This window comes from Oncorhynchus nerka, linkage group LG25 (genome assembly GCF_034236695.1).
Source record: "Oncorhynchus nerka isolate Pitt River linkage group LG25, Oner_Uvic_2.0, whole genome shotgun sequence".
Taxonomy (NCBI): Eukaryota; Metazoa; Chordata; class Actinopteri; order Salmoniformes; family Salmonidae; genus Oncorhynchus; species Oncorhynchus nerka.
In genome coordinates this window covers 51,064,934-51,137,022 of record NC_088420.1, presented here as the reverse complement: position 1 = coordinate 51,137,022, position 72,089 = coordinate 51,064,934, and the positions used below count along the sequence as shown (strand labels likewise).

Genomic DNA, 72,089 nt, shown 5'->3' with positions numbered 1-72,089 from the left:
TAACAAAAGACTCCAGTATGCAAGTATCCATTTCAATAGAGCGTCACTGCAACAACACCAATGCTCTGGATAACATGAAAACAGAATAACCGGCTCTGCTTGGGCTGCCATTTCTGAGGCTTGTATAACTCTAATGAACTTATCCTCTGCAGCAGAGAGGTAACTCTGGGTCTTCCTTCCATGTGGCGGTCCTCATGAGAGCCAGTTTCATCATAGCGCTTGATGGTTTTTGCGATTGCACTTGAAGAAACTTTCAAAGTTCTTGAAATGTTCCGTATTGACTGACATGTCTTAAAGTAATGATGGACTGTCGTTTCTCTTTGCTTATTTGAGCTTTTCTTGCCATGATATGGAATTGGTATTTTACCAAATAGGGCCATCTTCTGTATACCACCCATACCTTGTCACAACACAATTGATTGGCTCAAACGCTGGAGTGGTGTAATTTACTTTCAACAAGGCACACCTGTTAATTGAAATGTATTCCAGGTGACTATCTCATGAAGCCGGTTGAGAGAATGCCAGGAGTGTGCAAAGCTGTCATCAAGGGAAAGGGTGGCTACTTTGAAGGATCTCAAATATAAAATATATTTGGATTTCTTTAACCCTTTTTGTCTCACTACATGATTCCATGTGTGTTATTTCATAGTTATTCTACAATGTAGAAAACGGTAAGAATAAAGAGAAATTCTGGAATGAGTAGGTGTGTCCAAACTTTTTACTGGTACTGTACTTTACACAAGGTTTTGTGTGTCCTGACCAGCAAGTTGTAACATCGGATCTATCTCACGCTCAGACATGAGCCACAGTTCCAGCTAGTGTATAACTGTGAGACTGATGCAGATGAGAGCGTTGTCCTTTAAACACCAACCAGCATCCCTTTATGAAACAGTCCAGTGTCTGTCTATCTAGTACAGCCATAAGCACATAAATGAACGCTTGTGAGGAAAAACAATGGCATTTCATCAGAGCCCATTGTTTTACCAACCGAGCTGGGACGCTATGCATTTATTTCTTCGATTTGGTGATACATTTCTCTCTGTTTGTACCAGTGACTGAGCATAATTCTGTGTTTGTTCTGAGGCCTTTGTGTACATTGTGCTAGAGCAACAGCTGCGAGAGATGAGTCTGTCTCATTGTGATTGTTAGCCTGCTAGCTAAGCTACTAATGCAGGCTGCCATTTGAAATCTTCTATAAGGAATGGGTCATTGTTACGCATAAGTGGTGAGCAGTGAGCAATATTCTAATGTAAACGGTTGCAATCAATAACAGCTGTAATAGCTCTATTTGTCCCACTTAACCTGTCAAGAAAATGTCAGATGTGATATAGATGATAACGTTCTTGAAAGCCTTAACTTCATGTTTAGCTACTTGTCTGTGGAGAGATCCTAATAAATGGTAATAAACTCTTTGTTATGTCCGAGTGGGATTATTTTACATGACAGTGATCAGCTTCTGCCAACTGATTGAGTTAAACCTCTCTAGTCAATAAAATGTCATCTCCGAAGTGATGAGATGACAATCACTTATAACTCAAAGTACATGTCGAAATGTCCGACCCATTTTGAAATTGATTGGTGTTAAATTACATAAATTCCAGATTTATGAAGGCTATAGGCCTATTGCTAATTTATAAGGCGTTGTTCACCTGAATAATTAATAACCGGGAAGCCGTTATGTCACCGCGCGATGCCGCTGCACATTCATACAAGCCATTAGTCTTTTCAATTTGGTTTAAATAGAACTTTACAGACATCTTTTGTGCTTGATGTCCATTCAGATGCAGTGAAATGCAAAAGCAAAGCCTAACTTCTACAGTGAAAATCACCTTATAACTCCCTCCCTCTGCCGCAAGGCCTGATGGCCAGATTTAGTTAAATAACACAATGTTAATCAACGGAGAGGAATTTGAAGAAAAAAACCTTGTAAGGAAAACTTGGACATCTTGGCGAGACAATAAGAGACGAGGTTTTGACAGCTCTACCTTTCAGTGGAATAAGGGGACAGAAACAGAAACCTTGCTTTTTTGAAAAGCAGTGAAGCCAGAAGAATCTGCCAGTCATAACTGAAGGAGGGAAAATATGGGGGAAAATACAATTAAAATGATAGAATAATTCAGGCACCCAGTCTTCAAAATGAATGTGTTGTCCCCATAAGTTTAAAGAGGAAGTATCTAGAGGAAGATTTCATGGGTAAATTCGATTTTGGGATGTCTATTGGTACAGTGTTGACCACCAAGGAATTTACCTAAGTACTGAGTTGTCTTTGCAAAGAAAACTCCAAAAAAAGGGAAAGAACCTAGGCCTACATTACATCCTTTAAAAAAAGCAAGACATTGTTGTCTGATGTTTCTAATATTAATTCATACACTGGCTCATATGTAAGTAGGCTGTAGAAATACATAACTGTCTGGACTGCCTCTTTAAGGTAGCTAAGGTTGGAAAGAAACTGTTTTTTAATGTTTACACGCCTCACTGTTCTGCAACCGTTTGGCCCCTGAGTCTGTTTCTAAGGCCCTGCAGGCCTGGGACTGGGATGTTTATGTGCCATCAGGCCCCTTCATATCTAATGACGGTAGGCAGGTGAGTCATAGGATGTAGCAGGGAGCACCTGGCGCACTCTCTGTCAGCCCTTACCTGTGAAAGAGGCCGGCCAGACAGATATGTATTTCAGCCTCGAAATGAGTCAACCATGAATCAAAGGATTTGGTGGACAGTAGTTTTCATGTTCATAGAGCTTCAAAGGAGGAGGCAAATTCCAAACCTCTAAGGTAGTTGGTTGACTGACTCAGGTCACCCAAGTTTTTGTTCATGAGAACACTGAAAAAGTGCCAGTTAATTATGTTGTGTGGAAACAGTGGGCTAGAAGTTTTCTAATCTACAATAAGATAAAACGAAAACATACTTAATTGTCATTTTAAGATGAATGAGTAAACCAATAGCCTTATTCGCGTAAACTGTTTCAGCCAAATGATTGCACACACTCACAGATTTGTGACATTGCACCAGCAGATACACACTTCCACAGATAGGTAGCCTATAAACACTCACAATCCATCTCTTTCTTCCCCCCTGTCTGTTTTGATACAATAGCTTGGTTACCAATAGCAGTGCTGGCCAGCATTGAGGACTTCAAGTCATGCTGAATACTAGAAACAGACTACAATATCAAACACTTAACAATGAGCACAATAACTAAGAGCCTATTTTTAATCCACTTCCTAAGGACTTTTCCAGTGATTTAATTGAATGCAAGTTCTGAATTTTAATATTGTCAAAAACAATTCAATAAAACTGTGAAGTTTGTTGAATTTCACCTTTAGTTTATGTGTACTTTTTCAAGTATAGGACAATTGGTTGGGATATCAACACTACCCAGGAGCTTGACTATTATTGATAGATGGGTTGTTCCACCAATTCGGTACCTTTAGTGAAGTGTAAATTGGTCAAATAAACGTTATGTCATAAAGAGCACATGTTCAACTTCAGAAAAAAACAAGTATTCCCATTTCAAGAGGTACATTTAAAAAAAGAAATGCTATAGTAAGTGCTGATTAACTGCCAAATAAAGTATCAGGGTTGACGATTTCTGACCTGGTCAACTACAGGGCATTCAGAAAGTATTCAGACCCCTTCACTTTTCCACATTTTCTTATGTTAAAGCCTTATTCCAAAATGGATTCAATTGTTGTTTTTTCCCCTCATCAAGCTATTTTCAGCTCTCTCCAGAGATGTTCGATCGGGTTCAAGTCGAAGCCACTCCTGTGTTGTCTTGGCTGTGGGCTTAGGGTCGTTGTCCTGTTGGAAGGGGAACCTTCGACCCAGCCTGAAGTCCTGAGCACTCTGGAGTAGGTTTTCATCAACAATCTCTCTGTACTTTGCTGACTAGTCTCCCAGTCCCTGCCGCTGAAAAACATATATTTAATGCATTTTAGAATAAGGCTGTAACGTTACAAAATGTGAAAAAAGTCAAGGAGTCTGAATACTTTTCCAATGCACTGTATAAGTGCTGTTATTGTGTTGTGAAAATGTGCAGGAGCAACAACAGCTCAGCCCTGAAGTGGTAGGCCACACAAGCTCACAGAATGGGAATGCCAAGTTCTGAAGCACGTAGCTCGTACAAATCCTTTGTCCTCGGTTGCAACACTCCCTACCGAGTTCTTAACTGCCTCTGGAAGCAACGTCAGCACAATAACTGTTTGTGAGGGTCTTCATGAAATGGGTTTCCATGGCTGAACAGTCGCACACAAGCCTAAGATCACCATGCGCAATGCCAAGCGTCGGCTGGAGTGGTGTAAAGCTCGCCACCATTGGACTCTGGAGCAGTGGAAACGTGTTGTCTGGAGTAAAGAATCTGGGTTTGGCGGATGCCAGGAGAACACTACCTGCTTGAATACATAATGACAACTGTAAAGCATGGCGGAGGAGGAATAATGATCTAGGCCTCTTACTTCCAACGAAGGGAAATCTTAACGCTACAGCATACAATGACATTCAAAATTTTGTGGCAACAGTTTGGGGAAGGCCCTTTCCTGTTTCCGCATGACAATGCCCCTGTGCATAAAGCGAGGTCCATACAGAAATGGCTAGTTGACATCATTGTGGAAGAACTTGACTGGCCTGCACGGAGCCCTGACCTCAACCCCATCAAGCACCTTTGGGATGAATTGGAACGCTGACTGCGAGTCAGGCCTAATCACCCAACATCAGTGCCTGACCTCACTAATGCTCTTGTGGCTGAATGGAAGCAAGTCCCCACAGCAATGTTCCAACATGTAGTGGAAAGCCTTCCCAGAAGAGTGGAGGCTGTTATAGTAGCAAAGGGGGGACCAACTCCATATAAATGACCATGATTTTGGAATGAGATGTTCAATGAGCAGGTGTCAACATATTTTTGGTCATGTAGTGTTATCTTATTTCAACATGGAGTTATAAGCCATTTAACACACTGCTCACTTGTGATAATCAGCCCTATCACAGTATGGGGTTGGTTGTCACGGTGTTGTTTTTCAGCAACAATTGAACCAATTTACAAAGTTTTTTGAAAAAGTAAAGCCTTTATTTGGAGAAAAAAAAGGTAAAGCCTTATTTATTGAATAGTAAAAATATAAATAAATTCAACATAGTTGAATATGTGATTTGACATTGTAGTTCGTACTCCACTTAAATCGTCATATGAATGCTTAATAAACAAAAAGTAACCATCTGATATTTGGAAGAAAATTAAATATTTTAATAAAGTGAAAAAAGTAAAGCTGTAAACATTTGTGTTAACTCCATTTTTTGTTGAAAATGAATGCTTGTTCAAACAGGAACAAGTGTGTGTGTGTGTGTGTGTGCGTGTGTGCGCGTGCGTGCGTGTGTGAATGCTGCTGACTTTCAGTCACAGTTTTGACAAGAATATCTGGACCAGACCAAATCTGAACCAATCATAGACATCTAAGTTTGGACAGCACAGAAGTAGAGCACAGTATTTACCATAGAGTATATTCAGTAGGGTACAGTAAAGGAAAGTACAGTTCAGTACCACTGTACTCTACTGAATTAAACTATACTGTACTCTTATTTACTCTACTGTGCTATATTGAATTCAACTATACTGTACAGTACTCTAACACACTGTAAAAAAAAACATTTTTAAAAATAAATACAAATAAATTCCTCTCACCTCAATGTTTTGTCATCCTGAAATGAATTGACCACATGAATGCCCTCTCCTATAGAGGACACACATTTTTATCTTGAAATTATTACACCGTGACAACCAAACCAGTGAGACAACCAACCCCGGTCTCCCCTACTGTGTGTGGTCAAGTGCAGACTGCTCCTTGAAAGAGAAACTGGTGGTGGTGCACGCTCAGTCAGCTGGCAGTTAGCCTACAACTACAGAGTTCATAGGACACAAACTGGGTGGGTGGATTCAGCTTCCGTAACTGAAGACACATTTTTATTTTTTTAAGTTTTCTCTTCTGTCTGAATTTATGTTTGCGCCTTGGACATCATGTCGCGCAGGAAGCAAGCTAAGCCTCAGCATGTACAGTCGGATCATAATTCGCCTTTATTGGAAACCACCGGTAAGTTTGGGACAAGACTGTAGGTTTAATTGTTATTACTGTGTTAAATGTATGTAATTTAATAGTAGTGTGCAATTCTGTACTGAGTTCGGGGCATTAGAAGTTGAAATTATAATTGTTTCATTGAGTGATGACTCACAATAGAGTCTTCACATGCAACTTTTCTTTCATGAGTTTTACCATGCTAAATATGATTGTTAGTCCAATTGTCTGTATGTTTCATTGTTGTAGGTCTATTTATTAATGTAGACCTAATGATGCCCAAATAAAGTTTGAATAATGATCACGATTCAGTTTTCATGTCGGACATTGTGTTTATGCCCCTTTGAATTGAACAGAAATAATGTATTCTGAAAAGTCATTAGAGTTAATAGGTGTTACTGATTGGACTATCCTGAGTAAATACATCAAAATGAAATGACATTTTCAATATTTTATATAAGCAATAAATGATTTGGCTACATTAAATTATATTGAATTTATTAACTGAATTTCAAATTGATGAAAAAAGGTGGGCAATTAGGCTACATGACCAACATTATTATTCATTTTATCACTGTCCTTGTGATACTCCTAAGTGAAATAATATTTATAGAGGAAAACGTGCCATTAGTGGCAGAGGTTTACCATAGAGTGGGGAGGGATCTGAACAAAATATCAGAGCTACTCCTCCATCCCCTTAGACAGGCAGTGTCTCTTGTACCTGACACCTTTGTGAGTGTAATCTCTCCTAAACTTGTAGATTTGGAAAAGCCTTGAGCTCTGAGACTAAAGGGTTCCCTTACATTATTTTATTACTTTTGATCGTAGGCAATTGCTGTATAACATACAGTCTAATAAGTGATTACCCAATGTCACTACAAGGGGTACAAGTGCAATAGCTGTTTTTCTCTTCCTTTCTTTTTCGCTATGGGTCAGTCAATGAGGTGGTGCTCGACAGAATATAGTAAATAAAGTCATAGAGTAGAGAGGGGTAAATTAAGCCATTTTTTTACATTCAGCATCACTCAGTCAAGGGAAATATAATATTCTTTCTAACAAAGTTATTTACATATACAGTATTTCAGGATGTTGTGTATTCATGTAAACATTGTAAACATAGCTTGTCCAAAAATAGTGGTCTCTTGGCACGGGGAAGGGGTGAGTTGAGCCGCGGGACAGGGTAAGTTAAGCCGCCTACAAATATCTGCACTGAATGAAATATTTAAAAACCATGTCTATCTTTACTTCGCAAACACTATTCAACACAATCACAATTGCTTTTTTGTCCTTTAATAATTTGAATAATCTTTTCACACAAGCTTAACACCTAACAAACACTTTATACTTATTTTTTTTACACTTTTAACATAGACCAGGCCTTGTTGTTACCTCATATCCCAGCGATAATGCCTTGCATTACACCTGGGAAGAAAACACTTATATTTGATGAACTTGCCATTGGCTCAACCATTGACTCAGCATACCCCATGGCCATTGGCTCAACTTACCCCGTGGCCATTGGCTCAACTTACCCCGTGGCCATTGGCTCAACTTACCCCGTGGCCATTGGCTCAACTTACCCCATGGCCATTGGCTCAACTTACCCCGTGGCCATTGGCTCAACTTACCCCATGGCCATTGGCTCAACTTACCCCGTGGCCATTGGCTCAACTTACCCCGTGGCCATTGGCTCAACTTACCCCATGGCCATTGGCTCAACTTACCTCAAAAGGCAAACATTTTGACTACATTAGCCCACACAGCTACAAGGATGCACTTTCACGCTAAGTTTAGGACCTCATATTGAAGCTTATAGAGAACAATCTTAAAATACATGTATCTACTTCGGGTTTGGATACAAGCATCATGAAACCTCTAACACAATAAATTAATTTGACTTGGTGAAAATACATTTTTTGGACTTAACTTGCTTGTCACTTTTTCCATGTGGTTTAGCCCTTCACAGACTCCATGAAATTATCATCTATTCCTCAGTACTTGGTCAAATTATTAATTTGGTGTATGGTTTCCTAGAAACAAGGGTGGCTCAACTTACCCCCTTGGCTCAACTTACCCCACTCTCCCCTAAATATAAATTCTATATAGTCACAGCTGCGGGATGTATGGGGTGCTGAGGATTCTGCAGCACCCCTAAAAAATCCCGATAAAAAAACAATTTTTCAGCATCTCTGCTTTGGCAAAAAAGATGGTTGTATAATTAAGAACAGTATCTGGCAGGATTCAATAGTTGGAATTGTAAGAATTGTTTCCCTGTCCTTTCGCTGTGATTGTCCTTCTAATGGAATCCAGAAAGAACAAAACTCTCAAAAGATGCAAAGTTATGGGCGAAGACACAAAACTTCCACATCAAATTGAATATTTTTCTTGATCAAATAACATGGAAAACAACCTATTTTTCTGCAGTATTAATTCACTATCCTCACAAACCACTTAATGCAAATGTATAGTACCAGTCAAAGGTTTTTCTTAATTTTTTTCTTTACAAAAAATATTTTAGATTTTAGATTCTTAAAAGTAGCCACCCTTTACCTTGATGACAGCTTTGCACACTTTTGGCATTCTCTCAAGCAGCTTCACCTGTAATGCTTTTCCAACAGTCTTGAAGGAGTTCCCACATATGCTGAGCACTTGTTGGCTGCTTTTACTTCACTCTGCGGTCCAACTCATCCCAAACCATCTCAACAAATATGTTTTTATTTCTTTAACTCTTTTTTTGGTTACTACACGATTCCATGTGTTATTTCATAGTTTTGGTGTCTTCACTAATATTCCATAATTTAGAAAATAGTAAAACATTTGAAAAACTCTTGAATGAGTAGGTGTGTCCAAACGTTTGACTGGTACTGTACATTACTGTATTCTACATAGGCTGGTCATCTACGCTTGTACCTGTAGACTTTCCATCACCGTGAAGAAAAACAATGCACAATACAGTACTTGAGTACAATGAGACATCAAGCGGTTTGTGATGATGTGATGATGAGGCTCAGTTGGTATAGCATGGCACTTGCAATTCTAAATTCTAGAGTTGTGGGTTCATTTCCAACGGGGGACCAGCACGAAAATGTATGCACTCACTACTGTAAGTTGCAATGGAGAAAGAATGAAAAGACCATTTCAGTTTTCACATAGAAAGAAGTTGCATTTGCAAAGTATTTCAAGAAACTGAAAAACATATATGAAGCAAGTATTTTTATATTCCACAAGTATTATCAGATTAACTTTTTTGTACAGGTAATTATAAGACTCAATTTACAAATGCTGGTAAACACTGAAATCCATTAAATGTTTTTTTTCTCTCACAAAAGTAGTACACTGGGCCTTTACTAGTCCTGTATTAGCGGACCGATATAGACATCTTCAGCGTGGGGGGACATACCCCCCACCCCCCTCCCCCTGGCATTTCTTTTTTTGCAGCATCCCTCCCCCCAAATACTTCCCACCGCTATGTATAACCCTTGTTTCCTTCTTGTCTGTTTCAGGGGGCACACACCAGGGTATAGGGACTCCCCCCACCTTGGACTATTGTGCTCATGTCTGCAGTAGATGCTGTGCTGAGTTTGTTGAACTATCAGATCTGGAACGACATGTCAGGGATTGCTTTTCCAATCAGTTAGTCCTGATTGTCAATGACAATGAAGACCTAGTGTCGTCTGCTGAAATGTTCCCTCTAGCCTCGTCGCCCAGTACACCAGGCGAAACAGTCAACAACTCTGAAATGGAAGAGTGCAGTGATCTGTTGGAGGAGAAACCAGAGGGGAATGAAGACTCTATGGATGTTTCCAGAAGTAAGAGAAGCAATGGCCGGCTAGATAGCACCAGTAGCAGCCGGAGCAGCAGTACTGACAGCCTGACTGATATTGTCTCATGTATCTCAGTTCTCCCAATTTCACTACCTCAACCTGGCAACAAACTGTCAGAACAGCAGGGGACATTATCATGGTTCAACAGCAACGTCATCATTGAAAACCTAGAGAGCACTAAAGTGGCCGTGGCCCAGTTTTGCCAGCAGAGCCGATCGGACACCGGCTACAGTGGCAGTAGTAAGATAGCCATCTCATCTCTGATGGAGAGACTCCTGGCTCTGCAGCTGCAACAGATCCACCAGTTGCAGCTGATGGATCAGATTTGTCACCAGGTCTTACTGTTTGCCTCCCAGAGGTCAGAGGAATCAGAGTCTCCAACACAGACACCCATCAGCTGCCCTCAGGGTAGTCTAGCATCAACGCAGGCCACCCAGCTGACAACCCTCAGTTCTCATCTATCCCAGCAGGTAGCTGCAGCCACTGGGTTAGCCCACAGTCTCGCCACTCAGTCTGCCAGCATTAGTCACTTTAAACGATTAACAACAACAGTACAGTTACCACATAGCCCCCTTGGTAGCAGCATTGTGCACTCTGGCACCGAACCCTTACAAAGCATGGGTAAACTCATAGCTTCAGCAGTTAGCAAGCCCCACTCTAGAAAGAAGTACACTCATGCTAAAGGTCTGTACCCTCAACTAAATGTTTCAGCCCATACCAAAATGAACTCACCAGCACTTGGCCCAGGTATCTTGCTAAACCCATCGAATAAACCATGTCTACCTCAGCCACCATCCAGCAATCAAACACTCTCGAGTGCTGGACCAAGCATTGGTGCAATTGTGGAGGATCTGAATGCTTTGACGGCATTAGCCCAACAAAGGAAAGACAAACCAACCAATGCGACTTCTTTAGAACACAAAATGTCTTCTGAACGGGCTTACTTTAAACACAAATGCAGGTTTTGCGCTAAGATATTTGGGAGTGACAGTGCCATGCAGATCCATTTGCGATCCCACACTGGGGAGAGGCCATACAAGTGCAACATCTGCGGGAATCGTTTCTCCACCCGTGGGAACTTGAAGGTACACTTCCAGCGGCACAAAGAGAGGTACCCTCACATCCAGATGAACCCTTACCCTGTTCCAGAACACCTTGACAATATCCCAACCAGCACAGGAATCCCTTATGGTATGTCTATGCCACCACAAAAACCAGTTACATGCTGGCTGGAGAGTAAATCATCTCTAGCCACCTTGACTACTTCTGTTGGCCGGTTGCTCCCAACTGTTTCACCCAACTTACCTTTTCTTATCAAGAAAGAGGAGCAGCCTGTCTCAATAACCACGCTTTCCAGTCCAGGCGTACGTGAATCATCTAGTGCGGTAAAGTCTACCAAGTGTGTTGACCTTGTAGAGCCTGGCAAAGTCCCCACCGTCTCCACCTTGAATCTGAAAAGAGAAGAGGTTAAACCCCCTTTGACCTTTGTCTCAAGGATGAGTTCGAGAAAAGAAGGATCAGCTGACTATATATCCGCCAACATCACTTCCATTAGCACAAATCCCATCAAGTTGGAGCAGTTCAAGATCAAACATCCCTTCGGAGGAGGAGTCCATGATCCCCTGCAGACATCAGAGACCTCAAAACTCCAGCAGCTAGTGGAGAACATTGACAAGAAGATTACGGACCTCAACGAGTGCATCATTTGCCACCGCATACTTAGTTGCCAGAGCGCCCTCAGGATGCACTACCGCACCCACACAGGAGAGCGGCCCTTCAGATGTAAAGTGTGCGGACGGGCATTCTCTACCAAAGGGAATCTGAAGACGCACCATGCAGTTCATCGTGCCACGCCGCCACTGAGGGTCCAGCACTCCTGTCCCATATGCCAGAGGACGTTCACCAACACTGTTGTCCTACAGCAGCATATTCATATGCACATGGGTGGCCAGATTCCCAACACTCCACTCTCTGAACAGAACTACCAAAAGTCAATGGAGTCTGGCAGAGGTTCAGTGGATGAAAGGAAATTAGAAGAGTTAGAGAACCTTTCTGATGATGATATGGACTTCAATGACTGTGGGATTGCAGGTATGTCCAGGTTTATTAACTCCTTATCTGGCAGCTTGTCTCCTTCTGATAGTACAGGAGCAGGCTCCTTTGATGCCCAGAAGAAACTCAACTATCTTAGGCCAGTGGAGGAGATGCAGGTCAGCTGGTTTAAGACAAAGGGACTGGCTAAAGAGGATCAATATGCCTATGACTCATCATCAACTCTTTGCGGTGACCGAAGTGATGGGAGACTTGCTGTTTCTGAGAATACAGCTGCAAAGCACTTTTTTCCCCCAAGCGAGAGTGTTCCAGTATGTTCTAGCCCCACAAGCTGTGAGGAAAGGTACCAGAATGATTTATCCCAGGCACATATCAATCCAAGCCCTCTGCAATTCACTGACACTGGCATGGCATCTCTTCACCACTTAAAAAATTTAAACCCATTAACGAATCCCACTAATATGGTCCACACATTCTGTGAACGAGGCATTTTTAAGAACACTGCATGCAATATTTGCAGCAAGACATTTGCCTGCCAAAGTGCCTTGGATATCCATTATCGAAGCCATACCAAGGAGAGACCCTTCATTTGCACAGGGTGCAACAGAGGGTTCTCCACTAAGGGGAACCTCAAGCAGCACATGCTAACCCATCAGATGAGGGACCTGCCATCCCAGTTGTTTGAGCCCAGCCTTGCTTCCAGCCCCAATTCTTTTGTAAATCCTCTGGCCTCCCAAATGATTAAGCCAGAAGTGAACAGTTTCCTGGGTAGCGTCCCCTATGGGGAACCAAGGGATCTTCAAGGCAATTTGAGTTTGAGGATGTCCTCAGCCTCCTCCTCCCCAGCGCTCGCTGCCCTGCCACCTCGACGAACTCCCAAGCAGCATTACTGCCACACTTGTGGGAAAACCTTCTCTTCCTCCAGCGCCTTGCAAATCCACGAGAGGACTCACACTGGGGAGAAGCCGTTCGCTTGCACTGTCTGTGGTCGGGCATTCACCACCAAAGGAAATCTGAAGGTACATTCCACTTTTGCATTTACGAGATAGGGTTTAGACTGATTGACTAGCGAAAAAATGTCAAAACGGTGTTTTTTAGGCGTTGTTCCATTCATTAGTGCTGCAGAATTAACCAAAATGTAGCTTATATTTCAGTTTTTAAACAGCTAATTGACCGACATCGGTTCAATTATTTGAATGCCATTTTCAATTCATATTTGCTCTGTGAGCTCCTTGGGCAGTTTCTGTAGAGATAAATCAGATCAAGCCTGAACTGTGCAATGTAGTAGGGAGTTGTAGTTTCCAACAGGCCAATATTCCACATACGTGGTAATTAACTACAATGACCATATTCCATGGTCTATGCAGAGCAAGACATTGAGACTGAGAGAAGAGAAAATGAGCGATTGAGAGGGATAGAAAGCAGTTAATTCACAAGACTGAAAATACATGATCTCAAATCAAATCAAATTTATTTATATAGCCCTTCGTACATCAGCTGATATCTCAAAGTGCTGTACAGAAACCCAGCCTAAAACCCCAAACAGCAAGCAATGCAGGTGTAGAAGCACGGTGGCTAGGAAAAACTCCCTAGAAAGGCCAAAACCTAGGAAGAAACCTAGAGAGGAACCAGGCTAAAAGGGGTGGCCAGTCCTCTTCTGGCTGTGCCGGGTGGAGAACAGAACATGGCCAAGATGTTCAAATGTTCATAAATGACCAGCATGGTCGAAATAATAATAAGGCAGAACAGTTGAAACTGGAGCAGCAGCACGGTCAGGTGGACTGGGGACAGCAAGGAGTCATCATGTCAGGTAGTCCTGGGGCATGGTCCTAGGGCTCAGGTCCTCCGAGAGAGAGAAAGAAAGAGAGAAGGAGAGAATTAGAGAACGCACACTTCGATTCACACAGGACAGCGAATAGGACAGGAGAAATACTCCAGATATAACAAACTGACCCTAGCCCCCCGACACATAAACTACTGCAGCATAAATACTGGAGGCTGAGACAGGAGGGGTCAGGAGACACTGTGGCCCCATCCGAGGACACCCCCGGACAGATCTCCGCCATGGTCTTGATATGTTCTTCAAAAGAGAGATCAGGGTCCAGAGTAACGCCGAGGTCCTTCACAGTTTTATTTGAGACGACTGTACAACCATTAAGATTAATTGTCAGATTCAACAGAAGATCTCTTTGTTTCTTGGGACCTAGAACAAGCATCTCTGTTTTGTCCGAGATTAAAAGTAGAAAGTTTGCAGCCATCCACTTCCTTATGTCTGAAACACATGCTTCTAGCAAGGGCAATTTTGGGGCTTCACCATGTTTCATTGAAATGTACAGCTGTGTGTAATCCGCATAGCAGTGAAAGTTAACATTATGTTTTCGAATAACATCCCCAAGAGGTAAAATATATAGTGAAAACAATAGTGGTCCTAAAACGGAACCTTGAGGAACACCGAAATTTACAGTTGATTTGTCAGAGGACAAACCATTCACAGAGACAAACTGATATCTTTCCGACCGATAAGATCTAAACCAGGCCAGAACTTGTCCGTGTAGACCAATTTGGATTTCCAATCTCTCCAAAAGAATGTGGTGATCGATGGTATCAAAAGCAGCACTAAGGTCTAGGAGCACGAGGACAGATGCAGAGCCTCGGTCCGATGCCATTAAAATGTCATTTACCACCTTCACAAGTGCCGTCTCAGTGCTATGATGGGGTCTAAAACCAGACTGAAGCATTTCGTATACATTGTTTGTCTTCAGGAAAGCAGTGAGTTGCTGCGCAACAGCCTGTTCTAAAATTTTTGAGAGGAATGGAAGATTCGATATAGGCCGATAGTTTTTTATATTTATCACTGCTAAAGTGAAAGTCATCCTCTCTTGGGGAATGCTGCTTTTTAGTTAGCTTTGCAACAGTATCAAAAAGGAATTTTGAATTGTTCTTATTTTCCTCAATTAAGTTAGAAAAATATTAGGATGATCGAGCAGCAGTAAGGGGTCTTCGGTACTGCACGGTACTGTCTTTCCAAGCTAGTCGGAAAGACTTCCAGTTTGGTGTGGCGCCATTTCCGTTCCAATTTTCTGGAAGCTTGCTTCAGAGCTCGGGTATTTTCTGTGTACCAGGGAGCTAGTTTCTTATGAGAAATGTTTTTAGTTTTTAGGGGTGCAACTGCATCTAGGGTATTGCGCAAGGTTCAATTTAGTTCCTCAGTTAGGTGGTTAACTGATTTTTGTCCTCTGGCGTCCTTGGGTAGACAGAGGGAATCTGGAAGGCCATCAAGGAATCTTTGTGTTGTCTGTGAATTTATAGCACGACTTTTGATGTTCCTTGGTTGGGGTCTGAGCAGATTATTTGTTGCATTTGCAAGCGTAATAAAATGGTGGTCCGATAGTCCAGGATTATGAGGAAAAACATTAAGATCCAGAACATTTATTCCATGGGACAAAACTAGGTCCAGCGTATGACTGTGACAGTGAGTGGGTCCAGAGACATGTTGGACAAAACCCACTGAGTCGTTGATGGCTCCGAAAGCCTTTTGGAGTGGGTCTGTGGACTTTTCCATGTGAATATTAACCTGTTGCGACAAGCAATCCCGTATCCGGGATCGTAATTATAGCCTCAAGCTCATTACCATAACGCAACGTTAACTATTCATGAAAATCGCAAATGAAATTAAATAAATATATTGGCTCTTAAACTTAGCCTTTTGTTAACAACACTGTCATCTCAGATTTTCAAAATATGCTTTTCAACCATAGAAAAACAAGCATTTGTGTAAGAGTATTGATGGCTAGCATAGCATTAAGCCTAGCATTAAGCAGGCAACATTTTCACAAAAACAAGAAAAGCATTCAAATAAAATAATTTACCTTTGAAGAACTTCGGATGTTTTCAATGAGGAGACTCTCAATTAGATAGCAAATGTTCAGTTTTTCCAAAAATATTATTTGTGTAGGAGAAATCGCTCCGTTTTGTTCATCACGTTTGGCTGAGAAAAAAACCTGAAAATTCAGTCATCAAAACGCCAAACTTTTTTCCAAATTAACTCCATAATATCGACAGAAACATGGCAAACGTTGTTTAGAATCAATCCTCAAGGTGCTTTTCACATATCTATTCGATGATAAGTCATTCGTGGCAGTTTGGTTTCTCCTCTGAATCACATGGGAAAATACATGCAGCTGGAGATTACGCACCAATTTCGACGGAGGACACCAGGCGGACACCTGGTAAATGTAGTCTCTTATGGTCAATCTTCCAATGATATGCCTTAAAATACGTCACAATGCTGCAGACACCTTGGGGAAACGACAGAAAGTGTAGGCTCGTTCCTGGTGCATTCACAGCCATATAAGGAGACATTGGAACACAGCGCCTCAAAAATCTGGCTCACTTCCTGTTTGAAGTTTCATCTTGGTTTCGCCTGTAGCATTAGTTCTGTGGCACTCACAGACAATATCTTTGCAGTTTTGGAGTGTTTTCTTTCTAAAGCTGTCAATTATATGCATAGTCGAGCATCTTTTCGTGACAAAATATCTTGTTTAAAATGGGAACGTTTTTTTATCCATAAATTAAAAGAGCGCCCCCTATATCCAAGAAGTTAAAGTCACCAAAGATTAGAATATTATCTGCTATGACTACAAGGTCCGATAGGAATTCAGGGAACTCAGTGAGGAATGCTGTATATGGCCCAGGAGGCCTGTAAACAGTAGCTATAAAAAGTGATTGAGTAGGCTGCATAGATTTCATGACTAGAAGCTCAAAAGACGAAAACGTCATATTCTTTTTTGTAAATTGAAATTTGCTATCGTAAATGTTAGCAACACCTCTGCCTTTGCGGGATGCACGGGGGATATGGTCACTAGTGTAGCCAGGAGGTGAGGCCTCATTTAACACAGTAAATTCATCAGGCTTAAGCCATGTTTCAGTCAGGCCAATCACATCAAGATTATGATCAGTGATTAGTTAATTGACTATAATTGCCTTTGAAGTAAGGGATCTAACATTAAGTATCCCTATTTTGAGATGTGAGGTATCATGATCTCTTTCAATAATGACAGGAATGGAGGTGGTCTTTATCCTAGTGAGATTGCTAAGGCGAACACCGCCATGTTTAGTTTTGCCCAACCTAGGTCGAGGCACAGACACGGTCTCAATGGTGATAGCTGAGCTGACTACACTGACTGTGCTAGTGGCAGACTCCACTATGCTGGCAGGCTGGCTAACAGCCTGCTGCCTGGCCTGCACCCTATTTCATTGTGGAGCTAGAGAAGTTAGAGCCCTGTCTATGTTGATAGATAAGATGAGAGCACCTCTCCAGCTACATTTACATTACATTTAAGTCATTTAGCAGACGCTCTTATCCAGAGCGACTTACAAGGATGGAGTCCGTCACTCCTCAGCAGGTCAGGCTTGGTCCTGTTTGTGGGTGAGTCCCAGAAAGAGGGCCAATTATCTACAAATTGTATCTTTTGGGAGGGGCAGAAAACAGTTTTCAACCAGCGATTGAGTTGTGAGACTCTGCTGTAGAGCTCATCACTCCCCCTAACTGGGAGGGGGCCAGAGACAATTACTCGACACATCTTTCTAGCTGATTTACACGCAGAAGCTATGTTGCGCTTGGTGATCTCTGACTGTTTCATCCTAACATCGTTGGTGCCGACGTGGATACTCTCTACACTCGCCAGTTTTAGCTTTAGCCAGCACCATCTTCATGATCTAATGGCTTGTTCACACTTCAGGCCTTCATGCACAAATCAGTTGTGTTTTCAAATCCATTTTGGAATACTGTCTGTCCAAACAGCAAGAGACAAGTAACCCCATCGGATTTGTGTGTGTTCAGACAGCAGTCATTTGCTGACACGACTATGCTAGTTGTCATAGTAATGGCAGGTGTGTGCACAGAGGTGTAGGCTGATTGGTGGTGGTGCTCAGGCTTCCTATCACTAGGAAGTTATGTAGCAAGCTAAGGTGACAACAATGCTTGCCATGGACGTTTCCCAGTTGCTTTGGATGTTCAAAATCATAGTGTAGGAACACTTTTAAAGCCTCGAAGGATAAGATTATACAACTTTTCAAAAGTCCTTTTTGGCTAGCCAGGGCAGTCAACTGAGTTAGCTACCTAGGTAGCTGTTTAACATTCACTCATTTGTTTGTAAATCCTGAACAAGCTAAATAGGTACCACATGTTCTTGTCAAACTGTCAACAGAGTAGTTAGCAAGCAATGAGATATGCCAAATAACAGTCTAAAAAAACACTCGAGGGCAAACAAATTAGATTTGACTGTTACAGACACATGTCACATGGGCAGGAATCAGATTTGTATCTGACTTCAAACCACCCACGAAGGTCTCAACATCCCAGAATAAAAATCTCGTGCCAGCTCCTCAATTCAGTTTTTGGGGAGATGTATGAGAAAATATACTAAAACGGGAAGCGGAAGCAGGGCGGTTGCTCCACCCCCCTCCCTCTGCAAGTTTTGGTCAATGCTATGGGCCAAATGTCCCCTCCCCTTCCCAATTTCAAAAGGTGCTCACACCTGCTAAATCGTGGGAGATTAAGTGTATCGAATCATTACACTGTGATATTTGTCTTCATAAAAGGAGTGTAACTCACCATTGCTCTCTTCCTCATGTAGGTCCATATGGGAACTCACATGTGGAGTAGTGCCCCCACCAGGCGAGGACGCAGACTGTCTGTGGACGGACCATTGATGTTTATGGGAACCCATCCTGTGAAGCTATCAGAGCCAATTCAGAGGCCAGACATTAGGTCCAGTAATGGAGACTCCTTTAGTCTCTGGAACCACTGTACAGACTCCTTCTCTAAGAATTTGGCCTTGAGGACCAATGATATCTCAGTCATCCAGAACGGAGGCGGGCCTTACCTCTCTGGACCAATAGGGCATGGGGCCAGCTCACCCAAAGGGAGTGTAAATGTTGGTCTAGACAAATTTCCCAGTACAGAACACAATGCTTCTTTGACGCTGCCTGGGGAAAATGATACAGAAAGTTCGACTTACTTCCGTTTCACTCATTTGATGGAGGAGAGGAAGGAAATGATTGCCAATTAAAGAGACTGTATATTATTTTAGGGAGAGGGAAGGCTGCTGTTGTTGATGGACTAGAGCTTTCTTCTTTGAAGGAAATTAACTGCGATGTTGGAATAGACTGAGTTTCTTTGAGTTTGTGTATAAATGATAATAACCTTATTTGGAGTCAAGTGTCTAGTAAAGTCTCCCTGCTTTTCAGTGTGCTTATTAGAGTTTGACTGTTTTTTATGACCTATTTACATGGGTAAAATAGCCTATTGGTTGTGTAATTATGCTTAATGTTACGGTTTTATAATTCTAATAGAATTTTGAGGTGTTGATTATGTTATTGAAGAGGAATTCACTTGTAACATACTTTGTCATATCTTTGTGAAACACACGGATATATAATTGATGTGTCAATATCAATGTACTAATATACTTTATACATCGGGTGGGTCTAATCCTGAATGCTGATTGGTTAAAACCGTATTCCAGACGGTGTCTATTCCACAAGTTACCACTGGCTAAATCTATGATGTTAAAATGTCTATGTACTCTGTTCCATCTGACAGAGCAATCCACTGTCTCATCAGCCCAGCCGGGCAATTTATAAACTCGATCTCCACTATAAAAAGTATCTAGACATTATCTCACATTTCTTTTAGACTAACATTTAGTTTTCAACAGCGGAGATTTGTGTCAGTATAAACTCTCTCGACATTTACAACATTGTTTCAATATTCAAATTCGATCTGTCCCATCTGTCCCATAGTAATGAACGTTTTGGGACGTAACAAATAGGCAGCAGCGTTTCTCATCCAGTCGAAATCATAATTTTTATGGATATATACAAAGAAATGTCAATTGAAAAAAGGTCAAACGAAACAAAGTGCAGCTAGTTTGCAGTATTTCCAGCTTCAGTTTGAAGTGATTGTGTTAGCTGTGTTGTTGGCTAGCTCCTCAGAAGAACAGTGTCCTGAGGAGAGTGCACATTTTCTAAGGCAGGTGAAATAGTGCATCATTACCTCATTGTTATGGATGTATCCAAATAAATGTCACTAGAAAACAGCTTAAACAAATGCAAATGCAGCTACTGTTGTTATTCTGGCTGCACTGTTTGACATGACTGTAAGTTAGCAGTATGGCAATGGAGCATTACAAAAAATGAATGACTGGGACACGTCCATAGATGTAGAACAAAAAGACTGAACGACTGGGTCGCATCTCCGGCAACCGAACCGATAGGACGGATGACCAGCCGACTTGGGTAGCAACCCTAGATTTGTGTCAGGACTATATCTTGTGGTAGGATGAAATAGTATTAATAAATTAATCAAAATAAAGTTCATGAAAATATGTCAACCATTATTTGAATGTGTTGGTAACCCGTTGTATAAAAGTGATAATGCCCTCGAAGCCGGTGTTTGGAGGATATATTGGACCTAGACAAAGTCTCTGGCCTAACATCACCCGTGCCAATATATCCCAGAAACACCGGCTTCGAGGGCATTATCACTTAAGTAATTCATGTTCATTTACTATTTCTCAAACACTCACAGCAAAATATGACTAATATGTAATAATGACATTTCAAATAAGGAGGCAACATACATTGCACATGTAGGCCAACTGTAAAGAGAAGTACTGTTACTTGAGGTGCTGTAATACATTGTAAATCTTTTTACCATTGGTTTTCAGAAAATGATTGGCCATTACACGACTTCTGTACCTCAGTTGTTGAATAATCCTATTCTGTGATATGCTGTGGAAACTGTTATCTTTTCCCCTGTTCAATAACAATTGATATACATATTAATGGTAAAGGTGGACGTCAAAATGAAATAAAAAGATTGAGATGGGTTATAGCTTTGAATCACGTTCTTCTCGATGTCCTTCCTGTGGGCGGCAGGTAGCCTAGCGGCTAGAGAGGCAAGCCAGCAGCCGGAGGGTTTCTGGTGTCAAATCCTAGATGCCATTGTGGGCACTTAAGGCATTTAGCCCGCCACAACAACAGCTCCCAGGGCGCTCAGTGAGGCAGCCCCCAAAACCTCTCCAAAAACACATGTACAGTGGGGCAAAAAAGTATTTAGTCAGCCACCAATTGTGCAAGTTCTCCCTTAAAAAGATGAGAGAGGCCTGTAATTTTCATCATAGGTACACTTCAACTATGACAGACAAAATTAGAAAAAAAAATCCAGAAAATCACATTGTAGGATTATTCATGAATTTATTTGCAGATTATGGTGGAAAATAAGTATTTGGTCACCTACAAACAAGCAAGATTTCTGGCTCTCACAGACCTGTAACTTCTTCTTTAAGAGGCTCCTCTGTCCTCCACTCGTTACCTGTATTAATGGCACCTGTTTGAACTTGTTATCAGTATAAAAGACACCTGTCCACAACCTCAAACAGTCACACTCCAAACTCCACTATGGCCAAGACCAAAGAGATGTCAAAGGACACCAGAAACAAAATTGTAGACCTGCACCAGGCTGGGAAGACTGAATCTGCAATAGATAAGCAGCTTGTTTTGAAGAAATCAAGTGTGGGAGAAATTATTACAAAATGGAAGACATACAAGACCACTGATAATCTCCCTCGATCTGGGGCTCCACGCAAGATCTCACCCCGTGGGGTCAAAATGATCACAAGAACGGTGAGCAAAAATCCCAGAACCACAAGGGGGGACCTAGTGAATGACCTGCAGAGAGCTGGGACCAAAGTAACAAAGCCTTCCATCAGTAACACACTACGCCGCCAGGGACTCAAATGCAGTGCCAGACGTGTCCCCCTGCTTAAGCCAGTACATGTCCAGGCCCGTCTGAAGTTTGCTAGAGAGCATTTGGATGATCCAGAAGAAGATTGGGAGAATGTCATATGGTCAGATGAAACCAAAATATAACTTTTTGGTAAAAACTCAACTCGTCGTGTTTGGAGGACAAAGAATGCTGAGTTGCATCCAAAGAACACCATACCTACTGTGAAGCATGGGGGTGGAAACATCATGCTTTGGGGCTGTTTTTCTGCAAAGAGACCAGGACGACTGATCCGTGTAAAGGAAAGAACGAATGAGGCCATGTATCGTGAGATTTTGAGTGAAAACCTCCTTCCATCAGCAAGGGCATTGAAGATGAAACGTGGCTGGGTCTTTCAGAATGACAATGATCCCAAACACACCGCCTGGGCAACGAAGGAGTGGCTTCATAAGAAGCATTTCAAGGTCCTGGAGGGGCCTAGCCAGTCTCCAGATCTCAACCCCATAGAAAATCTTTGGAGGGAGTTGAAAGTCCGTGTTGCCCAGCAACAGCCCCAAAATATCACTGCTCTAGAGGAGATCTGCATGGAGGAATGGGCCAAAATACCAGCAACAGTTTGTGAAAACCTTGTGAAGACAGAAAACATTTTGTTACAGAAAACATTTGACCTCTGTCATTGCCAACAAAGGGTATATAACAAAGTATTGAGAAACTTTTGTTATTGACCAAATACTTATTTTCCACCATAATTTGCAAATAAATTCATTAAAACTCCTACAATGTGATTTTCTGGATTTTTTTTCCAGCTAACAGCTAATGGAGATATGCTACTCTGTTGTGTACTACACCTTGTCACTTTTAAATGGAGACGGTACAAAGTGTCAGTCACCTAGGGATATCATGTGTGTTTATCTTGAAAGCTGGACTCAACAATGTCATGCTATTGCTGTTACACTATCATGTTGTCAATTTTGTCAGTGTTTTAACAAAGACCAATAAGCATATTTTGGCTTTTCAAACAAGTTTAATTTCACAAGAAAAGTTTTTCATTTTGTATATTTATTTTCATGTTGCATCACTAATTCACAAAATTAACATTTGAGTCAGGAGTCAGTACTTTTGTCTCCTGTTTTACTCTAGGGAGTAAATCTGATTCCTGCTGGTTGTGAAACACTACCCCTATCGAGCCTGTATGGCTGTAGCAGTATCCCGGCTTAACAAATGCACAACACCTCTGACTCATAATGGCCACTAATATGTCCATTGACGGTAACCACATTCATCCCACATATCAAATCCCCTGTGAAAGAGACATGGTCCCTGTGCTGTCACAACCCATTATACATATCTGACCAGCTGACAGGGCCGAAACCTTAAACCAGCTCTTCGCCATTAGCATTAGAACATGAGTAATCAACTGGAATGAACCATTACAGAGCCCAAAACAAAGGCCAGTTGGTCCGAAGCTTTTCAAAGATACATATCTGATAGAGACAGATGAATGTCACGCACACGCACATGCGCACGCACACATTCTTGTACAGCTGACCTTGTGGGGACACACAATTCCGTCCCATTCAAAATCCTATTTTCCCTAACCCCTAACCCTAAACCTAACCCATACTCTTACCCTTACATTAACCCTAACCTTAACCCTAACCTTAACCCTAACCCTAACCCAAAAACCTAACCTTAACCCAAAGCCTAAACATAACCCTAACCCCAACCTTAACCCAAAAACCTAACCTTAACCCAAAAACCTAACCTTAACCCAAAGCCTAAACATAACCCTAACCTTAACCCTAACCCTAACCTTAACCCTAACCCTAACCTTAACCCAAAAACCTAACCTTAACCCAAAGCCTAAACATAACCCTAGCTCCTAACTGTTATGTATGGTACGACGTGCTGTACGTTGTTATGGTTTACGACAGTGTACTGCTTTACGGATGAAAGGGTTGTCAGAATGAGTGGCACATGTCATTAAACCACAGACCGATGTACAATGTGAAACTGTGCAGATGTGCATTCTTTGACAGATAAGCTAGAGAGGAGTGCAGTGGTGCAGTGGTGGAAAAAGTACCCAATTGTCAATCTTGAGTAAAAGTAAAGATACCTTAATAGACAATTACTCAAGTAAAAGTGAAAGTCACTCAGTAAAATGCTACTTGAGTAAAAGTCTAAAAGTATTTGGTTTTTAAATATATCAAAAGTAAATGTAAGTGCTAAAATATACTTAAGTATCAAAAGTATTAATAAATTAATAATAATTTCACATTCCTTACGTTAAGCAAACCAGACGACACAATTTTTCTTGTTTACGGATAGCCAGGGGCACACGCCAAAACTCAGACATAATGTACAAATGAAGCATTTGTGTTAAGTGCGTTCGCAAGATCAGAGGCAGTAGGGCATGGATGTTCTCTTTATAAGTGAGTGAATTTGACAATTTTCCTGACCTGCTAATCATTCGAAATGTAACAAGTACTTTTGGGTGTCAGGGAAAATGTATGGAGTAAAAAGTACATTATTTTCTTTAGGAATGTAATGAGGTAAAAGTTGTCAAAAATATAAATAGTAAAGTACCCTAGTAAAGTCTAACAAAATAACTACTTAAGTAGTACTTTAAAGTATTTTTACGTAAGTACTTTACACCACTGAATGTGTGTTGAATCATTTGAATCACATGGGAATGGTATTTTCTAGTTCTGAGAAAATAGATACTGGCAAGTTGAATATGTATTGTCAGACTGAGTTTGCCCTTGATGGACATGTTGACTTGGCTGACAAATAACAGACAAAAGTTATTTGTTGGTTAAAATGTTGAATGTACATGACAACACACATAAAATCTCTGGTGATATCAGTCTAACAAATGACTGGTTTGTATGGGTGTGAGTGAGTGCATTAGCTTTTACAGTGAATAGTATCCTTGGTGTTGACTCGTTCCACAATAGAAACATAGAATTCTCTGGAGAGTCACCAAATGCATTCCAAAATGATTATACCTCTGTCCGGGGTTATTATTATTGAAATATGTACAGTGCTTTTCAGAATACATTGTAGAGAATCAGACAGAGGAGCAAGTGAGGTGGGAGTGAGAGGCTGTACACAATGAATTCAACAGCTTACTTTTTTAAACTCATCACAGGCAAACAAACGTGCTTTTCTAATCATTGCATATTTCACTTCAAAACTGCCGAGGTCAGCATGCTGTTTGCAAGATGGCATTTCCTTTGTACGCATTCGAACAGTGATCCTCACACTTTTGTTACAGTGACAATGGAAATATTCAATAATAGAAGACCTGCCAAATCTCCGGCGGGGCGAAAATCTATCCCCCCCCCCCTCCCTCCACCGAACCAGAGCGTTGATAACATTGTGATTATGCCTTTGTGTCTATCTGACGTGCCTATTGCACAGATCATTTCTGATCATAAACGTGCATGGGTCAACTGTTTCACGGTGACCCACCGGCCACCCGACTCCATTTGTGCCTGTGTTTTTAGAGACAGGTTGGGAGCAGGCAGCTTTAGCCTGAATCCATCTGTCTACATCAACCCTCTGATAGCTCACAGCCCATAGCTGGCTTATTGCTGTAGCCTAGTACTGTATCAATGTCACTTTGACAAGAATTGCCCTGTTATCTGAATAGAGTTATAGGTCCCACTTCAAATAAACTTCAGCTCATAAAGGCCATATAGGCATTAGTGGTCTATGAAGGTTTGTGAAGGCTTGAAAGTCGTTATTTGTTGAAAGTGTGATCATAAGGGTTGTTTCATATTAATAATAATCAGTTATTTACCATTTGCATTTGTCCACAGATCACCTCGCGTATGAAATATTTTATGAATAAAGCAGTTGGGATATACTAAGCTAAAATATGGAATTATTTTAAGGTGGTCATACCATGGCTCGTTTAGCTATTTGATTTGGAATTTTATGACCTCTGTAGGTATATAAAAAAATATATATAAAACAATTATTGATATTGTATTTGGCCTTTACTGCTATAGCCCATAGAAACGCATTGAATAACAGATTAATAAATGCCAAAACATACAATTAAAAATAATTCTTAAGGATTAAGGTTTAGATGTGTCTGTCCTAAATCTAGGAAAGAAAGCTCAAGAATTATAAAAAAACAAAACATTTATGACACATATTTGACCCCTTTTTTAGGGGGCACAAAAGACAACTGCTTCCATACTTCCATTCATTTTTTAAACCGGTACTCGGTCAACTTCAGATGAGTTCCGTGACACTTGTGGGGTCGTACAACAAAATGGAGAATACCATTGTGTTCGTGAGAGTCTCATCTTTCCATTGAGCGGTATATCGTCTGTAGGCCAAACCGTTCGAATGCTACACATGTTTTTTTGTAGGAAGACTGATCTTTGGGATGTTTCCTGGTCTCACAAACAGCGCTGTAGCTCTGCCACTTTCAACCGCAGATGCGGAAGCCCGACATAGGCGGATGAGGTGGATTGAAACAGCAGATAAACGTTAACATAATCTTTCAAGTCTGCTTGATTCACAGGTATGTATATATCATTCCCTCCCTGAATCAATACAACCACATTGTAGATTTGCTTAGTTAACACTAACAGTGACAAATAGCATTGTGTCGATAAATCTCTCTCTGTCATCACTCATTCTGTAAAATCATTCATATTCTGAAACGGACTTAGATAATACCTTTGATGATACAGTGGTAGCAATACATGGTTAGAAGATCTACAGAAAAGACAGAAATACCAAAGGTGGAGGTGTGGCCGTTTATATTCAGAACCACATTCCTGTAAAGCTTAGAGAGGATCTCATGTTAAATACTGTTGAAGTAATATGGCTACAGGTTCATCTGCCTCACCTAAAGCCCATTCTGATAGGAAGCTGCTATAGACCACCAAGTGCTAACAGTCAGTATCTGGATAACGTGTGAAATGCTTGATAATGTATGTGATATCAATAGAGAGGAATATGTTCTGGGTGATTTAAATATTGAATGGCTTTCATCAGGCTGCCCACTCAAGAGAAAGCTTCAAACTGTAACTAGTGCCTGCAATCTGGTTGAGGTTATCAATCAACCTAGGGTAGTTACAAACAGCACAGGAATTAAATCATCAACATGTACTGATCACATCTTCACAAACGCTGCATAAATGTGTTTGAAAGCAGTATCCAAATCCTTTGGATGTAGTGATCACAATATAGTAGCCATATCTTTTAAAACCAGTTCCAAATACTGGGCCTAATATAGTGTATAGAAGGTCACACAATACATTTTGTAGTGATTCCTATGATGTTGATGTAAAGAATGTGTTGGTCCGTGATGTGTAATGACGAGCAACCAAACGCTGCACTTGACACATTTATGAAATTGCTTATTCCAGTTACTAATAAGCATGCACCCATTAAGAAAATGACTGTAAAAACTGTTAAATTCCCGTGGATTAATAAGGAATTGAAAAATGGTATGGTTGAGAGGGATGAGCCAAAATAAATGGTAAATAGGTCTGGCTGTACAACCAATTGGCAAACGTACTGCAAATTGAGAAATCATGCTAGTCGCACTGAATAAAAAGAAGAAAAACTACACTATGAAACAAAGTTAAATGACACAAAGAATGATAGTAAAAAAGCTTTGGAGCAACTTAAATTATATTTTTGGCAAAAAGGCAAACTCGCCTCCATCATTAATTGAATCAGATGGCTCATTCGTCACAAAACCCACTGATATTGCCAACTAATTTAATTATTATTTAATTGGCAAGATTAGAAAACTTAGGCATGACATGCCAGCAACAAACGCTGACACGACACATCCAAGTATGTCTGACCAAATTCTGAAAGACAAGCATTTTGATTTTGAATTATGCAAAATAAGTGTGGAAGAGGTGACAAAAAGAATTGCTGTCTATCAACAATGACAAGTCACCGGGGTCTGACAACTTGGATGGAAAATGACTGAGGATAATAGCTGACAGCATTGCCACTCTCTTTGACATATCTTCAACTTAAGCCTACTCTAAAGTGTGTGCCCTCAGGCCTGGAGGGAAGCCAAATGTATCCCCCTACCTAAGAATAGTAAAGCCTCCTTTACTGGCTCAAATAGCCGACCAATGAGTTACCAACCCTTAATAAACTTTTGGAAAAAAGTATGTTTAACCAGATACAATACTATTTTACAGTAAACAAATTGACAACATATTTTCAGCACAAATTGATTAAAAAAAAGATTGTGGGGGCTGTTTTGTTAGACTTCAGTGTGACTTTTCAGTGCAGAAAAAACATATACTGTCTGTTATGGCTTTACATCCTCTGCTATATTGTGGATAAAGAGTTACCTGTCTAACAGAACAGAGGGTGTTCTTTATAATGGACAACAAAATTCAGAATTCCCCAGGGGAGCAGTCTAGGCCCCTTACTTTTTTCAATCTTTACTAATGTCATGCCACTGGCTTTGAATAAAGATACATGGAACTCTATTCCACATCAAGTAACTCATGCAGGCAGTAAAATTAGATTTGAAAAACAGATAAAAATACACCTTATGGAACAGTGGGGACTGTGAAGCAACACAAACGTAGGCACAGACACATGCACACAAACACACAATAATATACGCACTATACACACACATGTACACATGGATTTTGTGTAGGGGAGTAGGGGCTGTTGCAAATGTATTGTAATGTTTTTAAAAAAAGTATAACTACCTTATTTGCTGGACCCCAGGCTTACATAATAAATACAAATACCTCTGCTTTCATTATTCACACCATTGCCCTCATCAACTCAGCACCTGTGATATTAGTTGACATGGATATAGTGGTGTCAGTAATACTATAGCTTGTTTCCTCACACCTCTGACTGCTGTAACTGCTCTCCTCTCACTGTTTATCACACCTGCATTATATCAATCTATCTGTCTCGTCTCTCAATGCATACCACAAAAACAGAGAGCCAACATCCTGATCTACTTTTCTTATATGTCCTATACAGTGGGGTAAGTTTACTTCTGAGTGACATTGTATCAGGTGTAGAGCGTGTAGGTTATCCTTCCCTCAGGGTTGGCTAGTTCTCTGTCCATCCTAATATCACTCAGCACCTGTCATCTCAACCTCATATCCACACTAAACACCTGATCTCCACTCTGTCACACACAGCGGCGCCGTGCATATATGTTTTAATAAATGATTATGGGTAGCCTGTGGCTAGGAGATAGACTCTGCACCTGGAGAGCATTCCTCTATGGTTACTAGGCTGTGTTTGTTGTTTAGTGAACGTGTATGTTTTCATCCCACTTGATGTACAAAAGACATGACAGTATTACATTCTGATCAGCAGGCCTCTGACCTATAATATTTGTGTCGCAAATTGCACCCTATTTCCTTCATAGTGTACTAAATTTGAAAAATATAGTGCACCATGAAGGAAATAGTGTGCCCTTTGGCCATTTGGGTCATAACTGGGTCCTGTGTTTAAGGAGTCACACAGGGAGGGTGAAACAATTCCTTTGGAGTTTTTGAAAAATGTGTCAAGTTCATTTTTCAACTTGGCATGTACATATAGGCCTTGAAAAATCCAGGTGAGTGCACTACTTTTGACCATAGTCCTATGAGCCCAGGTAAAAAGAAGTAGGCCTACGCTATGGAATAGAGTGCCATTTAGGATACACACATAGTATGTTTTTTCATTCAGTGAGAGAGCAGTCAGCTCTCTGAATAGTAATAGCTTGGTACTGCTGGGATATCTGTGTCACAGAGGAGCCATCTGTGGAGGCTGAGGGTGGACATGGTAGATGGTGAGAAAGGTGAAACTGCCATTCACAAGGCTCTGATCCCCCCGAGAGAGAGAGAGAGAGAGAGAGAGAGAGAGAGAGAGAGAATTTACCCGCATTCACTCCCTATTCTGCTCTTGAACTTGATATACGGTAGAGGAAATTGTCTGCAATTGTAAATTATTTACAACTTTACCCATGCATTGTAAATAATGCCTATATTCTTAAACCTGATAGGGTATAGCCTACAGCACCCCTTTTAAAATCTTAGAACGAATTCTGTGTTATCTGAGCAAGTGGTTAACACCAGTTCAGTTGAGGTTAATAATCAGGGGCGCAACTTTCACTTGGGACGGGGGGGAACATGACCACCCAACGTTCTGAAATTGCATTTTTGTCTCCCCCCCAATTTTATAATTGCACTGTGATTCATAACACGACACCGGTGTGCTTTAAGACCATGCGGATGCCTCAGAGCGATTGGGTAGGCTGTTTTCAAGTGGACAGGCTGTGTGAAGGCAAAGCTTCTGAGAAGCTGCCATATAGGACCAGCACGGGAGAGATGAATAGAGGCGGATGCTGTCTGTGTTGCACTTTTTCTTAAAGTTTTAAAAGCAAGCAGAGCAGAAACTTGCTACTCTTTAGTTGACTGATCTAGCAGCTGAAGTCAATTCTGTTTGACAGAGCTAGTAATGCAACTAATCTGTTACGTTAGCTAATGTTTCATCCCCTCTAAACTGAATTGAACGAACTACTAGCAGCTAGTTAGCTAGCGAGTACAGTATATTCGGAAAGTATTCAGACCTATTGACATTTTCAACATTGTGTTATGTTACAGCCTTATTCTAAAATGTATTAAATTGTTTTTTTTCTTCCCATCATCAATCTACACATAATACAAAGCAAACTGTTTTTAGAATTTATTTGCAAATGTATTAAAAATTAAAAACTGAAATATAACATTTACAGAAGTATTCAGACCCTTTAATTAGTACTTTGTTGAAGCACCTTTGGCAGCAACTACAGCTTCGAGTCTTCTTGGGTATGACACTACAAGCTTGGCACACCAGCATTTGGGAAGTTCCTTCCATTATTCTCTGCAGATCCTCTCAAACTATGTCAGGTTGGATGGGGAGCGTTGCTGCACAGCTCTTTTCAAGTTTCTCCAGAGATGTTCCATCGGGTTCGAGTTTGGGCTCTGGCTGGACCTCTCAAGGACATTCAGAGACTTGTCCCGAAGCCACTCCTGCATTGTCTTGGCTGTGTGCTTAGGGTCGTTGTCCTGTTGGAAGGTGAACATTCACCCTAGTCTGAGATCCATGAGCACTCTGGAGCTGGTTTTTATCAAGGATCTTTCTGTACTTTGCTCCATTCATCTTTCCCTCGATCCTAACTAGTCTCCCAGTCCCTGCAACTGAGAAACATCCCCACAGCATAATGCTGCCACTACCATGCTTCCCTGTAGGCATGATGCCAGGTTTCCTCTAGACGTGACGCTTGGCATTCAGGCCAAAGAGTTCAATCTTGGTTTCATCAGACCAGAGAATATTGTTTCTCATGGTCTGAGAGTCTTTAGGTGCCTTTTAGCAAACTCCAAGCAGGCTGTCATGTGCCTTTTACAGATGTGCTTCCGTCTGGCCACTCTACCATAAAGGCCGGATTGGTGGAATGCTGTATAGATGTTTGCTCTTCTGGAAAGTTCTCCCATCTCCACAGAGGAACTCTGAAGCTCTGTCAGAGTGACCATTGGGTTGTTACTCATAACCTGCACCAAGGCCCTTCTCCCCCAATTGCAAAGTTTGGCCTTGGTGGTTCCAAACTTCTTCCATTTAGGGATGATGGAGGCCACTGTGTTCTTGGGGACCTTCAATGCTGCTTTTTGGTACCCTTTGCCAGATCTGTGCCTCGTCACAATCCTGTCTCTGAGTTCTACGGACAATTCCTTCAACCTCATGGCTTGGTTTTTGCTCTGACATCCACTGTCAACTGTGGGACCTTATATACCTTTCCAAATCATGTCCAATCAATTGAATTTACCACAGGGAGACTGCAATCATGTTGTAGAAACATCTCAAGGATGATTAATGGGAACAGGATGCACCTGAGCTCAATTTCAAGTCAATTTCAAGTCTCATAGCAAAGGGTCTGAATACTTATGTAAATAAGTATCCCACTTTTTATTTATTTTCATTTTTTATAAATGTACAACAATTTCTTAAAACCTGTTTTCACTTTGTCATTATGGGGTATTGTGTGCATATCAATAAGGGGGGAAAATGATTTAATCTATTTTAGAATATTGCTGTAATGTAACAAAATGCGGAAAAAGTCAAGGGGTCTGAATACTTTCCGAATGCACTGTAGCTACCACAGCCAGTTCAGCTCTAGCTAGCCTCTAGCTATCTGTCAGCTATCTCACTAACTTTAGCTATTATTTTTGCCTCAATCACACTAGACCTGAATCAAACAATGAAACCAGCAGCCAAACAATTGAACACCGATATTCTGATGTTCTTTCAGTACACTGTGAGTTTTATTAGTCAGTATAGCAACGTAGCGTTATTGATCTGTCAGTTTCCCTAGCTAATTCCTTACTTTTCAGACTGAGTGGTGTGTGTTGGGTTCGGGCGCTGCAGGTTTGGAAAACCTGGCCGTGGACCCTAGGAGCAGGACGGGGTGACCCAGCTATATTGTGTGCAAGTAAAAAGAGCTCTACAGTACTATTACGCATGTGATATGAATTACATGGAGGGTGTACTGTTTCTGGGTGTTAATGTGTGGGTGAATGTGTTTTTTTTATAAAACTTTTGTTTTCCAAACCTTTCCCTTGAGACATTAAAAAAAGAATATGGGAAGGAAGTTGGGGAGAGAGTTATTGACTAGACTAGTGGGGTTCAGGCGTGCTGGCGGCTTGGGATGGCTGAAATTGAATGTAGAGGATGTCTAAATCAAGACAATCAAAAATATTTGTACTTTATTTGTAAGAGTTGTTAATTTGTTAGGCTATTGGTTAAAGATATTTGATTATTGAATGATTGATTATTGAATTATCATTGATTTAGTTCAGTCTTATCAATCACTTAAACATATTTAATAAGGATCTCTTCCCTAGCTTGATGACTGTGGGCATTTTTGCTTACTTTTTGTTCTAAATCGAGCTAGAAGGGCCATAGGTCATATTAGATTGTGTAGAAAGTCAGGAAATTAGCTTTAGAGGTCCCCAAAGATGGGAGGACCCCAAGAACCCCCCGCCAAGTTGCCCCCCCCCCCCCCCCCACACTTCTAAAACCAAAGTTGCGCCCCTGTTAATAATACAGTCCGCAGTGCAGGATGATGATATTTAAGATGACAAACACATGCATCTCCTCCTATCTGCAGCTGCACCTATTATCAGTAACCTCTAATATAAATATTTAAATCTACTGCTCGGACAATACAATCTTCACTAGAGGCAATTCGTCTCCTTAAAGATTTCATTTGCATGGGGAGAGGGACCATGCATCATCACACCATTTCTGAAACCAAATATGAATCAATTGTCCCTAAGCTGGCAGGCTGGCAGGCTGTCGTATATACATACAGCAAGGCCATTGACTTAAACTGTGATGTACATATTCACCCCTATAGTAAGGATAAAAGTCACAAGATAATTCAGCTTTGGCATCAAAATTCATTATTAAGGGGCAAGACCTGCCCTTATCACTCTTTAGCACAGAGCCTATCTGCTGTGGAAATCATGCGCCTCACCACTCCATTCAGCCAGTTAACCTTGACTGGCCATTGCACCTACTACTTAACCACAACCCTATATGGTGTCTGTCTGGGCAGAAATGAATGGGAGCCGATAATATGTAGACTACACTAATACACTGTTAATGATATTCATTGAGCAGAAACGTCAAATGTGGGCTATTATTAAAGATCGTATATATCATTAAACTTTCCTTCATTTGACTTCATTTGTCAGCATTTTTTTCATCGTTGCTTAGTACTGCCATTAGAGGCCTTTTACTGTGCTGACATCATGACAAAATGACACTGTCCAGAATAGTGGTGTTACACTGTCTGAGTCCTAAATGGCACCCTATTCCCTATATTGCGCACTACTTTTGACCAGGGCCTAGAGGATGTCGAGGGGCCCATAGGGCTCTGCTCAAAATAAGTGCACTATATAGGGAATAGGGTACCATTTGTGACTCACCCACTGACTGTACAGCAGCTAGATTGTGATGCATGCAATGGGTGCAATCACACACACACACACACGCACACATGCACGCACACACACACAAATTCACTTATATGTGTATTAAAGTAGTCAAAAGTTTAGTATTTGGTCCCATATTCCTAGCACACAATGATTACATCAAGCTTGTGGCTCTACAAATTGGATGCATTTGCTATTTGTTTTGGTTGTGTTTCGGATTATTTTGTGCCCAATAAAAATGTATGGTAAATAATGTATTGTGTCATGTTGGTGTCACTTTTATTGTAAATAAAAATAGAATATGTTTCTAAATAATTCTACAATAATGTTAATCCTACCATGATCATGGATAGTACTGAATGAATCGCGAATAATGATGAGTGACAAAATTACAGACATACAAATATCATACCCCCAAGACATGCTAACCTCTCACCATTACAATAACAGGGGAGGTTAGCATTTTTTTAATGTTGACATGTGCGTCTGTAACTTTCTCACCCATCATTATTCACGATTCATTCAGGACTATCCATAATCAAACACAAGCAGCAAATGCATCCAACTAGTTTGAAGAGTCACAAGCGTGATGTAATCATTGCATATTTGGAATATAGGACCAGATACTAAACTTTTAATATTTTAATACACAAGTGAATACTTTCGGTCGGAAAATGTACAAAAATTGTTGTAATTTCTAGATGGTTCACCCGATATGGATGGAAATACCCTCAAACCTGCATTTTAACCCCATATTCATTGTATCATTTCAAATACAAAGTACTGGAGTACAGTGCCAAAATAATAATACAAAATGCTTCTCTGTCCTAATAACTACAGAGGGCACTGTATACCCTCCTCTGCTCTGACTGATACTAAACATTATATGACCATGAAATCTGCCCTCCCCCCCCTCCCCCGCGCACAGCACCCTGCCCGCCTGGCACACGCTGGCACACCATTGTTCAGAAATTATGTCTCAGGGCAGCTGGTTGATATGATAATGGAGAGTAACTGATGAACCATTGTTTGTGTTTCTGTGTGTGGTGTGTGACTCAGCACTACCAAGAACAGATACAATAAATGTACATCTTACTACCACTGAACCATATTTGCATTTCGTCCCCTTCGTCCCCAATTTCTTCTAGGGAAGAGATGCTAAAATGTGTAATACTGTACTTCACAAGGGTGTGCATTGATAATCACTTCAACAAGCATACCAACCAGCATCCCACTGCTGGTGTATCTCTGAAGATAAGCATGGTTGGTTCTGGTCAGTCCCTGGATGGGAGACCAGACGCTGCAGGAAGTGGTGTCAGAGGGCCAGTCACTATTTCCTCTGGTCTATAAACAATATCCCATGGCACTTATCCTAAGAGTAGGGGTGTTAACCCTGGTGTCCTGGCTAAATTCCCAATCTGGTCCTCATACTATTGTGGCCACCTAATCATCCCCAGCTGCTAATAGGCCCATTCATCCCCCTCTAACTATTGCCCAGGTCCTTGTTGTAAATGAGAATGTGTTCTCAGTCAACTTACCGGGTAAAATAAATACAAGCAATGGGTCTGTGTTATTTTGTTGTCGTAAGCATACACTTCTATAAAATACACAACAGACAAATCCATAGGGGGAAGAGATGCTGAGCACTAATTTACTTTGAAGGTGAAAATCAACATGAAAATGTAAGGTTGAGAGAGTTGTGACTGTGACACACGGGCACAGCAGCGCAAGAAAATCACATTTTGTAGCAAGGTGGCAGGTGCGTTTTAAGTACCAAAAGTATCGGACCTGATTTGAAGAGATCGAAGGGGCTTGAGGGACATATGAAATGCTTTTATCCAACGCAGACATGGACATGGAATAATGACAATTAGTTATAAAGAAAAATTCCACCTGAGTATAGGACGCAATAGTACAGTGGGAGCAAAAAAGAACAACGCCATTTATCTCCAGCCAATATTGTCTTAGCATCGCTCTTCAGGAAGCACAGTTAGGGCCATCGACTACTCTTCTCCAACACACTCTGTTCTGGGTAGTCTTCTCCAGCTCACTTCACCCCATGCCAGTTTATTACGGGTTAGCTGACGATGTCACGAAAAAGATGCGCTCTTCAAAGGTGTACTTCAATACTTCTAAAGTGCTCATTGTGCAACTTTATGTAATGTAAACATTGGAAACTAAATATAGTTTACATGTCGTAAACAATATAAGACAACCCAGTCTGTTTCGCCCCATAGTTGTGCACAAGTCGGTTTTGTTGCTAAACAACCAACCTGTCTATAAGCTTCCACTTTCAGGTGTTTCTTGGGCACCCTCTTTTCCTTGTCCCCTGTGTTCCAAGTTCAGTATTGACTACGGTTGCACATTTTGGGGAATATTCAGAGGTGGAAACTTTCCGTGGGAATTAACGGGAATATATGGGAATTAATGGGAATAAATGCAAATTAATATTTATACCATTTAAATGTAGATGTTTTTTGCATTGGATATATTTACCATATCATAAGGAGACAGAAACATAAACCTTTTACGTAGACATAATTACAAATGATTAAATCCTTCCAATATAATTTTTTTTAAACAATTTGGTTATGAATTGAACTTCAATTAAATTAGTTGACTCTTCACATGGGATGATTTCACTGAACAACAAAATAAAGGGAATATTGAATGATCCATCGCATCTCCCAAAAACGTTTTCAACATACATCTGTAAAATGATCTAGAAACTAAGCTTTGGTTGTCTTCCTCTCAGGCTTCCATGTCTTCTCCCTGGACCTCCTCAATGTACACCTCTTGAACATTAGACTCTGGGGCCTCATCTTCACTGTCACTGTCCACTTTCCTTGTTGAGGATGGCTCGTTGTCAGGCTCAAAATGCCTCAAATTTGCCTGGATGGCCACCAATTTTTCAACCCTTGTATTGGTCAGCCTATTCGTGCTTTGGTGTGTGTGTTCCCAAACAAGACCAGTTGCGCTCTGAGGCGTCTGATATTGGTGGGATTTGGAGGATGATGGAGGCAACAGGGGAAAGAGCCTCAGATCCACAAAGTCCCTTTCACCAGGTGGTTGATGAGATCTGTTGGTACGACTGCCATATTGCATCTCCATCCCAAAGCATTTCTCTGACTACGTTCCTCCATTGAGGAAAACAACTTCTGATTTGAGGAGGACCATGAGCTGTTGCTATCAATAAGGTGTCTGATTCATCATTTTCACCATAAATAGAAGTAGAAGGACTTTTGTCAGAGGTTGCTTGTTGTGAGCGCTGAGGGAACTTTATGCACTTGGCCAGATGATTCTGCATCTTTGTTGTATTCTTCACATATAATTTGGCACAGTATTTGCAAATGTACACAGCTTTTCCTTCTACATTAGCTGCAGTGAAATGTCTCCACACATCAGATAGTGCCCATCGCATTATCCTGGAAAGATTAGAGTAAATTTTAAAAAATACAATTCCTTGTACAAATAAATAGTTAAGATTAAGATAGATTAAAGTTCGATTAAACAACTCCTTTGTAAGATACATGTTTTAAAATGAAACATGTATGGAAACAGGTGAATTAACACTCAGTTAGCAGGCTCAAGCAAGCTAAAAACCAACATGGTAGCAAAACCTAACTAGCAGAACATGTTAACAAGTTAGAAATGATTTAAACACACTTTGCTGTAGGCTACTATTTACTAGTTAACAAAAAAATCATGTATGTCATATCAAATATATTCACCGCACCCAGTATTGAAATTGAAACGTACAAGAAAGCATGTAGTCCATGGCTCAGACAGTGTAGTAGTGTGGGCTCAATAGCATCTCAGTAGTGTGCAAGATCTTGAGAATCAGCTGTACATGTGATGGAAGAATGCACTGTGCATGCAATTCAATTCCATTGAATTGGGGATAGATTAACCAACATATCCCACAAGATCTAGAATTGCCTTATGTTTATCCCACAAAAAAGCTTCACTGTTATGAGCTAACCTTTTTGATGAATTTCAGCAAAATTCCCCAAATTCCAGGGCTTAACTTTACAGCCAACTCGGGCCGCCCCAAGGACTGTGGGCTTTCGTTCTCCATGGCCGACGTGAGTAAGACAGTTAAGCGTGTTAATCCTTGCAGGGCTACCGGCCCAGACGGCATCCCTAGTCGCGTCCTCAGAGCATGCGCAGACCAGCTGGCTGGAGTGTTTATGGACATATTTAATCTCTCCCTATCCCAGTCTGTTGTCCCCCCAATTTCTTTCAGATGTCCACCACCATCCTGTACCCAAGAAAGTGAAGGTAACTAAACTAAATGACTATCGCCCCGTAGCACTCACTTCTGTCATCATGAAGTGATTAAAGAGGCTAGTTAAGGCTCATATCACCTCCACCTTACCCAAAACCCTAGACCCACTGCAATTGGTATACCGCCCCAATAGATCCATGGATGATGCAATTGCACTGCACACTGCCCTTTCCCATCTGGACAAGAGGAATACCTATGTAAGAATGCTGTTCATTTTTACAGCTCAGCCTTCAACACCATAGTACCTTCCAAGCTCATCATTAAGCTTGGGGCCCTGGGTCTGAACCCCGCCCTTTGCAACTGGGTCCTGGACTTCCTGACGGGAGGCTACCAGGTGGTGAAGGTAGGCAACAACACCTCCACTACGCTGATCCTCAACACAAGGCCCCTCAAGGGTGCATGCTCAGCCACCTCCTGTACACCCTGTTCACCCATGACTTTGTGGCCACGCACGCCACCAACCCAATCATCAAGTTTGCAGATGACACAACATTGCCAACAATGACAAGACAATGACGAGACAGCCTACAGGGAGGAGGTGAGGGACCTGGCGGAGTGGTGCCAGGAAATTACCCACTCCCTCATCGTGGACTTCAGGAGATAGCAGAGGTAGCACGCCCCTATCCACATCCTCAAATCAAATCAAATGTTATTTGTCACATACACATGGTTAGCAGATGTTCATGCGAGTGTAGCGAAATGCTTGTGCTTCTAGTTCCGATCATGCAGTAATATCCAACAAGTAATCTAACCTAACAATTTCACAACAACTACGTACCTTATGCACACAAGTGTAAAGGAATGAATAAGAATATGTACATAAAAATATATCAATGAGTGATGGCCGAACGGCATAGTCAAGATGCAGTAGATGGTATAGAGTACAGTATATACATATGAGATGAGTAATGTAGGGTATGAAAACATTATATAAAGTGGCATTGTTTAAAGTGGCTAGTGATACATTTAATTACATCAAGATTGCGATTGCGTCGTCTCTGGACCTATTGGGGCGGTAAGCAAATTGGAGTGGGTCTAGGGTGTCAGGTGATATGGTCCTTGACTAGTCTCTCAAAGCACTTCATGATGACGGAAGTGAGTGCTACAGGGCGGTTGTAATGCTCCGGGTGTCGTGGGTGTGGAGTCAAACGCAGGAGACAGAGAGTGCAATGCTGTGCTCTTTAATTGCACCAACGCAACACAGGGTGCTCACAATAATAACGGCCCCAAAACACAGGGAATGAAAAATGACTACTGAAAAATGCACGACCAGGAACTAACACGTTCCTCTACTACAGAGCCGAAGGTTATAATGAATAATCCCGCACAACAAACAGGCGGGCCGACTGTCTAAAGAAGCCGAACTAATCATCACAAACAGGTGCTACCAATAAACATACAAGGAGGGGGAGGAAAGACAAGCAGTGGCAGCTAATAGGCCGGTGACGACGACCGCCGAGCGCCACCCGACCGGGAAGGGAAGCCACCCTCGGTCGGACTCGTGACAGCGGTAGTCATTTAGCTCAGTTACCTTAGCTGTCTTGGGAACAGGAACAATGGTGGCCTTCTTGAAGCATGTGGGAACAGAAGACTGGGATAAGGATTGATTGAATATGTGCTCAAACACACCAGCCAACCGAATCAGCGTATTCATCAATGTTGTTTTTCGATGTTATGCAGAACATATCCGAGTCCACGTGATCGAAGCAATCTTGAAGCGTGGAATCCGATTGGTCGTACCAGCGTTGAACAGACCTGAGCACGGGTGCTTCCTGTTTTAGTCTCTGTCTATAGGTTGGGAGCAACAAAATGGAGTCGTGGTCAGATTTTCCGAAAGGAGGGCGGGGGAGGGCCTTATACAGTGAGGGAAAAAAGTATTTGATTCCCTGCTGATTTTGTACGTTTGCCCACTGACAAAGAAATTATCAGTCTATTATTGTATTTTATTTTAACAGTGAGAGGCAGAATAACAACATAAAAATCCAGAAAAACACATGTCCAGAAAAATGTTATAAATTGATTTGCATTTTAATGAGGGAAATAAGTATTTGACCCCCTCTCAATCAGAAAGATTTACGACTCCCAGGTGTCTTTTATACAGGTAACGAGATGACATTAGGAGCAAAGGGAGTGCTCAAAATCTCAGTTTGTTACCTGTATAAAAAACACCTGTCCACAGAAGCAATCAATCAGATTCCAAACTCTCCACCATGGCCAAGACCAAAGAGCTCTCCAAGGATGCCAGGGACAAGATTGTAGACCTACACAAGGCTGGAATGGGCTACAAGACCATCGCCAAGCAGCTTGGTGAGAAGGTGACAAGAGTTGGTGAGATTTTCCACAAATGGAAGAAACACAAAAGAACTGTCAATCTCCCTCGGCCTGGGGCTCCATGCAAGATCGAACCTTGTGGAGTTGCAATGATCATGAGAACGGTGAGGAATCAGCCCAGAACTACACAGAAGGATCTTGTCAATGACCTCAAGGCAGCTGGGACCATAGTCACCAAGAAAACAATTGGTAACACACACTACGCTGTGAAGGACTGAAATCTTGCAGCGCCCGCAAGTTTCCCCTGCTCAAGAAAGCACATATACATGCCCGTCTGACGTTTGCCAACGAACATCTGAATGAATCAGAGGACAACTGGGTGAAAGTGTTGTGGTCAGATGAGACCAAAATTGAGCTCTTTGGCATCAACTCAACTCGCCGTGTTTGGAGGAGGAGGAATGCTGCCTATGACCCCAAGAACAACATCCCCACCGTCAAACATGGAGGTGGAAACACTATGCTTTGGGGGTGTTTTTCTGCTAAGGGGACAGGACAACTTCACCGCATCAAAGGGACGATGGACGGGGCCATGTACCGTCAAATCTTGGGTGAGAACCTCCTTCCCTCAGCCAGGGCATTGAAAATGGCTCGTGGATGGGTATTCCAGCATGACAATGACGCAAAACACACGGCCAAGGCAACAAAGGAGAGGCTCAAGAAGAAGCACATTAAGGTACTGGAGTGGCCTAGCCAGTCTCCAGACCTTAATCCCATAGAAAATCTGTGGAGGGAGCTGAAGGTTTGAGTTGCCAAACGTCAGCCTCGAAACCTTAATGACTTGGAGAAGATCTGCAAAGAGGAGTGGGACAAAATCCCTCCTGAGATGTGTGCAAACCTGGTGGCCAACTACAAGAACCGTCTGACCTCTGTGATTGCCAACAAGGGTTTTGCCACCAAGTACTAAGTCATGTTTTGCAGAGGGGTCGAATACTTATTTCCCTCATTAAAATGCAAATCAATTTATAACATTTTTGACATGTGTTTTTCTGGATTTTGTTGTTGTTATTCTGTCTCTCACTGTTCAAATAAACCTACCATTACAATTATAGACTGATCATTTCTTTGTCAGTGGGCAAACGTACAAAATCAGCAGGGGATCAAATACTTTTTTCCCTCACTGTATGCATCGCAGAAGTTAGAATAACAATGATTCAGGGTTTTGCCAGCCCGGGTTGCGCAATTGATATGCTGATAGAATTTAGGGAGCCTTGTTTTCAGATTAGCCTTGTTAAAATCCCCAGCTACAATAAATGCAGCCTCAGGATATGTGGTTTCCAGTTTACATAGAGTCGAGTGAAGTTCTTTCAGGGCCGTCGATGTGTCTGCTTGGGGGGGAATATACACGACTGTGATTATGATCGAAGAGAATTCTCTTGGTAGATCGGTCGGCATTTGATTGTGAGGAATTCTAAGTCAGGTGAACAAAAGGACTTGAGTTCCTGTATGTTGTTATGATCACACCACGTGTCGTTAATCATAAGGCATACCCCCCTGCCCCTCTTCTTACCAGAGAGATGCTTGTTTCTGTCGGCGCGATGCGTGAAGAAACCAGGTGGCTGTACCGACTCCGATAGCGTGTCTCGAGTGAGCCATGTTTCCGTGAAACAAAGAACGTTACAGTCTCTGATGTCTCTCTGGATGTCTCCATTGCTCGGATTTCGTCTACCTTGTTGTCAAAAGACTGGACATTGGCGAGTAGTATGCTTGGGAGCGGTGCGCCATGTGCCCGTCTACGGAGCCTGACCAGAAGACCGCTCCGTCTGCCCCTTCTACGGCACCATTGTTTTGGGTCACCGGCTGGGATCTGATCCATTGTCCTGGGTGGTAGGCCAAACAGAGGATCTGCTTCGGGAAAGTCGTATTCCTGGTCGTAATGTTGGTGAGTTGACGTTGCTCTTATATCCAATAGTTCCTCCCGACTGTATGTAACAAAACCTAAGATTTCCTGGGGTAACATTGTAAGAAATAACACATAAAAAATCTAAATACTGCATAGTTTCCTAGGAACGCGAAGCGAGGCGGCCATCTCTGTCGGCGTACACATCACTGACAATCTGAAATAGGTCAACCACACAAACTGTTTGGTGAAGAAGGAGGCTGAAGAAATTGATCAGGCGCCTAAGAACCTCACAAACTTTTACAGATGCGCCATAGAGAGCATCCTGTCAGGCTGTATCAGAAGATCATCAAGGTCCTCAGCCACTACCACTCGGATACTCAACTCTGCACCTCAGAGGCTGCTGTGCTATGTACATAGACATGGAACACAGGTCACTTTAATAATGTTTACATATGGTTTTACCCTTTTCATTAGTGATTGTCATCAGGGCTGTCATTCACATCAAACTTCTGAGGGGACACAAAGTAGGTGAGGATGGCTCAGGGAGGGTCATTATGTCTACTGTATTTTTATGTAAAAACAAAACTGTTTATATTTTCTGCATATCTATGCATACCTCTGTCTATATCCTGACTTGTGGTTCTTTAAAAAAAATATTTTAAAAAATCTGGGTAAAAGACTGAAAGGTTAGTTATTGCTTGCTTTTCATCCAACCTTTCCAGCAGGCATGCTAGCTAAGATAATCAAGTTAGAGTAGCTAGCTTGTCTGATAGACTGAGATGGCTTCTTGGTTGGTCGAGTTATAAGGTTGGGAGATTGGGAACCTATCTGTGCTCGCTCAAGCCAGTGGCTAGTAGTATTACAGGGGAAAATATATGTATATGTAAACAGGAAAAATCTGAGAGCGTACGTGCCCCTGTGCCCCCTATGGGCATGACGCCTCTCATTGTCATTGACTAACATAACAAGAGGAAAACTGCTGAGGCATTAACACATTTAGAAATTTTACCTTGTATACTCTACTAACTCTCAACAGTTAGTTGAGACCACAACTGAGTTCTAGTGGTCGGAGGCCCTGCGTGAAAGCATATAGACAGAGGCAGCACTGCGCACACACACACATAACAGCAAAAGCATCTACTTCACAACTTCTCAGATCCTGCAGAGCTACACTCAATGTCAAAAGCTGGAAAATTGACAGATTTGGATCTGGATTGAGCAGCAGCATAAAGGTAGAACCCCCCACCCCGAAATGAGTCACACCTGTGACATCGCTGTTCGTCCCGTTTTGTTGTATAAACAAAGATGGGGGATAAATGAAGATGTCTTACTCAGGCTATTTACCAGGCTGTTTACCATTGAAAAAATGGTCACAGTTCCAGTCTGCTTAAGCCAGGGGTGGCTCTCCCATACACACCAATGCGATAGCAGCTAGGTCTGGTCTGCTTAGTTCAGGGGTGTCAAACTCATTCCAAGGAAGGCCTAGTGTTTGCGGGCTTTACTTTTTCCTTTATTTTAGACCTAGACAACTAGGTGAGGGGAGTTCTTTACTAATTAGTGACCTTAATTCATCAAACAATAATAAGGGAGGAGTGAAAACCCCCGTATACTCGGCCCTCCATGTAATGAGTTTGACAAATGGCTAAGGTCATTGACTGTATATGAAGCAGAAAAAACATGAGGGAATGGGATATCTCGCTCTGGTGTAAATGCCTTACAGTTGGATGCATTAAACATGTCTTTAAAACAGTTAGCTTTGCTGCAGAGGACAGAGATGTGTTAAAAGTTCCAACAAAACACTCCAATGACCTAAACTGGGATATGCTTAACACCCCCCCAGCCGTCCTACAATCTAAGCTAGATGCTCTCAATCTCACACAAATTATCAAGGAACCTACAAGGTACAACCCCAAATCCATAAACACGTACACCCTCATAGATATCATCCTGACCAACTTGCCCTCGAAATACACCTCTGCTGTCTTCAACCAGGATCTCAGCGATCACTGCCTCATTGCCTGTATCCGTTATGGGTCCGTGGTCAAACGACCACCCCTCATCACTGTCAAACGCTCACTAAAACACTTCTGCGGCAGGCCTTCCTAATCGACCTGGCACGGGTATCCTGGAAGGATATTGACCTCATCCCATCGGTAAAGGATGCCTGGCTATTCTTTAAAAATGCTTTCCTCACCATCTTAAATAAGCATGCCCCTTTCAAAAAATGTAGAACTAAGAACAGATAGAGCTCTTGGTTCACTCCAGACTTAACTGCCCTTGACCAGCACAAAAACACCATGTGGCGTACTGTACTTGCTTCGAATAGTCCCCGCGATATGCAACTTTTCAGGGAAGTCAAGAACCAATATACACAGTCCGTTAGGAGAGCAAAGGCTAGCTTTTTCAAACAGAAATTTGCATCCTGCAGCACTAATTCCAAAAGGTTTTGGGACACTGTAAAGTCCATGGAAAGTCCATGGAGAATAAGAGCACCTCCTCTCGGTTGCCCACTGCACTGAGACTAGGAAACACCGTCACCACCGATAAATCCACAATAATTGAGAATTTCAATAAGCATTTCTCTACAGCTGGCCATGCTTTCCACCTTGCTACTCCAACAACAGCCAACAGCTCTGCACCCCCCGCAGCACCTCAGCCATGCTCAAGGTCCTAAACGACATCATAACCGCCATCGATAAAAGACAGTACTGAGCAGCCGTCTTCATCGACCCGGCCAAGGCTTTCGACTCTGTCATTCACCGTATTGTTATTGGCAGACTCAACAGCCTTGGTTTCTCAAATGACTGCCTCGCCTGGTTCACTAACTACTTCTCTGATAGAGTTCAGTGTGTCAAATCGGAGGGCCTGTTGTCCGGACCTCTGGCAGTCTCTATGGGGGTGCCACTGGGTTCAATTCAGTTCAATATGATATTGCTAGACGAAAGCAGTAGCACCACAAGACACGTGAAAACATTGGCATATGTAAATGTTGAGACTGTTGAATGCCTCATTGAAAAAGTAACAACAAAGACACATTCACAGAAGCAAAATCCCTGTCATCCTGAATACTTCTCACACATATTAGAAGTCTACAATTACATACAATACAGTATGGCCAATTTGGCATGGGCCACTAAACTATGGTGTCGACATAGTGATGCTGTACTTTGTAAAGACCTGTCATTCTTGCAGCACCATCTAGTGGTGAAAATATAACTTACTAAAAATCATAAACATAAATCTTCTGATGACACTTTTGAGGTCCACAGAGGTTGCCTTTAAAAAGGTGAATGAAAAAATTGTATGACTCCTAAATATATATTTTTTATTTCCAAGGATGTTTTTTGTTGTTGTTTTTACCAGCTAGACAAGTTAAACAAAGACATGTACATGTACTGTATAGCTTAAATGAATCGATTCAGAAACAGAATCTCACGATAAAATATGCTTTCTTTTTTTTCCTCCCTAAATTGGTGATTAACAAAACGATAACATACCATTGTGACTAACACAAATATCAAATAGATTGGATACTAAAGGATTACATTAGAATTAATGGTAGCTACATGAGACTGAAAATAAATATTGTTGTCAGTGATTCTACTACTCGTCATTGTTAAGGGATAGTTATAGTTGCTTGCTAACATATCTCAAGTTTAAAAAAGTAGCATAAATATCTGACAGATTTCACACAAACATAACAAATAAGAGCATAAAATGAAGTATATAAAAGCTCAACTGTTTAAAAAAGACAATGTTTTTCTGACTTTGGAAAAGAAACCCGGGAGACTTGATGACATCATGTCATCTTTTCCGGTATTACAAAAGCTTATTAAAATACTTATTTTTGAAACGGTGTACAAAGTATTTTAAGAACATGGTCATTGTCAAGTGCTTTCTCTTCTGGCTCAAAATTTTTTTTTAAAAACTCATATAAACTTCTGACATATAAAATCCAAAATACATTTCTACATGACAGATGATGTAATGATGCGTTTTGTGTCCAGAATAATCTCAAAACAATGAAAGGCATTCATGCATAGCATATTGAACAGCTAAATTGTAGGCATGAGCAAGTTAGTAACATTATTAATTAGAATAGACCTTAAAATGCGTGTGATTTTGAAGCATACTCCACCATATATGCAAATTTGCAAAGAACCACAACACTGACAGTCCATTCTGTATTCGCTGTGTATTTAGACAAAATACATTCCTTTGACTCTGGATATGTGTAGAAATATATAGATGGGTTAGCTGATATCAAGAAAATGTCAACAATGACAAGAAGCTGCCGTGTGGGGAATCCTAGGTGGCTTGTATCAGCTACTTTTAATTTGTTCTTGATGTCTTGTTTTGAGGGGTCATGGCTAAAATTTACTAGCTAGGTAACCAACAACTAACAATGCATTTGAGAGACAACAAGTGCTCATTGTGCAAATGTGCAGTTGAAGTCGGAAGTTTACATACACCTTAACCAAATACATTTAAACTCAGTTTTTCACCATTCCTGACATTTAATCCTAGTAAAAATTCCATGTCTTAGGTCAGTTAGGATCACCACTTTATTTTAAGAATGTGAAATGTCAGAATAATAGTAGAGAGAATGATTTATTTCAGCTTTTATTTCTTTCATCACATTCCCAGTGGGTCAGAAGTTTACATATACTCAATTAGTGTTTAGCCTTCCACAAGCAAGTTGAGTGAATTTTTGGCCCATTCCTCCTGACAGAGCTGGTGTAACGGAGTCAGGTTTGTAGGCTTCCTTGCTCGCACACGCTTTTTCAGGTCTGCCCACAAATTTTTTATAGGATTGAGGTCAGGGCTCGGTGATGGCCACTCCAATACTTTGAATTTGTTGACATTAAGCCATTTTGCCACAACTTTGGAAGTATGCTTGGGATCATTGTCCATTTGGAAGACCCATTTGTGACCAAGTTTTAACTTCCTGACTGATGTCTTGAGATGTTGCTTCAATATATATACATAATTTTTCTTCCTCGTGATGCCATCTATTTTGTGAAGTGCACCAGTCCCTCCTGCAGCAAAGCACCCCCACAGCATGATGCTGTCACCCCAGTGCTTCACAGTTGGGATGGTGATCTTTGGCTTGCAAGCCTCCCCCTTTTTCCTCCAAACATAACAATGGTCATTATGGCCAAACAGTTCCATTTTTGTATCATCAGACCAGAGGACATTTCTCCAAAAAGTATGATCTTTGTCCCCATGTGCAGTTGCAAACCGTAGTCTTTTTTTTTAATGGCAGTTTTGGAGCAGTGGCCTTTTCCTTGCTGAGTGGCCTTTCAGGTTATGTCGATATAGGACTCGTTTTACTGTGGATATAGATCCTTTTCTACCCGTTTCCTCCAGCATCTTCACAAGGTCTTTTGCTGTTGTTCTGGGATTGATTTGCACTTTTCGCACCAAAGTACGTTCATCTCTAGGAGAAAGAACGCATCTCCTTCCTGAGCGGTATGACGGCTGCGTGGTCCCATGGTGTTTATACTTGCATACTATTGCTTGTACAGATGAACATGGTACCTTCAGGCATTTGGAAATGACTCCCAAGGATGAACCAGACTTATGGAGGTCTACAATTTATTATCTGAGGTCTTGACTGATTTCTTTTGATTTTCCCATGATGTCAAGCAAAGAGGCACTGACTTTGAAGGTAGGCCTTGAAATACATCCACAGGTACACCTCCAATTGGCTCAAATGATGTCAATTAGCCTATCGGAAGCTTCTAAAGCCATGACATCATTTTCTGGAAATTTGCAAGCTGTTTAAAGGCACAGTCAACTTAGTGTATGTAAACTTCTGACCGACTGGAATTGTGATACAGTGAATTATAAGTGAAATAATCTGTCTATAAACAATTGTTGGAAAAATTACTTGTGTCATGCACAAAGTAGATGTCCTAACCGACTTGCCAAAACTATAGTTTGTTAACAATAAATTTGTGGAGTGGTTGAAAAACGAGTTCTAATGACTCCAACCTAAGTTTATGTAAACTTCCGACTTCAATTGTATATATGTTTTCAATAAACATTGAAGACGAAATATAGTTGACATGTCAACAATTAAGCCAACCCCGTCTGTTCTGCACCATAATCGCGCACGCATCGGTTTTGTTGCTAAAACAACCAACTAGACTTATTGCCATGGTGATAAAATAATTGCGTCGTTCATCACAATCTGGCCATGGACAGAAGTATGGTACTTTCTAGACACAAATCATAAGAACTACCAACCACTGACCATGAACACTAACAACTGAACCCTCCCCCTAACCTTACACCTGTCCTTACCCCTAAATGAAAAACAAATATATGCTCATAAAATGTTGATATTTATTATCTTGCCAAAATATTCCTTTCTATCATGACCATCTAGTGACTAGCGACTTCAGCCTGTGGTGTGGTCTGAAGGGGTTGTGTCCTGCCTCAGTGGGAGGAGCTACGGTCGTTGGCCACGTCCTGTAATCTGCGGAGCAGGGCCGTCTGGTTGTCTGGACACACCCTCTTGGGCGATGGCTCTTCCTCAAGCTGCATGCTGCGCTTCTTGGTGGGTGTCTCCCCGGTGCGGATCATACTGTTGATCTCCGCCAGGCGCTGCACAGACAGAGATAGAAATCATAGACACAGGTCAGGGGGGGGTTCGTCATCATCACACGTCAGGTATGGTAAAGACTCACTGATTAAAGACTCACTGTCAGGGTTTGAAAAGTACTGTGCTGAATCAATGTTAACCAGCATACATTGTGTGCATGAGTATGTGTATGTACTTGTGACTCACGTTGGATGGGCTGCTGCAGATGTAGTAGAAGATCTTGTCCCGTGCGGTAGTGGAGGGGGTGGGGGGGCTTCCAGTAGTCTTGTGGGGGGAGATGTAGATCGAGTGGTTGTGGGACAGAAGGACCCTGCGAGGGGAGCTGGTCCTCAGGGAGGGGTACGGGCACAGGGGAGGAGACTGCACCTGTCACAAAAACATTATAAGAGCATAGGCAGATACCTATTCAAAACATACATTACATTTGTTAATGTCATTTTCCTCTCCATCCCTCACTCTCTACCTCTATCCTCTCTTGCTTTTAACAAATAGGTTTGCAGAATAGAGTGAAGTTTGTAAAGATACTAGCAAGAGCAGTGTGCGGGATTCTCTTTTCTTCTAAGTTTGTAAACAAAACTCCTACTTTTTCTCCTCTTTCATCTCTCCCTTTCCTATCTTTCTCTCATTTCCTCCCTTGCAACCCCCGTCCCAAGCTCCCCCCACCCGCTCCCTCCCTCTCACTCACTTACCCCTGCAGAGGGCGAGCTGGGCGAGTAGCGGAGGGCAAAGTGACGCATCTGTTTGATGTAGACCCGGTTGTAGAAGTGGATGAGGTCTCCTCGCTCCTCCTCCCCACCACTCCCCCCTCCTTATCCTGCTCCTGGGAGGGAGGGAGGGATGAGGAGGTGGAGGGGGCCAGGGTGGGAGTGGATGGAATGCTGCCAGGCTGCGTGGCAGGTAGGGTGCTGGTGGAACACATGGGCACCGGGCTGCTGTCTCCACTCCCTGAAGGGGGTAAAGAGTGAGGGAGGGGGGAAATAGACCGAGGGAGGGGAGAAGAGGTCCAGGAAAGAGTTTGCGTCTCAACATGTAACCCAGATCTAACACAGTGTATGTATGTGTGTGTTCTTACCCTGCTTCTGGCTGTTGTCTGTGGGAGAGCTCTGTGTGTTTCCCACACTGCTGCCCGAGAGACGTTTCTTCTTCCCAGAGATCAACACACTCCGGTAGACCTGGTAAAGAAAATCACACACAACCAGTGGTTCCAGGCCTGCCGGAAAAGGTGTGGTGAGGTGTAATTTGCACTTTTCAATCAGTTTAATACATCGACGCATAGCATTAAAGAAGGAGGAAAAGTGCTGTTTTTTGGACCGATTTGCCTCATGATTTGTAAATTTGCACACAATTTATCTGTCCTTCACATCGGAGTGCTGCTGTAGGCTCTTTGCGTGTCTTGACCAATCAGATTCATGGAAATCGCAGGTCACGCCGGGCCGGGAACAACACTCAAGGCGCTCTCTCCACTTTCCTCCGGTATTTATTTAGCAAGCATCACCCCTGACAGACACAAGCAGAAACTCTTACATAAATGTAGCTGCCTATACACCTAAACATTAGCGATCTTACACGCTGTATTACATAGAAAGGAGACCATTTTTCAGTCTAATCAACTGTAGGCTACTAACAACAGCAGCTGCATAGACCCCTTTCTGTTTTTGCAAACATTCCAGCATGAGGGCGATGCGCGCAAGATGGTGGCAGAACAAGGGGGAGTTCTAATAGAACGCCAGCAAAAGAAGCCTCTATTTACGTGTTGATTATGAGTGCATTTCACACTACTTTTGGATCATAATTGGATTAACATTAACATTCTAGCTTTCAACTGCTGCATCCAAACTAGTTATTTTGCAAAGATCACAACCAACTATAATCGTAGCGACTGTTCAAGCAAGAATCAAAACATCATTGTAAGTGTATGAGAAGTAATAAAAACTTAAATCTAGGCTATGTTGAATGGGCACAGATGGCGATGGCTTTCTTACTGCCACCAAGAGTTGTGCGCAGGAGTTTGGGACGTCAGTGTGTCGTGTACTGGAAAATGGTCTATAGCCTAGCCTACTATGACAGTCAGAGAACATTTCTCACTTGGCCTACAGTTGCATAGTGCAGGATTTACGATGCAAACCTGCATAAAGCAAGCTCAGCACAAGAACCCCCCTGTCCTTCTTTAAAATATATAATAACCATTTTTACAACAGATTAATCACGTCATACCGTCTAGGTCCAGAGTTCTACCTGGTTAAGTTACCAGATCAGGAAAAATCAAGGGCCTCAAATATAACAAAAAAAATGCCACACCACTCTGGGACCTGTGCTGCCACCTCTGAGTGGTTCCTTGACAACATTAGCACTATTTGTGAACATAATCCAGTGTCCAAAGGGGGAAGAAACAGTGACGCTGTCACAGTACTTTTGCCTCAGACTAGGGAAAATCTCCTGGCCCTAGCCATAAGAGCTATACACTAGATGACTGATAGGGGGCGCTGTACTGATGCCAACACACCTCATTTAACATTTACATTTAAGTCATTTAGCAGACGCTCTTATCCAGAGCGACTTACAAATTGTCAAACCCTGACACCTCCATCTTGCCACTCCCACACCATTGTCAAAAATATTTTGGAAGCTATAGATCTGCCTTTATTAATGTCTACATTTGTTTTTGCCAAGTTCATTCTATTACAGACACCTTAATACATACTTTTAAATGATATGTGAGGTAAACACACATATATATTTATAAAGTTTAGACACCTACTCATTCAAGGGTTTTTTACTTTACTTTTACTGTGTTCTACATTGTAGAATAATAGTAAACACATCAAAACTATGAAATAACACATTGAATCATGTAGTAACCAAAAACATGTTGTTGAACTGTTCTTGCCATAATATGGACTTAGCCCTATTTGGTAAAAGACCATCTTCTGTATACCACCCCTACCTTGCCACAACAACTGATTGGCTCAAACGCATTAAGAAGGAAAGAAATTCCACAAATTAACTTTTAACAAGGCACACCTGTTAATTGAAATGCAATCCAAGTGACTACCTCATGATGCCGGTTGAGAGAATGCCGAGTGTGCAAAGCTGTCATCAAGGCAAAAGGTGGCTACTTTGAAGGATCTAAAATAGAAAATATATTTCGATTTTTTTTGGTTACTACATGATTCCATGTGTGTTATTTAATAGTTTTGATGTCTTCACTACTATTCTACAATGTAGAAAGTAGTAATAATAAAGAACACGTCAAATCAAATCCCATGTTATTTGTCACATGCTCCAAATAAAACAGTGAAATGCTTACTTGCAATCCCTTAACCAACAATGCAGTTCAAGAAAAAGTTAAGAAAATATTTACCAAATAAACTAAAGTAAGAAAATATTTACTAAATAAAGTAAAAATAAAAAGTACTACAAAATAACGAGGCGATATACAGGGGGTACCGGTACCGAGTCAATGTGCGGGGGTACAGGTTAGTCAAGTTATTTTGTACATGTAGGTAGGGGTAAAGTGACTATGCATAGATAATAAACAGCAAGTAGCAGCAGTGTAAAAACAAAGGGGGGTCAATGTGAATAGTCCGGGTGGCCATTTGAGTAATTGTTCAGAGGTCTAATGCCTTGGGGTAGAATCTGTTAAGGAGCCTTTTGGTCCTAGACTTGGCGCTCCGGTACCGCTTGCCGTGCGGTAGCAGAGAGAACAGTCTATGACCTGGGTGACTGGAGTCTTTTTGTCGTTGATCAGGTGACCACTGTTGTGTCGTCAGCAAACTTAATGATGGTGATGGAGTCGTGTTTGGCCATGGTGGAACAGGGAGTACAGGAGGAGACAAAGCACGGACCCCTGATGGGTTGTTGCCTACCCTTACCACCTGGGGGCGGGCCGTCAGGACGTCCAAGATCCAGTTACAGAGGTGATTAGTCCCATGTTCCTTAGCTTAGTGATGAGCTTTGTGGGCACTATGGTGTTGAACACTGATCTGTAGTCAATGCACAGCATTCTCACATAGGTGTTTGTTTTATCCAGGTGGGAAAGGGCAGTGTGGAATGCGATTGAGATTGCCTCATCTGTGGATCTGTTGGGGTGGTATGCGAATTGGAGTGGGTCTAGGGTTTCCTAGGGTGTTGATGTGAGCCATGACCAGCCTTTCAAAGCACTTCATGGCTATCGACGCTTCCTTCGGCACATGGACTATAGTGATCTGCTTGAAACATGTAGGTATTACAGACTCAGTCAGGGAGAGATTGAAAATGTCAGTGAAGACACTTGCCAGTTGGTCCGCGCATGCTTTGACTACACGTCCTAGTAATCCGTCTTGCTCTCATCGACTATCGAGAGCGTGATCACACAATTGTCCGGAACGGCTGGTGCTCTCATGTATGGTTCAGTGTTGCTTGCCTCAAAGCGAGCTAAAAAGGCAATTTAGCTCATCTGGTAGACTTCTGTCACTGGGCAGCTCGTGGCTGGGTTTCCCATTGTAGTCTGTAATAGTTTTCAAGCCCTGCCACATCCGACGAGCGTCAGAGCCGGTGTAGTAGGATTCAATGTATTGGTGATTTGCCTGTTTGATAGTTCGTCCGAGGGCATAACGGGATTTCTTATAAGCGCCCTGATTAGTGTCCCGTTCCTTGTCTGAGGGCCGTATTGAGAGAGTCACTGGTACTTCCTGTTTTAGTTTTTGCTTGTAAGCAGGAATCAGAAGGATATAATTATGTTCAGATTTGGCAAAAGGAGGGCGAGGGAGAGCTTTGTATGCCTCTCTGTGTGTGGAATAATGGTGGTTTAGAGTTTTTTCCCCCCTCTGGTTGCACGTGACATGCTGGTAGAAATTTGGTAAATTTGATAAGTTTGCCTGCATTAAGGTCCCCAGCCACTAGGAGTGCCTGTTTGCTTATGGCCTTATACAGCTCGTTGAGTGCGGTCTTAGTGCCAGCATCGGTTTGTGGTGGTAAATAGACAGCTATGAATAATATAGATGAGAAGTCTCTTGCTAGTGTGGTCTACAGCTTATCATGAGGTACTCTACCTCAGGCGTGTAATACCTTGAGACTTCTTTAATATTAGAAATCGCACACCAGCTGTTATTCACAAACAGACACACACCCCTGCCCCTCGTCTTAATAGACGTAGCTTCTCAGTCCTGCCGCTGTTAGGAATACCCAGCCAGCTCTATAGTATCTGTGTCGTCGTTCAGCCACAACTCTGTGAAACATAAGATATTACATATTCTTAAATCGTAGATCATCCATTTTATTTTCCAGTGATTGCATGTTGGCCAAAAGTACAGACGGTAGCGGAAGTTTACTCATTTGCCTACGAATTATCAGAAGGCAGCCCGACCTCCACCCCCTTTTTCTCCATCTTTTCTTCACGCAAATGTCGGGAGTTTGAGTCTGGTCTCGAGAAAGCAGTATATCCTTCGCGTCGGACTCATTAAAGAAAAAATCTTTGTCCAGTTCGAGTGAGTAATCGCTGTTCTGATGTCCAGAAGCTCATTCGGTCATAGAAGACGGTAGCAGCAACATTATGTACAAAAGAATAATTTAAAAAAAGTTACAAACAAGACAACAAAAATATGTAAAAAATAGCACAGTTAGTTAGGCAGCCATTCCCTCCGGCGCCATTATTCGTCGGAGGGGATGAATGAGTAGGTGTGTCCAACCTTTTGACTGGTACGTATATATACACACATACGTGTCTGAATACTTTCCACATGCACTGTACATCATTGCATAAGGCCCTACTAACAGTACTCACGCTGCTGCTGGCCTGGGGCTGAGAGCGGTAGCACTTCATGATGTTCTGGAAAGACTTGTCCTCTTTGGTCACCTGCACAACAGTAGAAACACATATACACAGCATGCTACACACACTTCCTGCGACCTTACACACCCAGTTTATACACACCATGCACGCACGCACGCACATCCATATCCCGCTTCCCACAAACAATCCCAATCCGTCTAGGATTTTGCGATTCTGCTCAATTTTGACCAATTGCCACACTATTACTACATAAAACAGTCAAATCATCGCAATATTATCGCATACAACTGTCGGATCACCACACTACAAAAAGAGGGCTCGCAATTTTAACCAATCACAACACTTTTACCGCATAAATGGTTCAATCAAGCAACACGTCAACAAATGTTTCCCTCGTCAGTGCATTTTCGTGACAAAATCCTTTCACATTGCCGCAGCAAAATCAAGCATTTTGGCCCGCAACGATCACAAACAAAGTTCGATGAAATCCTGGAGGGACTGACATCCCCCCCCACACACACACACTCTAACCCTACCTTGGTCATGACGTAAACTGCACACATGAGGAGCTGGTCTAGGTGTCGGTCCATCATGAGCTCTGTGCATTGCACCAGGGAATACTCAAAACACGTCCAGATCTTCCTCCTCAGCTCACTAGAGATGTCCAGCTTGGCACACAAGTCTCTCAGACGCACACTGGCCATGTGGTACACCTGTTGGTGGTACAGAGCAGGCACAAAACAGTACCAGGGTCTTTAAACTCAAGTCTTTAAACTCAAGCAAAAATCCATCATTCATGGTAAGAAATGCTACAGTTGTGGGGTTCTTAAAAGGTAGGGTTGAAACTGGCCGCATATGGCACAGAGGGCAGAAACAGAATACTAGGATGGATTTAAACTATTCTGAACAAAAAAATTAAACGCAACATGCTACAATTTCAAAGATTTTACTGAGTTACAGTTCACATAAGGAAATCAGTCAATTGAAATAAATTAATTGGGCCCTAATATATGGATTTCACATGACTGGAAAGGGGTGCAGCCATGGGTGGGCCTGGGAGGGGATAGGCACACCCACTTGGGAGCCAGGCCCAACCAATCAGAATAAGTTTTAACCCACAAAAGGGTTTTATTACAGACAGAAATACTCCTCAGTATCATCAGCTGTCGACGATCCTGCAGGTGAAGAAGCCGGACGTAGAGGTCCTGGGCTGGCGTGGTTATATGTGGTCTGCAGTTGTGAGGTCAGTTGGACGTACTGCCAAATTCTCTAAAACACTGTTGGAGGCGGCTTGTGGTAGAGAAATTAACATTCAATTTTCTGGCAACAGCTCTGGTGGACATTCCTGCAGTCAGCATGTCAATTGCATGCTCCCTCAACTTGAGACATCTGTGGCATTGTGTTGTGACAAAACTCAGTACAAGGTGCACGTGTGTAATCATCATGCTGTTTAATCAGCTTCTTGATATGCCACACCTGTCAGGTGAATGGATTATCTTGGCAAAGGGAAATGCTCACTAACAGGGATTTAAACAAATATGTGCACAAAATTTGAGAGAAATAAGCTTTCTGTGCATATGGAACATTTCTGGGACCTTTTATTCCAGCTCTTGAAACATGGGACCAACATTTTACATGTTGCGTTTATATTTTTGTTCAGTATACTTCCTCCCTATCCAAAAGATGAGATTAGTTATATTTCTAACGTGCCTGAACTATCCCTTTAAATTCAGTGACAAATGGAGAATATGTTTGTGTGCCCTTACCTTGCGGAAGAACAGCGAGAGGGAACCCTTTTTCTGAGGCTTGTTAGTGGACAGGACCTGGGCTGCCAGCTTCTTGATTGGTTTACTGGTGGCGGGGCTGCCCTGTGGGGCAGGACTGTTCAGGGTGGTGGTGGTCTGTGGTTGGCTGGTCAAAGTGCCAGTCAGGGACTGGGCAGACAGGGGCTGGAGCATGGCCGTGCCTTGTCCCGTCACACTCACCTGGACAGGGATGAAGGTGATGCCCCCATTCTCATTGGCTATTCCTGCAGAGGTCAGAGGGCATGAGATTTCTCATTAATAACCTGCTTCAGTCAGAAACCCCACTATACAATGCATATAGGAGTCATATACAGTATCATTTGGCAGTAGGGGCAAAGGTGTACAGAAAACCATAATGTCATACTGTACAGTAATGAATCTGCAAACGTCACCTTGCACAGGTATGGTGACCGTCTGTCCATTGTTAGCGGTAACCGTGGCCGTTGCCATAGTAACCACTGTCTGTCCGGCAGGGATGGTGGTGGTGACGATGGCCTGGGAGGTCCTGACGGTGGTGGTGGTGGTGGAGGGGTCCGATGGGGTATCGAAGGAAGCGTCCACAAACAGCCGTCTCCTGGCTGAGCCCGTGGGCGGGGAGCTGTAGCGGTCCAACAGGGTGGTGGGAGAGGGAGAAACACCTGGGGCGAAGTGGGGAGAGGAGAGGGGGAGGCAGGAGGTAACCAACTGACCACAACCTGTTGACTGACTGACTATTTGAATGAGTTATTGCACAACTGACAGACAAATTGACCTCCTGACTAGCTAACAAGCTAAATGACTAACCTTTCCCACCACTGTTGGTGCTTAGGTCAGTGCCATGGTTGTTAGGGAAGAGAGGGGCACTGCCAGCACTGCTGTCTCCGTTCCCATCCTCCAGGTACTGCGGTGGCATCACCTGAACATCAATGAGAAAGATTGTTATTTTGTTCTGATTTCCGTCCAGTCCACCTTTTTCAAGACATTGATTTCAGAGTTACTTTGGGGCCAAATGATTCGGCATGTGTGCGAGAAGTGAAACTTGGCACCATTTTCTTAGCTGTGCACGTGATGAGTAGGGTGGGGATAAGGAGGGGTGCTGTGGATGTCCTACCTCCTGGCAAGCTGGTGGCTGGTTCTTGGCCTCCCTGACGCTGTCCCACAGCGGGGATCCCCCCCTCCAGGCCAGGCTCTCCAGGACCTGCTCCTCCACCTGGTTGAGATGCTTCACTACCTCCCTGAACAAGCCCTGCTCTGCCCGTACCAGCACCTCAATCACCTGAGATATATTACACAGATATGCATGAACGCACGCACGGAAGCACGCATGCACAAACACACACAGACAAAAAGGGGAGAAAGTTACATACTGTCTAGTCACACACATAGCCTGCATCCGTAATGGGTCTGCAACCAAACGACCACCCCTCATCACTGTCAAACGCTCCCTAAAACACTTCTGCGAGCAGGCCTTTCTAATCGACCAGGCCGGGATATCCTAGAATGACATTGACCTCATCCCTGGCTATTCTTTAAAAGTGCCTTCCTCACCATCTTAAATAAGCATGCCCCGTTCAAAACATTTAGAACTAGAAATAGATATAGTCCTTGGTTCACTCCAGACCTGTCTGCCCTTGACCAGCACAAAAACATCCTGTGGCGTTCTGCATTAGCATCGAACAGCCCCCGTGATATGCAACTTTTCAGGGAAGTTAGGAACAAATATACACAGGCAGTTAGGAAAGCTAAGGCTAGCTTTTTCAAACTGAAATTTGCTTCCTGTAGTACTAACTCAAAAAAGTTCTGGGACACTGTAAAGTCCATGGAGAATAAGAATACCTCGTCCCAGCTGCCCACTGCTCTGAGGCAAGGAAACACTGTCACCACCGATAAATCCACTACAATTGAGAATTTCAATAAGCATTTTTCTACGGCTGGCCATACTTTCCACCTGGCTACCCCAACCCCGGTCAACTGCCCGGCACCCTCCACAGCAGTCCGCCAAAGCCCCCACCATTTCTCCTTCACCCAAATCCAGATAGCTGATGTTCTGAAAGAAAATCTGAACCCCTACAAATCAGCCAGGCTAGACCCTCTCTTTCTAGAATTATCAACCTCTCTTTCGTATCGTCTGAGATTCCTAAAGATTGGAAAGCTGCCGCGGTCATCCCCCTCTTCAAAGGGGGTGACACACTAGACCCAAACTGCTACAGACCTATATCTATCCTACCCTGTCTTTATAAGGTCTTCGAAAGCCAAGTTAACAAACAGATTACCGACCATTTCGAATCCCACCATACCTTCTCCGCTATGCAATCTGGTTTCAGAGCTGGTCATGGGTGCACCTCAGCCACGCTCAAGGTTCTAAACGACATCATAACCGCCATCGATAAGAGACATTACTGTGCAGCCGTATTCATCGACCTGGCCATGGCTTTCGACTTTGTCAATCACCACATTCTTATTGGCAGACTCGACAGCTTTGGTTTCTCAAATGATTGCCTCGCCTGGTTTACCAACGACTTCTCAGACAGAGTTCAGTGTGTCAAATCGGAGGGCCTGTTGTCCAGACCTCTGGCAGTCTCTATGGGGGTGCCACAGGGTTCAAACCTCGAGCCGACTCTCTTCTCTGTATACATCAATGCTGTTGCTCTTGCTGCTGGTGATTCTCTGATACACCTCTACGCAGACGACACCATTCTGTATACTTCTGGCCCCTCTTTGGACACGGTGTTAACTAACCTCCAGACGAGCTTCAATGCCATACAACTCTCCTTCTGTGTCCTCCAACTGCTCTTAAATACAAGTAAAACTAAATGCATGCTCTTCAACCGATCACTGCTCGCACCTGCTCGCCCGTCCAGCATCACTACTCTGGACAGCTCTGACTTAGAATACGTGGACAACTACAAATACCTAGGTGTCTGGTTAGACTGTAAACTCTCCTTCCAGACTCACATTAAGCATCTCCAATCCTAAATTAAATCTAGAATCGGTTCCTATATCACAACAAAGCATCCTTCACTCATGCTGCCAAACATACCCTCGTAAAACTGACCATCCTACCAATCCTTGACTTCGGTGATGTCATCTATAAAATAGCCTCCAACACTCTACTCAACAAACTGGATGCAGTCTATCCCAGTGCCATCAGTTTTGTCACCAAAGCCCCATACACTACCCACCATTGCGACCTGTTCGCACTTGTTGGTTGGCCCTCGCTTCATACTCATCGCCAAACCCACTGGCTGCAGGTTATCTACAAGTCTCTGCTAGGTAAAGCCCCGCCTATTCTCAGCTCACTGGTCACCATAGCAGCACCCACTCTTAGCACGAGCTCCAGCAGGTATATCTCACTGGTCACCCCCAAAGCCAATTCCTCCTTTGGTCGTCTTTCCTTCCAGTTCTCTGCTGCCAATGACTGGAACGAACTGCAAAAATCTCTGAAGCTGGAGACTCATATCTCCCTCACTAGCTTTAAGCACCAGCTGTCAGAGCAGCTCACAGATCACTGCACCTGTACATAGCCCATCTATCTACCTACCTCATCCCCATACTGTATTTATTTATCTTGCTCCTTTGCACCCTAGTATCTCTACTTGCACATTCATCTTCTGCACATCTACCATTCCAGTGTGTAATTGCTATATTGTAATTACTTCGCCACCATGGCCTATTTATTGCCTTAACTCCCTTATCTTACCTCATTTACACTCACTGTATATAGCCTTTTGGTTTTCTTTTGTTCTACTGTATTATTGACTATGTTTTGTTTATCCCATATGTAACTCTGTGGATGTATGTGTCGAAGTGCTATGCTTTATCTTGGCCAGGTAGCAGTTGCAAATGAGAACTTGTTCTCAACTAGCCTACCTGGTGAAATAAATCAAATAAATAAAACACACTCATGACTAACACACACACACTCGTGACTAGGACAATCACACAATACAGATATAAGTACAAGCATGTACCTTGTAGAAATGGTATGCGGGGAGCTGGAAGATGTGTATGACTCGTGGGAAGTCCCCTGGGGGTCGGTAGGAGAAGATGACAATCTCTAGACAGCAGGCCAGCAGAGAGCGCTGGAACACATCCTGCTCCAGAATACCCTAAGGACACACAACAGAACAAAGGGTTTATTGCTCATCCACCATAGAGAACAAATTATTTTCCATATTTTACAAGCAGGACTGGCAGAGATGAAAGTGTCATAACATGCAATATCTCAACATAGAGCCCAATTTAAACATATACTGTGTACAAAACATTAGGAACACCTTCCAAATATTGAGTTGCACCCCGTTTTGCCTTGTGAACAGCCTCAATTCGTCTGGGTATGGACTCTACAAGGTGGCTAAAGCGCTCCACAGGGATGCTGGCCCATGTTGGCTCCAATGCTTCCCACAGTTGTGACAAGTTGGCTGGTTGTCCTTTGGGTGGTGGACCATTCATGATACACTCGGGAAACTGTTGAGCGTGAAAAACTCAGCAGCGTTGCAGTTCTTGACATACTCATACCGGTGCGCCTGGCACCTACTACTATACCCCATTCAAGGGCACTGAAATATTTTGTCTGGCTCATTCCCCCTCTGAATGGCACACATACACAATCCATGTCTCAATTGTCTCAAGGCTTAAAAATCCTTATTTTACCCGTCTCCTCACCTTCATCTACACTGAATGAAGTGGATTTAACAAGTGACATCAATAAGGGATCATAGCTTTCCCCTGGATTCACCTGGTCAGTCTGTCATGGAAAGAGCAGGTGTTCCCAATGTTTTGTACACTCTGAAAATACAATACCGTAACTTGGACCTTTGCATAAATCATGCTTTGACGTCAATGGGAAATGTGTGTGCAATTTCTAGTTAGCTACAGCAAACAGAGCTGAGCTAGCAGGGCAGCACAGGTGGGACTCACAGAGAGGTCCGTGTCGCCCAGTCTCTCCTTCTCCTGGTCAATGACGGCCTCCAGGGTTTTATAGTAGAGCGCCTCCGCCAGGCGGAAGTACTTCACTGCAATGTCTTTCCCCAGTCCTGCGTTCTCCTCCCCTTTGCCCTCAAAGTGCTGACAATAGACCTGGCACATGTCCTTCAGCCTAGTGGAGATGGTCTCACTTGGGTCTCTGGCACACGCCCTGGAACAAGACAGAGACAGTTACTGATAAATCACCCTCCAAACTCATACTTACACCCCTTACACTGTTATAACACCTTTCATGGCTCAAATACTAACAACCTGAAATGAAAATAGACAACTGAACTCTTCCGTGTGGTAACAATATAAGGATGGGTGAGTATTTGAAAAGGTAAGGTTGTCTCTGAATATATTGATAATTTTGACAAAGATGCACACCTTCAGCAAGACTCATCAATCTCACCGGAGAAAGAATACACACACACAACACACGCCACTCACAATGTGGAATCTGACTGATGCCATCCCAAGTATGGCCCAGCATCAGAGATTTGGAGGTTAGGCTCGGATTGTCTGTTGAATATCAGCCTCTTGCAAATAATTTTGACAAAGATGCACACACTTCAGCATTAGAAAAGACTAACATTTTTCAATCTCTTTGGATCCATGAATACACACCTTTATTTAATGTGTTATACTGATGGTGTTTGTAATAGGAACCAGTCAGGATGTTTTCCCGATTGTCTTAACTTAAGTCAAGTGCATAAATGTACATTTTGAATTGATTTGTTAAGACAATCGGGGGAAAACTGGTTCTGTTCATGACACATTAAAAAGGTAACACATTTTTACAGTTAAATGACATGTCTTTACCATGAAGTCCATCAAAAACAAAGTGCACACATAGGAGGTCCTGTTAAAAAAAATAGAGACCCTCTAAATGTCACGGTATAATAAGCACTTTGATGCCACTTTCAAGAGAATTTACTACGGTATGCTAATACCCTTATTTAAATCACAACCTTGAATGCAAACACTGTAACAAGGCTTTTGGTTAAATTGATTTATGATTTATTGAACAGGGAAATGTACTAAACCTAAGCTGAAGCATTTCATGCGCTGAACCATCAGAATTACATATATTGCTTCGATTAAGGTTAAAAATGTTTTGGCCCCACAAAACTGGGTCTGTGCTCCACCTTGGCCACCCCATTAAAAATGTTCTGGGCCACTGGTGTGGTTGTGTGCAGCTTAGAATATATTTTATTATTTGTATTGTGTGCAATACCTCAGTAAGTCTGTGAGTCTGCCACTGGGGCGGTGTTTGAGTCCTGTGAGCAGGCTGTGGAGACGGCCAACACTCTGCATGGCTGTAGATACCGGCGTGCCCAGACAGTTGTCCTGGACATACTTAAGACCCGTCAGGGGAGTAGACACCTTCAAGGCCGAGGCCTACAGGACACACCGAGGGGACATAGCAAAGGGATTACTGTACATTTTCATTGAATCCAAACTCAGACACAAGACGTGCATGTGCGTTTATGTGTTACAGTAATCATAATAACAGCAGCACATTTCATATATAACAAGCAATAATGTATAATAATAGTATAATAATGTGTGTGTGTGTGTGCGTCTTACAGTCAGACTGCTGTAGAGTCTGTATGCGGAGGCGTCCTGGTTCTTTACTCCCACACAGAGACAGGGGCCTGGTGTGCTAATGTCTTCATTGGCCCCCTCTCCCAGGAAGATCCTCTCATCCAGACCCCCTGTGGCTAGAACATGCTCCTCGTACACACGCCCCATGGACGCACTAGACAAACAAACACACACACACAAATACACTGAGTATGCCGAACACTAGGAACACATTGACCCTCAGAACAGCCTAAATTCGTCTCAATTGTCTCCAGGCTTAAAAATCATTATTTAACCTATCTTCCCTTCATCTACACTGATTGAAGTGGATTTACGTGACATCAATAAGGGATCATGGCTTTCACCTGGTCAGTCTATTTCATGGAAAGAATATGAATAAGAATGAAACGTTGAATATTACTCAGAAGACTATCAATATCTGCTCTGTGAAGAGAGACAAGATAAGGTTTGACTTACAAACTGTCTCCAAAATTCATAGGATCGAAGAAGCCAGTCAAGCTATCTTCTTTCCCTTTGAGAATCTGTTGATGACACAGAAAATCCATGATGAGACAAGGCAGACAAGTAGATTGTGAAGGACTACGGTGTGTGTGTGTGTGTAGGACTGAAGTGTGTGTGTATGTGTGTGTGTGTGTGTGTGTAGGACTGAAGTGTGTGTGTGTGTGTGTGTGTGTGTGTGTGTGTGTGTAGGACTGAAGTGTGTGTGTGTGTGTGTAGGACTGAAGTGTGTGTGTGTGTGTGTGTGTGTGTAGGACTGAAGTGTGTGTGTGTGTGTGTGTGTGTGCCTAACCTTCTTATGGAAGAGCCTCTTGATGAACGGTTTCCAGAAGTGTTCTTTGACCCCCTTGGCCTCCAGCACCAGGCCATCATGCAGTTCACACAGCTGTTCTATGAAGCAGTAAGGCCCTGCAGTAGGCTTGTAGTCCTTACTGTTGAAGTCCTCGGGAAGGCCTGTAGATCAGACGAGACATAGCAGCTTCCTGCATTAGATGCAAGTGATAAGGTATTACAGTAACTATGCAGTAACACGGAAAAGGACCACGGAGATTGAACATACTCTACGTACGGATCATGTGACTAACCACACATGTATGCATGCATGCCTGCACACACGTACACATGCACGGATACTGGTTGGATACTATGAATGTTGTTATCTATAGGAAGATAGGGAGGGTATATTCAGTGCATTCTGAAAGTATTCAGACCCCTTGACTTTTTCCACATTTTGTTACGTTACAGCCTTATTCTACAATGGATTACATTGCCCCCCCCATAAATCTACACAAAATACCCCATAATGACAAAACAAAAACAGTTTTTTTGCCATTTTTTCAAATGTAATACATTTTAAACTGAAATATCAGATTTACATGAGTTTTCAGACCCTTTACTCAGCACTTTGTTGAAGCACCTTTGGCAGCAATTACAGCCATGAGTCTTCTTGGGTATGATGCTACAAGCTTGGCACACTTGTATTTGGGGAGTTTCTCCCATTCTTCTCTGCAGATCCTCTCAAGCTCTGTCGGGTTGGATCTCTCATCTCTCCAGAGATGTTTGATTGGGTTCAAGTCCAGGCTCTGGCTGGGCAACTCAAGGACATTCAGAGACTTGTCCTGAAGCCACTCCGGTGTTGTCTTGGCTGTGTGCTTAGGGTCGTTGTCCTGTTAGAAGATGAACCTTCGCCCCAGTCTGAGGTCCTGAGTGCTTTGGAGCAGGTTTTCATCAAGGATCTCTCTGTACTTTGCTATGTTCATCTTTCCCTTGATCCTGACTAGTCACCCAGTTCCTGTCGCTGAAAAACGTCCCCACAGCATGATGCTGCCACCACCATGCTTCACTGTAGGGATGGTAGCAGGTTTCTTCCAAACATGACATTTGGCATTCATGCCAAAGATTTCATCAAACCAGATCATATTGTTTCTCATGGTCTGAGTCCTTTAAGTGCCCTTTGGCAAACTCCAAGTGGGCTGTCATGTGCCTTTTACTGAGGAGGGGCTTCTGTCTGGCCACTCTACCATAAAGGCCTGATTGGTGGAGTGCTGCAGTGATGGCTGTCCTTCTGGAAGGTTCTCCCATCTCCACAGAGGAACTCTGGAGCTCTGCCAGAGTGACCAACGGGTTCTTGGTCACTTCCCTGACCAAAGCCCTTCTCCCCCGATTGCGCAGTTTGGCCAGGCGGCCAGCTCTCGGAAAAGTCTTGGTGGTTCCAAACTTCTGAAATTTAAGAATGATGGAGGCCAATGTGTTCTTGGGGACGTTCAATGCTGCAGAAATTTTTGGTACCCTTCCCAGATCTGTGCCTCGACACAATCCTGTCTAGGAACTCTACGGACAATTCCTTCGACCGTATGGCTTGGTTTTTGCTCTGACATGTATTGTCAACTGTGGGACCTTATATAGACAGGTGTGTGCCTTTCCAAATCATGTCCAATCAATTGAATTCACCACAGGTGGACTGCAATCAAGTTGTAGAAACATCTTAAGGATGATCACTAGAAACAGGATGACCCTGAGCTCATTTTCTAGTCTCATAGCAAAGGGTCTGAATACTTATGTAAATAAGGTATTTAAAAAAATAAAAAAAAAACATATTATCACTTCGTCATTATGGGGTATTGTGTGTAGATTGATAACGTAACAAAATGTGGAAAAAGCCAAGGGGTAGGAATACTTTCCGAATGTACTGTATGCATAGGGGGTGAGAGATGGGAGGATAGGGAGTGGATATCGGTTTGGGCCGGGAGGTCACCTTTGAAGTTGGGGTTGAGCAGCTCCTTCCTGGTGTTACACAGCAGAGCGTTGGAGAAAACCAGGTCCAGAGCACACAGCAGCAGGTGGTACGAGTTCACCAGGTCATCACTGATCATAGGGAAGTTTCCTGGCAGGGGAGGGAGAGAGAAGAGACATTGAAATAATCATAATAATAATAAGTAGGATTTTACACTGCTTTTCTAAGACACAAAGATAGTTTGGCACAATGATCTGGTCCTAACAATAAAGCTTGTTGAAATGTATTGATCTGAAAGATAGAGATGTCTCGTGTTGACAGCAGAGTAGTGCTGGTAGCCTCAAACCTCGATTTTGATTATTTCAACTACGTCCAAAGAACAATGGATATCACAGTATACTTACCAAAGTCACCTTTCACCTAATTCAATTAACAAAACTAGTCAAATCAAATCAAATTCAGTGTAGTATGTGTGAGGACACTTAGAAAAAAGGGTTCCAAAAGAGTTCTTCGGTAGTCCCCATAGAATAACCCTTTTTTGGTTCCAGGCAGAACCCTTTTTGGTTCAGGTAGAACTCATTTGGGTTCCATGTAGAACCCTCTGGGGACAGGGTTCTACATGTAACCCACTAGGGTTCTACCTGGAACCAAAAGGGTTTAACCTGTAACCAAACATATTTATTCAAAGGGTTCTCCTACGGGGACAGCCGAAGAACCCTTTAAGGTTCTAGATAGCACATTTTCTTCTAAGAGTGTAGAGTCTAGTGAGTGTGCATAGAGCCAGTGCAAGGATGTCAGTGCAAAATAATGAAGATAAATAAATAAATAATAAAAGGGGGCAATGTAAATCGTCTGGGTGGCAATTTGATTAACTGTTCAGCAGTCTTATGGCTTGGGGGTAGAAGCTGTTCAGGAGGCTTTTGGTCACAGACTTGGTGCTCCAGTACCCACTTGATGTGTGGTAGAAGAGAGAACAGTCTATGACTTGGGTGCCTGCAGTCTTTGACAAGTTTCAGAGCCTTCCTCTGATACCAACTGGTATAGAGGTCATGGATGGCAGGAAGTTCGGCCCCAGTGATATACTGGGCCGTGCGCACTACCCTCTGTAGCAACTTGCGGTCAGACGCCGAGCAGTTGCTATACCAACCAGTGACGCAACCTACCACCGCCGTGTTGCAGGCAAACTTAATGACGGTGTTGGAGTCGTGCGCAGCCACGCAGTCGTGGGTGAACAGGGAGCACAGGAGGGGACTGATCTGGTTGTGTGTGTGCGTGCGTGCGTGTCTTTTGAGTTCTTATTAAGGATTAAGGAGCTATAAAAATGACATCTATTTGCCCTGGCCTCTGTTCTCCTGCTGATGCCAACAACTCAGTGCAGTCCTTGGCATGCCCAGTGCCCAATGTAGAGTAGCTAGCCCTTGTCAGTTATACTTTGTGAGTAACCAAATAGTGATCACTTCACATAGCCTTCGAACTATCCTTTTCTCAGGACCCCACTGATCCCTAGTCCTTTCCCCTCTGTCCTCCCCCTCTTTTCCTGTCTTTTGCCATGAACGAAACAGAAGTACTCACCTTTAGCGTTGACAAACAGAATCCAGCAGAAGTTGAAGACTTCAGCGACGGTGCAGGGATGGCGCCTAAATCAGAATAAGTCGGCGGTCAGTCTGGTCAAGGAGACTGACCGCTGTGCTCAGAGATCTCACGATCTGGCTGGCACCAGGATGGAAACAATTCCATTTGTACATTCTAGACATTTAGCAGATGATCTTATCCAGAGCAACTTACAGTAGTGAGTGCATACATCTACTTGGCTTTGTTCAAGAGTGGTCAAACTATTGTAGAAAATAGTGATTTGTCAGAACTTCATAGCGAGCTACAGTATCAACAACTAACTCACCTCTGTTTGCGGCTCCTGTGGACTCTGGGTGGGTCGTCAGAGGGTGCCTTAAAGATGGCTTTGAATATGGGGATATATTTCTTGAAGATGACGGCGGAAATTGTGAAATTCCTCTCCAGCTTCTCCGTGCTCTGGCAAAAGTCTTGGGGCAGACTTGCCATGTCCTGCCATTTCTTCATCTTGTTAAAGAACTCAATGAGGCTGCAATCAGAAACAGGGCAACTCTTTGAGAATTGACAGTATTTTCCAGTTCAATAAATTATATATTACATAGGACAGTTATGTTGTTAGTAGATGTGTGGGTCCTTGTTCAGCATTACACAAATAACCAGGTTGGAATCAGAATCCAAGAACTAAGCAAGAAACCATATGGACTGCTATGCAAATCTATGGAGGACTTTGTGTGAAGGTCCATTAGTAAGTTACAGCGGGGCAAAAAAGTATTTAGTCCGCCACCAATTGTGCAAGTTCTCCCACTTAAAAAGATGAGAGAGGCCTGTAATTTTCATCATAGGTACACTTCAACTATGACAGACAAAATGAGATTAAAAAATTCCAGAAAATCACATTGTAGGATTTTTAATGAATTTCTTTGCAAATTATGGTGGAAAATAAGTATTTGGTCAATAACAAAAGTTTATCTCAATAGTTTGTTATATAACCTTTGTTGGCAATGACAGAGGTCATACGTTTTCTGTAAGTCTTCACAAGGTTTTCACACACTGTTGTTGGTATTTTGGCCCATTCCTCCATGCAGATCTCCTCTAGAGCAGTGATGTTTGGGGGTTGTTGCTGGGCAACACGGACTTTCAAGTCCCTCCAAAGATTTTCTATGGGGTTGAAATCTGGAGACTGGCTAGGCCACTCCAGGACCTTGAAATGCTTCTTACGAAGCCACTCCTTCGTTGCCCGGGCGGTGTGTTTGGGATCAGTATCATGATGAAAGACCCAGCCACGTTTCATCTTCAATGCCCTTGCTGATGGAAGGAGGTTTTCACTCAAAATCTCACGATACATGGCCCCATTCATTCTTTCCTTTACACGGATCAGTCGTCCCGGTCCCTTTGCAGAAAAACAGCCCCAAAGCATGATGTTTCCACCCCCATGCTTCACAGTAGGTATGGTGTTATTTGGATGCAACTCAGCATTCCTTGTCCTCCAAACACGCAGAGTTAAGTTTTTACCAAAAAGTTATATTTTGGTTTCATCTGACCATATGACATTCTCCCAATCTTCTTCTGGATCATCCAAATGCTCTCTAGCAAACTTCAGACGGGCCTAGACATGTACTGACTTAAGCAGGGGACACGTCTGGCACTGCAGGATTTGAGTCCCTGGCGGCGTAGTGTGTTAGTGATGGTAGGCTTTGTTACTTTGGTCCCAGCTCTCTGCAGGTCATTCACTAGGTCCCCCCATGTGGTTCTGGGATTTTTGCTCACCGTTCTTGTGATCATTTTGACCCCACGGGGTGAGAACTTGCGTGGAGCCCCAGATCGAGGGAGATTATCAGTGGTCTTGTATGTCTTCCATTTCCTAATAATTGCTCCCACAGTTGATTTCTTCAAAGCAAGCTGCTTACCTATTGCAGATTCAGTCTTCCCAGCCTGTGCAGGTCTACGATTTTGTTTCTGGTGTCCTTTGACAGCTCTTTGGTCTTGGCCATAGTGGAGTTTGGAGTGTGACTGTTTGAGGTTGTGGACAGGTGTCTTTTATACTGATAACAAGTTCAAACAGGTGCCATTAATACAGGTAACGAGTGGAGGACAGAGGAGCCTCTTAAAGAAGAAGTTACAGGTCTGTGAGAGCCAGAAATCTTGCTTGTTTGTAAGTGACCAAATACTTATTTTCCATCATAATTTGCAAATCAATTAATTAAAAATCCTACAATTAAATTTTCTGCATTTTTTTTTCTCATTTTGTCTGTCATAGTTGAAGTGTACCTATAATATAAATTACAGGCCTCTCATATTTTTAAGTGGGAGAACTTGCACAATTGGTGGCTGACTAAATACTTTTTTGCCCCACTGTATATATGAAGTGGGGCACATTTAAGGCCAGTTTCCTGGACACAGATTAAGCCTAGTCCTAGACTAAGAGGCCCGTTTTATGTATAATTTCCATTGAACATGCTTTATTAGTCTAGGATTAGGCTTAATCTGTATCCGGGAAACCGGACCATAGGGACTAGTGCCTGGTCATACGCACCTTTGTTCTGAACAGCTGAGGATCCTGGTCAGAGAGACATAGTTTCCCTCCGCGGTGCCCTTACCCACCGTTGGTATGGCTGTCCTGCAGGCCACATAGAGAGCACAGGCTAACCAGTGTAGCTCACTGCCCTGTAAGAAAGGGGGATGGAGAAAGAGGGGGGGGGGGGGGGCGGTGGGGTGTTACTTTTTCTGTCCCAGGCTCTATCTCACTATTAAGGATACTAGTTAGATCTGGTGGGGCCAGAGAGGAGATAGGCCATGTTAGAAATGATCCCCTCTAGTGGTTTCTTCTGTAATCCCTATTCCTAATTTTCTGTCAAACCACCTCCATATAAACCATACACAGATACAGCAGATGGCTAACCCTTATGAGGAAAGGTTTGTGAATAAGGCACATGCACAATGCAGACTTTATTATAACAACCCTGATATTCATAACTATACCATATTTAAAAAAAAATATCAAGTAAGCTGGATCATTCAGTGTTAGTACCAAAGTGCAGCGCCCCCTTTTCTAGACCAGGGGTTGCCAACTTAGAGGGTGTGCCCCCCATATGGGGGGCAATGTTCCGTTGGGAGGTGCGGGACCTTCCTTGATTTGAGGAGTAATTTTTTGTTTGTTTTTATACTGATCTAAAAATAATAAATAATAAATCTACGATGCTTTAAGCTAAAAACAAGAGGTAAAATGAGAGAGGAAGACTTGACTCTAATGCACATGGGGGAATATATTTGTCTCAATGACATTCAGAAGCTGAGCAACAACCTTCTAAAGTCAAGGAGTCAAAGAAATGGGACTTTGCATGGGAAGCAATCTTATACAATGTGTGACTCTGTCGCTATCAATTGATCTATTCACTTTATGTAAAAGAGGATATGCATCATTAAATAGAGGGTTCATATAAATTATCTTAATAAATATATTTGGTAGCGGAATAACATTTGGGGAAATAGGGTCTAGAGTTTATTTACAGTAAGCATCATTAAAGAGCCTACCTAAATAAAGAGCCAACCTAAAAGATGTCATGATGTCTTGTTAAACTATGTAGTTTGCAGGAAATTAGCTTCAAAAACAAAACCCTTTTCCTTGGTCCCTCAAATAAAATAAAAGAATCAAGCTGGTGGTGTATTTAGTATAAGGTATCTCGAGAAACAAAATTTTGTAGTGACATTTTTTAAATGTGAAAAAGGGCGCCCTGGGGGGAAAAAGGTTGAGAACCTCTGACCCCAGTTAACCTTGTCCTATTCTAAACCATGAGATTGGTCCGCCTCTAAAACTGACACAGACCGGTAAATTCAGACCGGTAAACTCCTCCCCTTTCCACAGAAAAATATCACAAATAATGGAGTTTTATATCAAATATTTATGTAAAACTACAAACGTAATACAAGCTGCGTCTTTAAATATGAAATGAGACGACGTAAAATGTCGGTCGTGAAAGGTAGAGGCAATGCTATTCTGCAAGTGAAGCCTGTGGTAAACCGGTTGCCAAAATGGCTAAATGTATATTACTGTACAATATACAAAGCAAAACATATTTACCTCTAATGTGTAATTTTTGCTTATGTTTTCGTAGCTCTTCCATGCTTCGTTGCTCGCCTCCTCGTCCATATTCAAAGCTCGACAGAGATCTTCAAACCCCTGCCTTGTTTTCTGCAAAAAGTCTTCCTCCTCGTTCATTTTGACTGTTCCAAAGGGTACACAGCAAATAGATTCGGGTCCAAATTACAACGCAGTTGCAAAGCAGAGTCGACTCAAGCGCGGTTTGTTACAACGTACATATAAACAATGTTACTATTCGTATTGTGCGATCCAATATACAGTGGGTGCTATACAGTGTAGCCATTTAAATGTCCTTTGAGTGAAAGCTACTATCTTGCGTAGCAGATTACGGAAAAGACTTGCGTAGAGTACATGAGCGATAGAAAACGTGACATTGTTGACGGTATTTGCTTGGTGAATACGATATCAACCGTACTGGGGGTTTCCGCCCACAAAAAATGCGTTTCCAACCTTTAATGGACGAATACCAGTCATTCAATACAATAATACTTCCGGCTGATTATATCATTCATACCAGTTTTTTGTGAGATTTTTTAATCATTCATGCCATGTTCAAACAACGTAAACCAAACCACTGGCGATTTTAGCATGTACATCTTGGTGGGGCAAAAAATATATATTTTTAGACGCATGCCAGCAAGCCATTACACCACACAACACTAAACAATACATGAATTGCCCTATAACGGTGACAAACGGTACCCACAGACTGTTAGGCCCTACATAAAGCTGTCCCAACAGCAATCCAACACCTTACCACTGCCTTGCCTTGTCTGGCA

At 42.4% G+C, this 72,089-nt stretch overlaps 2 protein-coding genes across 2 annotated transcripts; one reads left to right on the top strand and one right to left on the bottom strand.

The window, feature by feature from the left end:
- The first annotated feature begins 5,906 nt into the window (after positions 1–5,906).
- On the top strand, positions 5,907–20,745 carry LOC115108984 (sal-like protein 1). Its single transcript, XM_029633532.2, has 3 exons — positions 5,907–6,074; positions 9,560–12,951; positions 18,571–20,745. Exons 1-3 carry the CDS (start codon positions 6,002–6,004, stop codon positions 19,003–19,005), a joined length of 3,900 nt encoding a protein of 1,299 aa, XP_029489392.1. The 5' UTR covers positions 5,907–6,001; the 3' UTR covers positions 19,006–20,745.
- Positions 20,746–45,479: 24,734 nt separating this feature from the next.
- LOC115109645 (retinoblastoma-like protein 2) lies at positions 45,480–71,635 on the bottom strand. Its single transcript, XM_029634835.2, is given in 22 exon segments — positions 45,480–48,783; positions 48,968–49,147; positions 49,471–49,577; positions 49,580–49,726; positions 49,854–49,953; positions 54,543–54,614; positions 55,088–55,264; positions 56,318–56,580; positions 56,749–56,994; positions 57,140–57,251; positions 57,447–57,611; positions 60,307–60,444; positions 61,256–61,472; positions 62,541–62,704; positions 62,894–63,065; positions 63,368–63,432; positions 63,702–63,862; positions 65,664–65,792; positions 67,215–67,279; positions 67,540–67,740; positions 69,745–69,875; positions 71,290–71,635. Coding segments are annotated over 22 exon segments (3,318 nt in total). The 5' UTR covers positions 71,428–71,635; the 3' UTR covers positions 45,480–48,615.
- Between the last annotated feature and the right edge of the window lie 454 nt (positions 71,636–72,089).

Bases quoted from the DNA above. Each gene is read 5' to 3' on its own strand.
- LOC115108984 (XM_029633532.2), top strand. From the start codon at position 6,002: ATGTCGCGCAGGAAGCAAGCTAAGCCTCAGCATGTACAGTCGGATCAT. The intron at 6,075-9,559 runs GTAAGTTTGGGA...TGTCTGTTTCAG, and splicing joins GCCTTTATTGGAAACCACCG to GGGGCACACACCAGGGTATA. The intron at 12,952-18,570 runs GTACATTCCACT...TTCCTCATGTAG, and splicing joins CCACCAAAGGAAATCTGAAG to GTCCATATGGGAACTCACAT.